We start from the raw sequence: 71,268 nt of genomic DNA on the forward strand, positions 1-71,268 counted from the left end.
TTTGTTCGAATTGTAACTACTTTTTCTCTGAAATTAGGAAAAAAAATAAAGGACACAATGTCTAAAATTTATTGGATCCTCTTCTTTTACCAAAGATATTTTCAAAAGCTTGTGATGTTTATGTTAATTTGCCAATATTTCAAATGTTTCAAATCTCATTTTACTGTTTCTAATAGTGTGGTATCAACCGAAAACATTGGAAAATGGCCAAGCCGAATGGCCTGGCACAAAATTTTGTACTATGCCTCCATCACAGTGTCACGCCAACCTTAAAAGGAATAATTCACAAAGACACGAATCAAACTTAAATGTAAACAAAGTTATCCTAAAAAAATAAAAAGAAGAAGAAAAACTGAAATTTAAACTTTGTTTTTTGAAAAGATAAATTTAAATTTAAATTTAAGAGTTTTACCCTTTAGGAGCTTTGGTTGAGGATTGGAGTCGGATGTCGAATATTTTGAAGCTTAACAGTTGAAACAGAGCTTTGCATGGTCTAAGAGTTTTACTATTTTTTTTTTTTTTTTTCATAATTACAAATTTAAATCTTGTTAAGAAAATCTTCTCATGAGATTCTTTCTTAGTTCATTTCATTAATGTAATATTGCAATTCTTTCTTAATTAATTGAATGTCCAATACAAGTTTTTTACTTTGTATAGATAAAGAGTCAACTATCCCAAGTTCTTTCTTAATTAATTAATTTCATTAATGTAATCATAGTTCGGAATTTCGGAATTTTCGGAATTCCGACAAATTCAGAATTCGAAATTTATTAAATTTCGACTCCTATCACATTTAGAATTTCGGATATTTTGACTCTATATTCGGAATTCTATTTTTTTGAAAAACTGAAATTCTGGGCAGAATTCCGAAGTTTCGTTCGGAATCACAAACTTTGAATGTAATACAAAAAATCTTAATAACTCCCTATGGAAAAAAAAATCTTAATAACTGCTCCATATCTCTCGTGGCATCCAAATTATATTTCTCTTTCCAAAAATCAAAAAACAAAAATAGAAACAAATAAATAACTAATAACTTACTCAATTAAATAACTAAAACCCAAAATAGTAATAAATAAATAACAAAAAACTTAATTATATTTCCACAAACAAATTAAACAAAAAAGAAAGAAAAAAAAAAACACGGCCCAAAAAAGTTAGGCGCCTCTAAAAAACTCACTTTCCGCATTCTCAATGCTCTATCTTTTTTTATTTTCACAAAATTTATTTTTTTTATCACTTTACTTTAGTTTATATTAATTTAGAATGGTTTTCTATCTATTGACTTGAACAAATGGTTCACATGTATGGTGTATATAAATATAAAAAAAATATGATGATTTGTTTCGCACTAATTGGGCGCCTGATTCCATTTTTTTTTTGGGTGTTAAAGTTTATTCTTTCTTTATTTGTTTGTGGAAATATAGGTAAGTTTTATTTATTTATTTATGTGGTACTATTTTTTTTATTAGCTATATAATTAGGTAAGTTATTTATAACTAATTTGTTTCTATATTTGACTTTTGAATTTTGGAAGGAGAGAATATGATTTGATGCCACTTAGGAAGTTTGAGTAGAACTACTATTTTATAAATAAGGTTGTTCCTCATTGCTATGAATATCATAAATCAAATATAATATCTACATATAAAAATTCTATGGAAGAGGCTTCTATCAAGTTGAATCTCTTAATTGTTATTTTACTTGTTGCACCAGTTTTCATTCTATTTTATTATCATTGTTTTTTTTTCCCTTCTTACTTGTGATGAAAGTTGTATTGTTTTGTTGAATTTTGTTGGTTCAAAGCAAAGAGACGGGGATTTATGTACTCTAGTTTTCATTTATATTTTGTGTTTACTAAAGCATAATGAATTAGATATCTACAACAACTAAGAGCATTTTTAGGAGAGAAACCAAGAAAACACCAAATATTTGAACCAAACCAAACACCAAACTAAAAAAACACCAACCAACTTCACGAGAAACATTAAATTATATTTGACACCAAACCACGCACGGCTTTTGCAAAACCGCAAAAGAAACCAAGCCCAAGCCCACGCGGTTTTCGGTAAACCGCAACACATCAAAATTTGTTATTCGGAACACTACGAGACAGAGGCCCAAACTAACACCAAAGCCCACGCGGTGTTCGCAAAACCGCGCAGTTTATCCAAAGCTGCGAGAGAGATTTGATACAGCACCAAAGCAAACACCAAATTTTCGCCGATTTAGTGTTTGTTTTTGGTGTTTGTTTTAGTGTTTTCATCAACATGTGTCTCTTCTAAAGATGAAAAAACACCAAATTATTGAAAATTTGGTGTTTGATGCTAGGATAGTGTCTCTCCTAAAGATGCTCTAAATGAAAATCTTGTTTCTAAGCAAATATATATATATAACATTTGAGTTCCTCTGTGAAATGATAGTTTGAATGCTAATTTGATAAACAAAAAAACACCTCTAACCATTTTTGTTTTACTTTTATTTTTAACATAATCATAATCAAATTGTGGTGTTATTTTTATTTTTATTACTGTCATTAATAATATTGTTATTGTTATAATTATTGATCATGATTATATAGTTGTTGTTGCTACTGTTGCTATTGTAATAGACAAAACTAATGTTATTTTCTAAACTTTTGTATGTAGGTTTGCCATCTATGGTGGTCTCTGTAAGGGTTGGAAAGATGAATCTTCAGCCTTCGAGCCCAACTTCTAAATCACAAAGTGTTCAACTTCCTAGGACGAATTCTCAATCACAAAAGGCGCATGTTAATCTTCAACCACCTGGCCCAACTTCTCAGTCACAAAGTGTTCAACCTCCTAGGCCAGATACTCAATCACAAAGTGTTCAAGCTCCTAGGCCAAATTCTTAGTCACAAAAGGCGCATGTTAATCTTCAACCTCCTAGCCCAACTTCTTAGTCACAAAGTGTTCAATCTCCTAGGCCGAATTCTCAATCACAAAAGGCGCATGTTAATCTTCAACCTCTTAGCCCAACTTCTCAGTCACAAAGTGTTCAACCTCCTAGGCCAAATTCTCAGTCACAAAGTATTTAACCTCCCAGTCCAACTTCAAACCCTCAACCTCCTAGCCCAACTTCTCATACACAAAGGGTGCATTTGAATCTTTAACCTCCTAGTCCAACTTCTCAGACACGAAGGGTGCGTGTTAACCTCCCAGGGCCTCCTTGTCACACTGTTGTTGATTGCAAGCACCATTGTTTCGGTCCGGGTCCTGCAAAATGTGTTTTTAATCATTGTCATTGTTAACTTTTATCAACTAGTTTAGCTTTATTTATCTTATCGATCATGAGTTTTGTTTGAGGCATTGATTAATAAAAGCTGGTAGTTCTATATTTTTAAGTAACTTCATGTTTTAAGGATATTACTTGGAGAATATACACTTTTTCAAGACAGTGATTTTCATGGTATATATATATATCTACTCTCTTGTGGACTTGTGGTACATGATTATAGTAAATGTACAACAAAAAAGAAAAGAAAATCAGTACTTACGAACTTTGAAATTCTTCGGCAGGGAATCTCTCATAAAGCAATAGCATAGGATTGATGGATTCCAAATTAAACAAGAACTATATAGGTGGTAGACAGTATGGATTCCAAATTTCAATATGGGGTTGGTATTTCTGGTGGATCAGAGACGATTTTGCATGTGTCAATCATATGATGCATGCTAATAGTGACAATATCTCTCTTTTTATGCTACATGTAAAATTTCAAAATGTTTTTAAAATGGTTGATCGGACCACCATATTGAGAGAGGTTTGTATCCGATGCCCAACTTTTGCCCCTTGGGTCGAGTACTTGTATTGTCAACTTGCGAGGTTATACTTGGGGGGTGATTACATATTGTCTGCTAAAGCTTGGGTCCTCTTCTCTTTGCGTTGGTGTTGCATCCTTTGATTTTACAGATCCAGTTTAGTTGTCAATTATCGCTACAGGCTTGGTACTTAGTCGATGAGACTCTGATCGGGGATACATAACAGGTGGAGACAACTTTGCGTATGATTCAAGATCGGAATAAATACCTTTTTACGGGTTGGTTCTTAATGTAGCTAAAACTGAAATATTTTGGCCATCTTTGGATCCACGTCGCTCCACTCCTAGTTTCTTCCCTTCATATTTGTCCCGTCCTCAGCAAAGGGTTAGGTTGCTTGGAGGGGCAGTCAACACTAATTCATCTTTTGTCATGGGCTTTGCTCGCAAGCGTATTGAAAAGGCTATGACTTTAATGGACCGTTTAGCTATTTTGGAGGATCCACAGTGTTAGTTAACGCTCTTACGAGCTAGTGTTGGGCTCTCTAAGTTGGCATTTGTGATTCGTACTTGTCCACCATCGTTTTTTAGAGAGGCAGCTAAGACTTTTGATCGACATCTCCGTAATGTTCTTCAAGGTATTGTAGTTTCTGATGGTCCTGGCTTCGGTGATTTGTAGTGGCGTTTAACGATACTCCCATTACGTCTTGGTAGGTCAGGTATTTATCGTGCCACTGATGTCTCTACATTTACTTTTGTGGTGTCCCGTTTTCAGACTTTTAGGCTTCAAAACCATATTCTTAGGAGTTGTGGGCCAATGCTTATGGATGAGATCTTTGATGATGCTACCAGGGCATTGAGTCTCTGTCTACCCGATTCTGACATTAATTCTCCGGCTATGAATGCTACCGTGTCCCCTTGAAACCACAAAAGGTTTTGATAGAAGTGTTCTACAGTAAGATTATTGCTGGTCTTGACAGGGAGTTTGAGTTATCTGCTCGACAAAAGACAGTCATTGGATGCTTGCAGTCGGAACATGCAAAATATTTTCTACTTGCTATTTTGATGGAAGGACTTCGACAACACATATAGCAAGTCGAGTATCGTACTATTCTTCGATACCGTGTCATGATCCCTTTGTACTTTGATGACGATTTTTGCCCTGTATGCAAAAAGAGTAGACTTGATGCTTTTGGAGACCATGCAACACATTGTAAATATTTTACAGGTTTCAAATACCGACATGATCATGTCAGAGACATCTTATGTGATGCATTTTGAAAGGCTGTGGTACAAGTGAAGAAGAAGGCTCCCGCCAATTTTCTCACTGATATGAATGAGGGTAGATCGACACTTCAGCCTGCAGATGTCTTGATCTACAGTTGGTCTGAGAGAAAGCATGCATGTGTTGATGTAACTGGAGCCTCTCCGTTAGTATGGCTTGGGAATAGAGTCTTTGAGGTGAAAGAAACAACAAATAGAGCAACGGCAATAAAGATAGAGAAACACGAAGATGCTTGTGTGGCTAACCAGCATTGTTTTATTTCGTTCATTTTCTTTTATTCCATGTCCATATATAGTTTTATATACAACAAATTGAACTGCTGAAGTACACTAGTCAGTTAATGATATTTGAAAGTAGTGATCAAGCTTTGGTATTTGGTAACTCAAGAGCCCTTTGCTGCTTATACTGGAGAACACGATTGACCAACCCTTCATGAAGTGGTATGGTCTCCTTCACCACAGGATGATTTTTCATTGCAGTCACCCAGGCAAAGAACAATGGGTGTATTTCCGGGATAATTAGCTTGGCCCCAACAATCTCTTCAATGGCTCTGTGAGAGCTGGCACTCGAAGAACCCAAGACGAGGTCCAGATACCCTGGACTTTCACCATTTAAGAAAGGACTCTTTCCTGAGAAATCCCTCTTAATTCCTTCTTCAAGTACGCTTATGTTCTCTATGTATTCTTTAGTAAGTTTAGCTTTCTCTTCACCTTCAGACATTAAAAGGGCCCTGGAACGTAACTAAGACAAAAAAAAAAAAAAAAGGTCCAAAAAGAAAGGACCATTTAGAATTAATTGTTAGGCGTTAATTCAATATTAAGGAATTCACAAGACAAGTTTAAGGCGGGAGCAAACTTAAGCGATACAAGAAGCTTAACTAACCATAGCGTTATAATTCACGTTCTTATATCGATTCAACATTTGATCAAATTTTTATTGCTTTGACAAGTTTGTACCGCGCATAGCATTGCAAAAGGACTATACTATTCTTCCAAACATACCGTAGAACTTTTCAATTTATTACTTTGCACCAAGTTACTACATCCTGATATTAAGATATATTCATGTCATTCAATGATGTTTGCTACTGTTCAATAACAAAAGTAGTTGGAACCAAGTGTAGTTACCTTTTCATCGATAAAATTGGCCCAGAATCGGACCATGGCTCGTTCATAAGGATCCTCCGGGAGTAACTTGGGAGCATATTTCCAATGTTCGTCGATATATTCGAGGATAATAGCTGATTCAGCAATCGGTTTACCGTTGTGTACGAGTACAGGAACCTTCTTATGAACTGGATTGTATTGAAGGAGCGACTCGCTCTTGTTGCCCAGATCCTCTTGTATGAACTCATAAGGTATGCCCTTTAGTTTAAGGGCAATTTCTACTCTCTTCGTTGGACTTGGCGATCCAGACCACTTACCGAACAACTTCACTTCACTTACGTCTCCCATGTCCTCTTCCTCGAATTGAATTAACAAAGATCAAATCTATAAATCTGATGAGATTTTATTTCTTGAGTGAGAACTTGACATAATTATTGTATTGGTCAAGTCAAATAAATATGTTAGTCAATGTGGACATGTGCATGTGGTACCCACGTGGGGTGGGGTTACATTGGAGTTTTTTATATTTTTTTTTATTAATTTATACATTTAAAATTACTACTATACTGTTAGAGGGAAACTTTCTCCTAGGGACCTACCGAAGTCCACACATTTATAAAAAAATTAATTTTAAAATAACTAAATTACTATTTTACCCTTTTAAAAAACAAAAAATATATTAGAAAATTTAAAAACTGCAAAATTTAAAAACTTATACTATTCATCGATCCCCATAACGGAGATGTAATTACTTTGATAGGAATAACCGAATAAGTCAAATTTATAACGGAGATGACGAAAGAGATTATACTTCAAAGAACAAGATTCACATCCAAACAAGTGATACAACCCATCCAATATATCCAAGATTCTCATAACTCAACTGTCTTTGACCATCATCTCATCATAGTCAATTGTCTTTAACCGTCTCGTGGTCAATGCAGTTGAAATGTCTTGAATATTATTTTCGTTGAAAAATTACCAAAATTACATATTGGTTTTGCAATACCCAATTTAAACTAGAAAATATACATGACACATGTCAATATCTAATTACTCACATCTAACAGCCCACACAATTCATTGGTAATTAAGTCCTAAACCTTGAGTTCATCTTCCCCAACTAATTAAGTACCAATTTTGTTTGAAATCATCAAAAGTAACACTTTAATATTGGTAAAATAATAGTGGGTATTCAAGAATTTAAAAATATTACAAGTAATAAGCATGCATAATGACTAATTACAATGTGTATTACAGTATTAGTGTTTCATAAGTTTCGGAGACATTAATGGAGATTATTCAATTGTAATGGTGAATAGGTCCTAAAAACCCCAAAAACAAATTATGTTGAATGCAACCTTTGACAAAATTAACTTATATTGCCACGGTATCCTCCCAATTAGGACTGTCAATGGGTTTTGATAACCCGATAACCGATCCGAACCAAACCGATAAAAAACGATTTGTGTTTTGGAAATTTGGTTTGCCCTCTACCAAACCGAACCGATAAGATATTGATTTGGTTGACCTAAAACCAAACCAATATGAACTTGAACCGATAAGATAGTATTTTAGTAATATTTATAATTAAGTTTGTATAGATTTTATCAATTGTATCTACAATTAATTGATTTGGTTTAGGATTTAATTGATTTTATAGTTTTCAGTTCAGGTCGGTTCGGTTTTAGTTTGTAATATATCTTATCAGTTTGGTTCGGTTTCGGATGAAATATAATATTATTGGTTTGGTTTGATTTTGGGTACCCAATTATCTTATCAGTTCAGTTTCAGATTTTTCAAAATCCGACCCAAACCAATCCATTGGCAGCCCCACTCCCAATCACAGTATAAAATGTCACACTCAATGCACATTCATGTTGCACACGGATTTTCAGAGCAAGTATAGGGTTAACGAGTTACCCCCCACTAGATGAGCCAATTAGGATTCCCCCACTAGATGGAAAATTAGGATCTCCCCCCAATACACACACAAAAAAACACGGTCAACCCAATTTGACTTTTTATATGTGTGTATGGGGGGATCCTAATTGGCTCATGTAGTGGGTAATACTCCCTCAAGTATATGCATTTCAGCATTTGCTGGCCACTTGAACCCATGACGATGTCTAAATGGCATGGATTTCCCATGCCAATTTTTTCGTTCATGTAGTAGAAGAAATAATACATAGGACCAATGGTAGTCTGTGACTCTCTGATCATCTACAACCCTTACCTGAAGTATAAGAACTGTTGAAATTATAGAGTTAATTTTCTTGAATATCTACTGACTTCAAAAACTTCGCCATCAAGTGTTTATTGTTCACAAGCACTTCAATCTTTTCGTTAGAATCCATTATAAGGTGCTAGAATTGATGTTTCGTCCCACCACTGCACTCTTCAAACTAATGACACTCTAGTATGAAGTTAATTTCTGCCGCTCTCCCACTACAGTATCCCACTAAGAAAAAGAAAATATGCTGAATAATCAATAATGAAGTACGTCTATGATTTGGCAAATAGCAAAGAAGTTACACCAAAGAAAGTTGCTTAATTACAAAAAAATAAAAATAAGGGTGAACTAGTGTTGCCCCCTATTAGATGAGCCAATTAGGATTTTCCTCATGGGAAATTAGGATCTCCCTCTTAAATATATACAAAAAAAATTTGGTCAATCCAATTTCATTTTTTTTTTTTTTTTTTTTGTATTTAGGAAAAGACCCTAATTTTCCATCTAATAAGAAGGAAATCCTAATTGGCTCATCTAGTGAGGGGTAATATTGGTTAACCCTAAAAATAATGTTATAAAAGAGAGTCGACAATAGAAGTTCAGTGCTAATCACTTTGAGTCTTTGACGAAGGTGGTTCAAGAATGACGTATGGTTAAGCCAATGTGTCTTCTTAAGAGTTTAATTAGTGTACAAGCACAAAGACCATGTAGCAATTCAAATTGGTCCCCTGCTTTCAACTGCATGACAATAGTTTCATTTTTTTCCCTCGCTTGTTCTAGTCTTAAGTTTTGGAAGTAAATTCATGGTTTTGATGCCCTTAGATGGTGCATTCCTTATGCACTACAGCTACTGCTCTTGAGAAATGGATGGTTTATTAATTACTAGAGAAACATATTCCATGTCGATATATGGTTTTGTATACATTAAAGGGTTAACCAATATTACCGCCCTACTAGATGAGGCAATTAAGATTCCCCCCTACTAGATGGGAAATTAGGGTCTCTCTCCTAATACACAAAAAAAAAAAATCAAATTGAATTGATCAATTTTTTTTTGTGTGTGAGACCCTAATTTCCCATCTAATAGGGGGGAAATCCTAATTGGCTCATCTAGTCGTGGGAGGTAACACTAGTTCACCCTACATTAAATTGAACTGTGCTGAAGTACACCAGGCAGTTAATGATATTTGTAAGTAGTGAATAGTGATCAAGCTTTGGTATTTGATAACTCAAGAGCCCTTTGCTGCTTATACTGGAGAACACGATTGACCAACCCTTCATGAAGTGGTATGGTCTCCTTCACCACAGGATGAGTTTTCATTGCAGTCACCCAGTCAAAGAACAATGGGTGTATTTCCGGGATAATTAGCTTGGCCCCAGTAATCTCTTCAATGGCTCTGTAAGAGCAGGCACTCGAACCCAAGACGAGGTCCAGATACCCTGGAGTTTCACAATTGAAGAAAGGACTCTTTCCTGAGAAATCCCTCTTAATTCCTTCTTCAAGCACGCTTACGTTCTCTATGTATTCTTTAATGACTTCAGCTTTCTCTTCACCTTCAGACATTACAAGGGGCCTGGAAAGTATCTACGATAAAAAACAAAAGTTCAAAAAGAAATGATCATTCAGAATAAATTGTTAGATGTTAAATCAATATCAAGGAATTCGCTAGCCAAGTTTAAGGCGGGAGCAAACATAAACGATACAAGAGGCTTAACTGACCATAGCGTTAAAATTCATGTTCTTATATTGATTCAACATTTGATCAATTTTTATGGCTTTGACAAGTTTGTACCACGCATAGCAGGCTATTGTACGTTGCAAAAGGACTCACTATACGGCGAACTTCCAAACAAATAAACAGTATAACTTTTCAATTTATTACATCTTGATATTAAGATATATTCATGTCATTCATAAAGTATAATGGTGTTCCCTATTGTTCAATAACAAAAGTAGTTAAACTAAGTGTAGTTACCTTTTCATCAATAAAGTTGGCCCAGAATCGGACCATGGCTCGTTCATAAGGATCCTCCGGGAGTAACTTGGGAGCATAATTCCAATGATCGTCAATATATTCGAGGATAATAGCTGATTCAGCGATCGGTTTACCATTATGTACGAGTACAGGAACCTTCTTATGAACTGGATTGTATTGAAGGAGCGACTCACTTTTGTTGCCCAGATCCTCTAGCATGAACTCGTAAGGTATGCCCTTTAGTTTAAGGGCAATTTCTACTCTCTTCGTTGGACTTGGAGATCTAGACGAGTAGACGACGCACCAAACAACTTCACTTCACTTGTGTCTCCCATGTTCTCTTTCTCAAATTGAAACAACAAAGATCAAATGTATAAAGCTAGTGAACTAGCTTCTATTTGTTGAGTGATGATTATGGTATTAGTGAAGTCTTATGGTATTAGTGAAGTCAAATACATATGTTAGTGAATGTGCACATGTTCCATTGTACTTATAGGACTAAGTAAATATTTTTGTGTTAAAATTTTCCTTTTCTTCTACACATCACACCACCAAGAAAGGAAAAATATGTCGTTAAAGAATAGGACAAAGTATTATAAATAGATACATCCTGAACTCGCGATGATTCCAACTTCCAAGTGGAGCCGGGAGAAGCTTATTTGTTTGTCTCTTGCTGCTTGAAATGTGGTGTCATAGGAATAAGGCAAATACATAACGGACATGATGAAGAAGGTCGATGATCCTTCAAAGAACAAGCTAGGTTCACATCCAAACAAGTGATACAAGCCATTCAAGCAATCCAAGATTCTCATAGCTCAGATGCAACTATCCCAGGTCCTAAGGCTAAACTTACGTTTTACGCTAGCAAAAAAACTAAATAAATAAAATGATGTACTGCCTTTGACAGGATTAGTAACTTATATTGCTACGTGACAGTATCCTCCCAATGCAATGCACTTGGATTTTCAGAGCAAGTATACCCATGACGATGTCCAGATGTCCTGTGTCACAGCCCGAATTTCTAAACAATAACAAAGTGAATATTTGAAATATAAATATCTTAAACATCACTTTGGGTTCACTTTGTTTAAAACTTCGGTATGATGGAGGATATACTACACATACAAACCCTAATAGCCATGTCATAAAAGAAACAACTTAAATTAAAATAATCCCAATAATTATCCGTCATTGCTTTATTAAGATATCATCCGTCCAAATAAAACATCAAACAAACTCTCAATATAAAATTCCTCACTACCATGTTCTCATGCCATGAAAAAGGTAAACTACATTATTACATTCTTCCAATAAAGAATCAGACCTAAAAGAAAACTAATGGATTGCTCCAGGCACGAATCCCAATCACACGCCGCGATTCCACTGCCTTCCACCTATGTTCCCAAGAACACACTCACGTTGCAAAAACAAAGCAAACATGGGTCAGCAAAATGGAATTTGCTGGTATGAGTAGACTAACTACATATAAACATTTCAAACTCTACTTATCCAACTAACACTTTAAATCTATCATAACCTAATCTTTCTCAGCTTGGAAGACAGTTAGTTTCGTCATCTCAACCGGCATAGTTTCTTCCTAAGCAAAACTTCCTTTTTATTAACTTCCATTTTATCAACTCATTCTAATAACTCCTTTTAATATCTAAATAATTGAATTACACTTACCGATATCCGCCGCTGTATAAGGGTAGGACCGCGTCTCTGCACAAAATATTATTAAGTCCTACCCTCCTGCAAAAGAAAGTTAGAACTTGTATATATAACATATGTAGATATTCTATATGTATTCAAAGGTAAACCCAAGCACGCTCGTATAAACAAATCAATTTCTCTTATCAATTAACCAATTACTTTTTTTATACACCCACCCTTTAGTACATACTCCACGATTTTCACTCCACACATTTGCCAAATCACACATTCCTGTGTGCCTCTCTCCCACCGAATACCACAATGTCATAGCCATCTCTGGGCTTTCATACACATATTTCACAGCCTCTTTGGGCACAAAAACTCAGGTCATTCATGGTACATTCAATGAATACCTTAGGTCATTCCTGCCACATTCAAGGAATACCTATCATATCACTAACGGGCCATTCATGGCACATTCAATGAATACCCAATCCTACATTCCTGTACACTCAAGAAATTCAACTAACCCGCAAGGCGAATACCTTAGTTCCTCTTTAGGGCAGTCCACTGCAATCTGGTCATTCATAGCACATTCAATGAATACCCGGGTCATTCATGGCACATTCAATTAATACCCATATATAACACTAATGGGCCATTTATGGCACATTTAATAAATGCCCACCTAACATATGACTTCATCAGTCATAAATTCAATTCCAAAACTTGAGGCGTGGAGAGTTCTAAAAGGGTGCGGTAAGTTTTGTTTACGCATTATTGTACTTTTATTGCATAGATTATTTCGAGGGAACGTAGGAATATCTTGATTCAATTATTTTTGGTTTACGCGTTATTAATTTCATGAATGTATAAGTGTCATAACGTTGTGTATCGCAAAAGACTGAAAAATCACAAAGCAGTAAATACACGTACACAAGTATATTTATAAAGGTCCTAGCCTAAGGTCAAACACGTTAATAGTCCTAGACTTATCCTATTAGACCGAATCATAATTTTAGGAAAAAGTCAAATTTTCGGGTCAACTGGTCAAAGTCAGAGTCCACAAACTCTTCTAACCCAAAGGCCCAAAAATAAAAATCCAAAAGTAAAAAGATATTAGCCCACACGATTTTGGCCCAAGCCCAAATTCGTTTTTGCTACTGTTCATCTCCTTCCCTCATTCAACTTCCAGCCACGACCGACCACCACAACAGCCACCACCGGCCATCCATGACAAAAAAGAACCCAGCGGTTTTCATCCTCGCAAAAACCCCTACACACCTATCCTAACAATTCATGATTCTGTTATACTGTAAAAATCACATCCCACGCCATTAACAACCTTTGGAGCTTCGACAGCTCCTCCCCAGCACCCAATCCACCTAACATATTCACCTCAACCCAACAACCATGTCCCAACAAAAATCCAAACAACAACAACATTCAAACAACACATTACAAATCCGAACGGTTTGGGGTCTTGGTCGAACGCCATTAATGGCTGTTTCAAGGCTTCCCCTCACCCAATCAACCCAAACACCAATTCGATACCCAACTCTTCATTACCACAACCAAACATCATCAATAACATTCAAATTTAACACTTCAACATTTCCACAAATCAAAAAAATGAAATATACTTCAACCACAAAACAGGAAGGACGGTTTGGTGCTTTGGTGCTGATGGCGACGCCATTACCCAATCGATGTCCGGACCGACGGTTTAAATGCCAAAAATTCGTCCTAGTTATTTACTGCAGTGTTTCCAAATGGTATCTAACATAGTCGACACCATTAACAGAATCGGCACCCTTTAACAGAGTTTACCAGATAAAAAAAAACCAACATTACTGTAGCAGAAACAAATATTTAAAAAGATCGTCAGACTACTCACCGTTTAAAACCGAACAGCTTCCCGAGAGCGAAACCCCGAAAACCCAACGCTCTCGTCAATAAACCGGGCGATCTTTCTTGTTCAAACCCCCTTTTTTTTTTTCTCTTAGTAAAACTTTTTTTTTTTTTTTTTCTAAAACTCCCATTTTGTTTTTCCCTAAAAACTCTACGTGAGAAACCCCTATTTTCTGGTTTTTAAAACCTCCCCGAAAACAAGGGTTTTAAACCTATCTACTTACTTACGAGCTTTTATCCAAAAACTACTGGATATCTTATCTCTGTTATTTATTTACATTATTATTATTATTATTATTAATATTATTATAGGAAAAGCAAATAAAAGCCGGGGTGTTATAATATACACACCTTAAAAGGATCTCGTCCCGAGATTCAAGGTAGAGTGTCAGAGAAGAGCTCAGGGTGCATCTGCCTTATCTTATCTTCAAGTTCCCAAGTCACGTCATTTTCCCTTTCACTTCACTGCACTTTTACCAAGTTTACAATCCTCCTCCTAAGGTGTTTCACATCCCTATCTACTATCGTGATAGGCCGCACTGTAAAAGTAACATCATCGTTCAACTCTAGCTCTGTTGGCTGAACAACCTCAGTAGGATCTTTCACACATTTCCGTAGCATAGACACGTGGAAGACATCATGAATCATTGCTAAGTTAGGCGGCAAAGTAAGACGGTACGCCAAACTACCAACAGAGGCTACTATCTCATATGGTCCAATATATCGTGGACTCAGCTTTCCTTTCATGCCAAACCTCATAACTCCTCTCATAGGGGAAAGCTTCAAAAACACAAAATCGCCTACAGAAAACTCTACCCGTTTCCTCTTCAAATCTGCATAACTTTTCTGCCTACTTTGTGCTGTCTTAATCCTTTCTCTAATGACTTTAATCTGTTCAGATGTCTCTCTCACTATCTCAGGCCCAAGCAATACTTGGTCTCCCACATCTGCCCAACAAGCAGGTGATCGACATGGACGCCCATACAAAGCCTCAAAGGGTGCCATACCGATGCTCGACTGGAAACTGTTATTATATGCAAACTCCACCAAAGGTAAATGCTCCTCCCATCTTCCACCAAAATCCATTACACAAGACCGTAACATATCTTCTAATATTTGATTCACCTCTGCAATGCGTCCATCCGTGCGAGGATGATAAGCGATGCCTCATCGCCAAACTAGTGCCCATAGCACGCTGAAAACTCTTCCAAAACTCGGAAGTGAACAAAGGATCTCGATCTGAAACAATACTCACTGGAATCCCATGTAACCTGACCACTTCCCGAATGTACAAGGAAACCAACTTATCTGTATTTCTACGCACGTCAATAGGAATGAAATGAGCAAATTTCGTTAGATGATCAACAATAACCCAAATAGATTCATTACCTCTCCGAGACTTAGGCAAGCCATCAATGAAATCCATTGAAATGTGCTCCCATTTCCACATCGGTATCTCTAATGGCTGCAATAATCCAGAAGGCCTCTGATGCTCTGCCTTAACCTGCTGACAAGTTAAACACTGAGAAATATATTCTCCGACATCTCTTTTCATTCCTTCCCACCAAAAGGTCCTCTTCAAGTCTTGGTACATCTTCGTTCCTCCAGGATGAATTGTAAACCGAGAACGATGAGCTTCATATAATATTTCCTTCTTTAACTCTGTATCATCTGGTACACATAATCTCTCATGAAATCTCAATCCTCCATCAGAATCTACTGCCCAATCAGACGGACAATCATCTAAAATATCAATGACCAGATCATCTAACCGACTCAAAAGAAATCGGTCTCTGTGCTGCATGGCAATCACTCTACTGAATATCACCGGCCTAACCTCCAAACTGCATATATACCCCTCATCTGTATCTGGTGTAGTCCGGACGTCATAAGCTGCTATAGTCTCTAAACTCTTCCACTCTTGCACCATAAGTGTGGTCAAAACACCAGGCAATCGAATAAGTGCATCCGCCACTACATTGCTCTTGCCTGGGTGATACTGAATCTCGAAGTCATAACTACTTATGAACTCCATCCATCTCTGCTGTCTCATATTCAACTCCTTCTGTGAATAAAGATACTTCAAACTCTTGTGATCTGTGTAAAGCTCGAACTTCTCACCATATAAATAATGTCTCCACACTTTCAAAGCAAAAACCACTGCCGCTAACTCCAGATCATGAGTAGGATAATGTCTCTCGTGTATCTTCAACTGTCGTGAAGCATACGACACCACCTTCTGGTCTTGCATTAACACACAACCCAAACCAGTTCCACTAGCATCTGTAAAAACCACTAGCTTTCCGCCTCTAGTCGGGATTACTAGAATTGGAGTCAGAGTCAACCTCTGTTTCAATTCTAGGAAAGCTTTCTCACAATCATTAGTCCACATAAACTTCACATCTTTCCTAGTTAACTTGGTGAGCCGGAGCTGCAATAAGTGAGAACTTCTCAATAAATCTCCGATAATATCCAAATTAACCCCAAGAAACTTCTAATCTCTCAGAATGTGGTTGGTTGTTTCCATTCTTTCACTTCGCAGAACCTTCTCGGGTCTACAACAATCCGCTTCACTAGATACCACGTGTCCCAAGAAACAAATTTCTTCTTCCCAAAATGGCACTTGCTAAACTTAGCATACAACTTCGTTCGGGCGTTTGCATCACTATCTTCAAATGCATCTTATGTTCTTCTGTGTTTTGTGAATACACTAAAATGTCATCAATGAAAACAATCACAAATTTATCCAAAAAGGGCATGAAAATACGATTCATCGGATCCATAAAGAATGCGGTGCATTAACAACCCAAAAGGCATCACAGAAAACTCATACAACCCATATCGAGTTCTAAATGCAGTCAAAGGAATACTCTTCTCTTCAACTCCCATCTAATAATAACCAGTCCTTAAATCAAACTTTGAAAAAATCTTAGCCCCTTTCAACTGATCCAACAGGTCATCAATCCTAGGAAGCGGATACTTATTTTTTATAGTCACCTGGTTCAAATCCCTGAAGTCAATACATATCCTCAAAGTACCATCCTTCTTTGAAACAAAAATAGCAGGCGCACCCCATGGTGAGTTGCTCGGTCGTATGAACCTGGTCATACACACCTTAAAAGATTCAAACCCATATACTCAAAAAAATATGGTTAAGCCAAAAACAAAATCATTAAACATTAAACTCTTACCCCTTCTTGAGTAATTCCTCGACTTGCACTTTCATTTCGTCCAATAGCTTAGGTGCCAACCTGTAAGCCGACTTTGAAACTGGTGCAGTCCCTGGTAACAAGTCTATACAAAACTCCACCTCCCTCTTGGGTGGCAACCCTGGAATCTCCTGAAAAACATCCTCGAAGTCTCTCACTACTTCCACATCGCTGATATCCCTCGTGGGTATCTCTATAGAGCACAGGAAGCTAGACATCACTAAGTCCTCCTTACTAACACAGGTGTGAATCAACCTCGGCATGCCAGGTGTATTCACTATAACCTCCCTCCTTGCACAATCCAAGGTAACATGATAACGCGTCAACCAATCCATACCAAGTATGAAATGGAAACCCTTAAACCCCAAAACGATCAAGTCTACCATAAAGACACGTTCTAATAAACATAACTTAAAACCTTTGCACTCGTCATACAAGGTAACAGAACCTCCTAACGGTGTCTCAACACACAAGGGCTTAGGTAAAAGGGTAGTTTTAAAACTTCCTTTCTCAACATACTGACGAGATATAAAGGAATGTGAAGCACCCGAATCAAACAAAACTCTGAATGTAAACTGAGATGAACTAAAGGTACCTTCAACATTCCTGTGTCCCGCATAGCCGCATAGGCTCTACGCACGAGTGGTAGTCGGTGCTCTGTTCTCATTGATTACCACGCTTGGTAGGGCAATAACGAGATAAATGCCCCACCTCGCTACACTCCCAAAGCCCTTTCAACATGAACTATGGCTCGAGCATTGGTCTTTGGTGCGGGTAAAGTAATCTTCTTTGGTCGATCACGGGAAGAGCGGGGCTCGACCACAAGGCGGGGACCCCCTCCTCGGCATCGATTCCCCCGAGGTCTATAGCCTCGATCGCCCGGTGGCCTATAACCACCCTGGCGATGAAATCCTCCCCGGGGTCGGTATGCACCTGGCGATGAAATCCTCCCCGAAACCCCGGGGATGGTGGTCTCTCGAAGCGGACCCCTGGAGGTATATCATAAGGCCTAAACCTATTCGTCACTTTTTCTCTCTCAAAGGCCTAGGACCAACAACCGGTATCTCACCAAACTTCCTCTTCCCCTCGACTCTCTTGGGGCTGCATTCTCTCCTCATATCTCAAGGCCAAGTCTAACACACGCGATCAAAAGTGTCCCCATCAAAGGAATCAACTTGCGGACAAGTGACTCTCTAACCCACGATGAACTTTTTGTTTTCTTCTTGTTAGTATCCACAAGATAGGGAGCAAACCTCGATAACTCATTAAACTTGGTCACATACCCGATCCACAGACTTCCCGTCTTGAGTCAACTCGAGAAGAACTGTTGAGCCAACCGCTTTTCTTGCCTCGGGGAATGAACTTACTCTCAAATCTAATCTTGAAGTCTTCCCAAGTCAAAGTTCTAGTGTCGAGACTAGGGGTGAGAGCTCGCCACCAAAACCTAGCAGCATCATCAAGTTGGTGAGCTGCCAACTCCTGCTTCTGAATCTCAATAAGCTGCATACGCTCAAATACATTTTCACAACTTTGAATCCAAGACTCTGCTGCAATCGCATTCCCAACACCAGTAAATCGCTGCCCACCAAGAGTACCAAACTCCTTATTGCGCTTATCAAAAGGATCTCCCTGAACAGGATGGTTATTCTGCATAGCCTGCAACAACTGATTCAACTGTCCTCCTGACATCTGTACTGGAGTGTTCACTGCAGGTCCAGTAGTATTACCATTACGTGTCTCAACCATGATCTACAGTTCAAACAAAACTCCCATTAATATTCACATATATCCAAAACTCTCAATACTATAACCCATATTCCACATCCGAGGATCACTTAGACTTTCCAACACTAAGCTAACCTAGGCTCTGATACCAAAATGTCACAGCCCGAATTTCTAAACAATAACAAAGTGAATATTTGAAATATAAATATCTCAAACATCACTAGGTTCACTTGTTTAAAAACCCAGACTATGACGGAGGATACTACACATACAAACCCTAATAGCCATGTCATAAAAGAAACAACTTAAATTAAAATAATCCTAATAATTATCCGCCATTGCTTTATTAAGATATCATCCGTCCAAATAAAACATCAAACAAACTCTCAATATAAAATTCCTCACTACCATGTTCTCATGCCATGAAAAAGGTAAACTACATTATTACATTCTTCCAATAAAGAATCAGACCTAAAAGAAAACTAATGGATTGCTCCAGGCACGAATCCCAATCACACGCCGCGGTTCCACTGCCTTCCACCTATGTTCCCAATAACACACCCACGTTGCCAAAACAAAGCAAACATGGGTCAGCAAAATGGAATTTGCTGGTATGAGTAGACTAACTACATATAAACATTTCAAACTCTACTTATCCAACTAACACTTTAAATCTATCATAACCTAATCTTTCTCAGCTTGGAAGACAGTTAGTTTCGTCATCTCAACCGGCATAGTTTCTTCCTAAGCAAAACTTCCTTTTTATTAACTTCCATTTTATTAACTCATTCTAATAACTCCTTTTAATATCTAAATAATTGAATTACACTTACCGATATCCGCCATTTGTATAAAGGCTAGGACCGCGTCCATCCATGCACAAAATATTATTAAGTCCTACCCCTCCCGCAAAGAAAGTTAGAACTTGTATATATAACATATGTAGATATTCTATATGTATTCAAAGGTAAACCCAAGCACGCTCGTATAAACAAATCAATTTCTCTTATCAATTAACCAATTACTTTTCTTATACACCCACCCTTTAGTATGTACTCCACGATTTTCACTCCACACATTTGCCAAATCACACATTCCTGTGTGCCTCTCTCCCACCGAATACCACAATGTCATAGCCATCTCTGGGCTTTCATACACATATTTCACAGTCTCTTTGGGCACAAAAACTCAGGTCATTCATGGCACATTCAATGAATACCTTAGGTCATTCCTGCCACATTCAAGGAATACCTATCATATCACTAACGGGCCATTCATGGCACATTCAATGAATGCCCTGGGTCATTCCTGCCACATTCAAGGAATACCCAATCCTACATTCCCGTACACTCAAGGAATTCAACTAACCCGCAAGGCGAATACCTTAGTTCCTCTTTAGGGCAGTCCACTACAATCTGGTAATTCATGGCACATTCAATGAATACCCTTATATAACACTAACGGACCATTTATGACACATTCAATAAATGCCCACCTAACATATGACTTCATCAGTCATAAATTCAATTTCAAAACTTGAGGCGTGGAGAGTTCTAAAAGGGTGCGGTAAGTTTTGTTTACGCATTATTGTACTTTATTGCATAGATTATTTCAGGGAATGTAGGAATATCTTGATTCAATTATTTTTGGTTTACGCGTTATTAATTTCATGAATGTATAAGTGTCATAACGTTGTGTATCGCAAAAGACTGAAAAATCACAAAGCAGTAAATACACGTACACAAGTATATTTATAAAGGTCGTAGCCTAAGGTCAAACACGTTAATAGTCCTAGACTTATCCTATTAGACCGAATCATAATTTTAGGAAAAAGTCAAATTTTCGGGTCAACTGGTCAAAGTCAGAGTCCACAAACTCTTCTAACCCAAAGGCCCAAAAATAAAAATCCAAAAGTAAAAAGATATTAGCCCACACGATTTTGGCCCAAGCCCAAATTCGTTTTTGCTACTGTTCATCTCCTTCCCTCATTCAACTTCCAGCCACCACCGACCACCACAACAGCCACCACCGGCCATCCATGACAAAAAAGAACCCAGCGGTTTTCATCCTCGCAAAAACCCCTACACACCTATCCTAACAATTCATGATTCTGTTATACTGTAAAAATCACATCCCACGCCATTAACAACCTTTGGAGCTTCGGATGACTCCTCCCCCCGGACCCAATCCACCTAACATATTCACCTCAACCCAACAACCATGTCCCAACAAAAATCCAAACAACAACAACATTCAAACAACACATTACAAATCCGGACGGTTTGGGGTCTTGGTCGAACGCCATTAATGGCTGTTTCAAGGCTTCCCCTCACCCAATCAACCCAAACACCAATTCAATACCCAACTCTTCATTACCACAACTAAACATCATCAATAACATTCAAATTTAAGACTTCAACATTTCCACAAATAAAAAAAATGAAATATACTTCAACCACAAAACAGGAAGGACGGTTTGGTGCTTTGGTGTTGATAACGCCATTACCCACCGATGTCCGGACTTCCGGACGGTTTAAATGCCAAAAATTGTCTTAGTTATTTCTTCGCGGTGTTTCCAAATAGTATCTAACATAGTCGACACCATTAACGTAATCGGCACCCTTTAACGAGTTTACGGATAAAAAAAAACCAACATTATCAGTAGCGAAAACAAATATTTAAAAAGATCGTCAGACTACTCAGTATTTAAAACCGAACAGCTTCCCGAGAGCGAAACCCCGAAAACCCAACGCCTTCATCGGCAAAAAACCGGACAATCTTTCTTGTTCAAACCCCCTTTTTTTTTCTCTCAGTAAAACTTTTTTTTTTTTTTTTCTAAAACTCCCGTTTTGTTTTTCCCTAAAAACTCTACATGAGAAATCCCTATTTTCTGGTTTTTAAAACCTCTCCGAAAACAAGGGTTTTAAACCTATCTACTTACTTACGGGCTTTTATCCAAAAACTACTGGATATCTTATCTCTGTTATTTATTTACATTATTATTATTATTAATATTAATATTATTATAGGAAAAGCAAATAAAAGCCGGGGTGTTATACCCTGGATTTCCAATGCTAACGTAATAGAAAATAATAACATAGGACCAATGGTAGACTCTGGCCATCGACAGCCCTTGCATGAAGTATAAGAACTGTCGAAATTGTAGAGTTAATTTCCATCGACAGCCCTTGCATGAAGTATAAGTGTTTATGAATCAAAAGCACTTCTATCTATTCGTTATAATTGATGTTTAGTCCCACTGCACCTTTCCACTTAATGACTGTGGTCTGAACTTATTGTCTACTCAAGGAAGAAGTGTAATTTAACTTTGACTCGTTCTAATTAGAAGCATATAGAGGACCTTACGATGATCTACTAAACTTATGATGTGTACTAAACTTCATTGTAATTTTTCCTAACATATCAATACAATTTAATTTGCTCAATTAGCTCAAAAAAAAAAGTAATTTGACTTGTTCTTGCCTTTAAAAGAGGATGGATTAAGGTTTTGGTGGAAAATGATTCGGCTGCAGCTGTAGCCAATTTTGTTTCACGTAATATATATCCCATGGCACTTACAGGCAAGATGGAGACTAGAGAGTGTGTAAGCAGGAAATGACGCATCTATTGATTACTCATATTTGGAGAGAGGCCAATGTGTCCGCAGACATCCTTGCCAAAGCCGCTAGAGCTAATCTGCAACAAGATGAGACTGTTTCGCTTGCCCCAAGCGTCATATAAATGGGAGCTGCCTTATGAGAGATTTGAGGGATTTTGCTGATTTCGTATGGAAACCCATGTAACTGTCTCTCTTAGTCAACATCTTTTACCTTGGAATTGAGGAGGGACGGCATATGCCACCTCCTCATACCATGTTTTACCTTTCTACTTTTAAATGCAAATTCTACTTACCTAGCGAAAAAAAAACAGTATGACCCATGTTCCTTGGTGTACAAGCACAAAGTCAAAAGACCTTTGTGAATTGGACTTCTTATTTTTTTCCTTGCGAGATCAAGTTTTAAGATTTACGTAACGAAATGAGGAAATAATTTCATGGTTTATTTAATTACTAGAGAAACGTACTCCATGTCCATAGTTTTGCATACAACAAATTAAGCAGCTGAAGTACACTAGTCAATTATTGATAGTAGTGATCAAGCTTTGCTATTAGGTAGCTCAAGGACCCTTTGTTTATACTTGAGAAGGTGATTGACCAACCCCTCATGAGGTGGTATTGCCTCCTTCACCACAGGATGATTTTCCATTGCAGCCACCCAAGCAAAGTACAAAGGGTGTATTTCTGGTATAATCAACCTCGCTCCAATAATTTCTTCAATGGCTCTGTAGGAGCAGGCAGTAGAACCCATGAGGAGGTCCATATACCCTGGACTTCCACCATGTATGAAAGGACTCTTTCCTGAGAAATCCCTCTTAAGCCCTTCCTCAAGCACGCTTATGTTCTCTATGTAGTCTTTAATGGCTTTCGCTTTCTCTTCACCTTCAGACATTACAAGAGGCGTCGAACGTAACTATGATAAGAATAATAACACTTTAGAAATTAATTGTTAGAAGTTCTTTGAATCAGTTCAATATCGATGAATTCATAGGCCGGACAAGTTTAAGGCCGGAGCAAACATAAACGATACAAGTAGCTTAACAAACTATGTTATCCTAATTCAGTAATTCATGTTCTTATGATTGATTAAACATTTTATCAAATTTTATCTCTCCGATAAGTTTATACCGCGCATAGCAGGGTACTGTTACAAATGATCGAGAGAACATACTATTGGGACTTGGGAGAACTTCCAAACAACCAACTCTTTCACTTTTTAGTTTACATTACACCAAAAGAAAACAGTTATGCTGGTTTTATCTTCCCAGTAATGTGCCAAGCAATTACATCTTGATGTTAAGATCTGGTAAACAATGAGAGTAAGTAAACTGAGTAAGTGTAGTTACCTTTTCATCAAAAAAGTTGGCCCAGAATCGGACCTTAATTAGCTCGTTCATAAGGATCATCAGGAAGTAATTTGGGAGCATTTTTCCAATGTTCATCGATATATTCCAGAATGATAAGTGATTCAGCGATCGGTTTGCCATTGTGTATTATTACAGGAACCTTCCTATGAACTGGATTGTATTGAAGGAGCAACTCACTCTTGTTTCTCAGATCCACTAGTATGAACTCATAAGGTATGCCCTTGAGTTTAAGGGCAATCTCTACTCTCTTGGTTGGAGTTGGAGATCCAGACCACACACCATACAACTTCACTACACTCAAATCTCCCAACGTTCTCTATCACACACCATACAACTTTATTGAGTGAGAACTTGGACAGTGGACTTGATTTTTGTATTAGTCAATGTGCACTACATGTTCCATTGTATATAGCCGATATAATACTACTAACTTACTAAGTATATATTTTTGTGCCAAATATTTAGAGGTCGTTTGTTTTTCTGAGCCTATGAATCTTTGAATCTTTGAATCTTTGAATGGCTCATTCTCTTCGAATGCTAAATGTCGATTCTTTGAATTCTAAAAACATGTTTGTTTTTGTTAGAATAACCTCGGCTCAAGAAAATTTGAATATAAAAATCATTCGACAATTTTACTCATGCTATCTATTTTAAACACTAACTTGATTTCTTGTTAAACAAAATATATATTATATTTGAAGAGAAGAGATGGATTATCGAAAAAAAATAAATGATAAATAAATTTATTTAAAATTATGTTTTCACAAATATATTTTTAACGGTTTATTTTCATATTTTGTTTATTTTCAGAATATATATATGTAATTCTATTTTTAACAAAGTGGATATCATTCACCCAAAAAATGAAAAAACCGTGGCGCCAACATCAAATTTTGAAGAACTTATTTTGAAGCCATAAAAAAGTCGGTTAGGAAAGTAGATGGGTTCTTAAGAAAGGGCAAGAAGGGACTTCTTGTTTCAAATATTAAATTCAAAGATTCGAGGAAGAAATTTTGGTGTTGAATCTTTGAATGCTAAAAGTACCACTGAATTCTTAAACTACTTAAAAAAAACAAACAAGTTTTGAGCCTCTGAATGCTTAAAACTTAAGTTTAAGAGGTTCTGACTGCTGAATTCAAAAAAAACAAACAACCCCTTAATATGTACACATCACACCACCAAGAACCACCAACAAAAGAAAGGAAAAATATGTATATCCTGTACTCGGGATGGTTATCATCACTATCTATGACGACCGGTTTCGAAATCACTCAAAAACAAGACCGAAAATTTTGGACGACAAATCGATATGTCGCCGAAATATTTCATTTTTTAAGCAATCCGAAATCGAATGATTTGATATTTTGCAGCCAAATATTTAAGCCTTTTTAGCCCGATATATATTGGCAAAACTGAACTATATCTTTATTTCAACGATATAATTGATATTTCTGACCGATATATCTGATTTTGACCATCAATTTTGTTGACTTTGATCGATGTTTGATTGCTTTTTTATTATTTTTTTTGATATTTTTGATATATATTACTATATATCGATGATATTTTCCGATATATTGACACAATTTTTTTTTGACCCGTTAACAAAAAGAGATATATCATCTTATATATCGATATTTTTGATATATTTCATTTTTTAAAGGGTCTGAAATATCGCCCGCTTTCAAAATATTAGGCCTTGCTCAAAAAGACACATTTGAAATGCAAATAAATAACTTAAAAAATCATATTTCGGGTGAAAATAACCAGTAAATACAAATAGCTTTGATTTGATTTTTTTTTCCGATTTTACCTTTATGTCGTTTTGGTAAGAAAATAATGGTTACATCTTACACTGCATGCACATTGTCACAATGTGCAAAAGGTATGCACACTGAATGTACATACACCATTAGGTAAAGTCCATCAATGTGTTGTGCACATTTAATGTGTCATACCACAGTGAATGTGACCTCAATAGATACGCACTCTGAATGTGCATACCCCATTAGTGCCCACTGATTGTCTTTAGCAAAAAAAAAAAAGTGTATGCACACGATTTTGCATTTCTATTTTTAGGTATGCAAACTGATAGTTGTGATTGTTGTGACGTATAGTGCAATAAGTATGCACACTGAATATACATACAAATTCCAAAATGAAATCAATTGCAAAGAATATTAGAAATAGTAGCAAATAACATTACGAATGTGTCAAGAATGGGATTCGAACCGGTACCTGAAACTGGCGCCTTAGACCAACTCGGCCATCTTGAATTCAACGTTTGAATTGCGAAATGTTTTTTAATTTGTCTAAAGTATTTCAATTATTCTGAACACCTGACCAATCCAGCCCAACCACTTACCAATATTTAGTCTAAAAAGGCCCATATCAGTATCTGTTAAGAACTCCCGCGCGTTTACAAAACAAGCGCCATAAATTTATTCAAAACACACTATGATTTCACTCTACTTCTAAAAACAAATGAAGACTTTAAAGTTCCAACAAATCTCCCTACCCAAAACTTCACTTCCATCTCTTAGATTCTTATCGTCTCTCGCGCGACTCGAAAACCTGATAAATTTCCAAAGCCAAAATGAAACTAATCAATATTCTTTCAATCCATATCATTTCTTCACTGAAGAGACTAAACCTCAGAAGCCCACTATCAATGAAACCCAAATTATTCATTCACATACTTTAAAAGCAGGTGTCCTACAAAATGATGTATTTGTTGCTAACTGTGTTGTTGACTGGTATTGTAAGTTGGCGAAAATGGACTACGCGTTTCGTTTGTTTGAAGAAATTTCTGAACCGAATGTTATATCGTGGAATGTGATGATATCGGGTTATAATAGGAGTTCACAGTATGATGATACTTGGAGGGTTTTTTGTAAAATGAGGGTTTTAGGATTTGATCCTAATCAGTATACTTATGGGAGTGTTCTTTCTGCTTGTGCAGCTTTGAGAGGTATTTGGTATGGTAATCTGATTTATTGTCTTGTTATTAAGAATGGGTTTTACTCAAATGGGTATGTTAGGACTGGAATGATACATTTGTTTATGAAGAGTTTTTGTTTTGAGGAAGGGTTGAGATTGTTTTCTGATGTTTTGTGTGAGAATGTTGTTTGTTGGAATGCTATAATTTCTGGAGCAGTTATAAATAGGGAGAATTTTGTTGCACTAGAGGTTTTTAGCCAAATGTTGTGTGGAAATTTGATGCCCAATAATCATACGTATCCGAGTGTTTTATCTGCTTGTACTGCTCTTGGGGAATTGGAGCTGGGTAAACAAGTTCATGGATGGGTGCTCAAATGCGGCTTGCAAGGAGATGTCTTTGTCGGAACTTCTATTGTAGATATGTACGCCAAAGTTGGTGATATCAATGATGCTGTTAAGGGATTTTCACTTATGGTGATTCATAATGTTGTTTCTTGGACTGCAATCATAGCAGCTTTTCTTCAGAGGGAGGATCCTGTATCTGCTCTCCAGTTCTTCAAAGAAATGAGAAAAGTAGGTGTAGAAGTTAACAATTATACTTTAACTAGTGTACTCACAGCTTGTGCCAAACCTCAAATGATGAAAGAAGCTATCCAAATCCATTCTTTGATTTTAAAATGTGGGTTTGATTCTGATTCCACCGTCATAAATTCTTTGATCAATATGTACTCAAAAATGGGAGATGTTTTTTCGTCTGAGGTTGTTTTTAGAGAGAGTGGAACTGCAACTGATGTCGAGAGCTGGGCAGTTATGATATCTGGTTTTGCACAGAACCAGAGTTCTGGAAGAGCATTTGAAACGTTTCGGAGGATGATTCTGGAAGGAATAAGACCTGATAAGTTTTGTAGCTCTAGTGTTCTAAGCATCATAGAGTGTATAAATCTGGGAAGACAGATCCACTGCTACATCTTGAAAGTTGGGTTGGTCTCAGATGTTTCCGCTGGGAGTGCTCTTTTTACCATGTATTCCAAATATGGCAGTTTGGAAGAAGCTTACGAAGTTTTTGAACAAATACATGGCAAAGACAAAGTTTCATGGACTTCAATGATTGCCGGTTTTGCCGAGCATGGCTGTGCAGATCAAGCTTTTCATTTATTCCAAGAAATGGTGTCTGAAGGAATGAAACCTGACCGGACAACCTTATCTGCAATTCTCATGGCTTGTTCTGCTGTTCAGTCCTTGCAAAAAGGTAAGGAAGTTCATGCATATGCTCTTAATGTAGGAATAGGCAGTGATTCACTTGTTGGTGGCGGACTTGTGGCTATGTACTCCAAGTGTGGGGCTCTTGTTTCTGCGAGAAAAGTGTTTGAGTTGATGCCTCGAAAAGATCAGGTGTCATGGTCCTCATTGGTTTCAGGGTATGCCCAAAATGGGTATGTTGAAGATTCGATCTTGCTATATCATGAGATGCTGGTTGCTGGAATGGATGTAGACTCCTTCACAGTTTCGTCACTTCTTGGGATAGCTGCTACTCTGACAAAAGCAGACCTAGGTAAGAAATTACATACCCCGGTTGTGAAAATAGGACTAAGTTCAGACCTCTCCGTAGGAAGTTCACTTATTACAATGTACTCAAAGTGCGGGAGCATTGAAGATTCTTACAAAGTGTTTGATCAGATCGAGAATCCAGACTTGTTCACCTGGACATCAATGATCATTGGCTATGCTCAACATGGAAAGGGTATGGAGGCTCTAAGACTCTTTGATCTTATGAGAAAAAAAGAGGTAGAACCTGATTCAGTGACTTTCGTTGGGGTGTTATCTGCCTGTAGCCACAGCGGTTTGGTGGAAGAAGGCTATTCCCATTTGAACTCAATGACCAAATACCATGGAATTAAGCCAGGCTCGCGGCACTATGCCTGCATGGTCGATATTCTTGGTCGGTCAGGCAGACTGGAAGAGGCTGCAAATTTTATTGCTCATATGCCTATTGAACCTGATGCTTTGGTCTGGGGAGCCCTGCTCGCTTCTTGCAAAGTTCATGGTGATGTTGAGCTAGGGAGGCTGGCAGCCAAAAGGGTTTTTGAATTGGAATCTACTGGTGCTGGAGCATATATATCTTTGTCAAACATATTAGCTGATGTGGGTCAGTGGGACGAAGTCATCAACATCAGAAGTCTGATGAAGGGTGTAGGGGTGCAGAAAGAACCAGGTTGGAGTCTATGTAAGAGCTAGATCATAAATCAGAGCAGCTTAATGATTTCAGACTGATTCAATGTTTGCCTCTTATAAACTGTCACCCAGAAAAGGAGGTTCGTGGAATATCAGACTGGTAGAGACTTTCTTCAAGTGAACCAGCTATTTAAGTGAAATAGAGTCAAAGTGAATAATTAAAAAATTGAAAGGTAGAAGGGATTAAAAAATACCAAGGAATACAGATCAGGACTATGAAGGATGAAATGTCCTTAGTTAAGGAAACTATAAGGCTTGGTTAGTTTTGTATACTACGGCACGCTTCAATGGCTCAAGCTGTACATTATAGTGTTTTTGGAGCCAACCAAAGTGCATATTTATTCAGTTGGTTTCGTCCATCTGGTATCTTACAGTCATTGTTCTCCTTCTCAACCGAAAAAGAAAATGAATTAAATTGCATTCTGATCATGTTTAGGTCACATGTCTGCTGGCATCTCAGTTTTAATTCTTGTATTTGCTCACGGACCTTCCAAATTTTAATGTTTCAAAACTTAGACTATACTACGTCAATTGGAAAGACAACTGAGGGTTGACAGAACTACTTGATTACCATACATGTATAGCAGAAGAACTGTACAGTACTACTGTAAACAGTATGCTTCACAATGATCTCCATCCTGTTTACTCAAGGCTAACAACCAAGGAATTCTAGTATACATTAATCAAATCAAGTGTAGCACTTGTTCGTGGAATAACTAGTAGACAACTCGCTTGGACATGGGGGAGAGTCCCAAGGCAGATTGGGTTTCCATGCATCAGGCATGTCGAGAGGTAGATTGAAGGGAAACCCAACTGATCGAACAGCACCCCAATTGCTGTTAATGTCGGATGTGTTTGGGTTTTTCCTCAAGCATGTATCTTCTTCTCCCATTCCCACGTTACCCTGCATCTCCTGTGGCGAAGTCAGGGAGAAACCGTTATACGGTTGTTGAGTCCCTGCGAAATCTATATTCTCTGAAGATTTACTGCTGTCTCCAACGAAGGCAGGGGATAGGTTTGCAAGCAAAGACGCGACATCGACTGTGCATTTGCTGGGTCCTTGCATATCATACGGCGAGAACATGAAGCCAGAAGGAATTTCTCCATTTAGACTTGGAGTTAAGTTTTGCTTAGAGAACATAGGATTAAAGGGTTTGTAGGATTGTACATCTATAGGAGGATAAGTAGTACTAGTAGTAGAGGACTGTTGTAAATCATTATTACAGCACAACTGGAATGATGATCTGGCTTCAGTATTGCAAGATATATTCCCAGAACTAAATTGAGTGCAGGCTGTTCCTTGAGGAAGTACATTGGCCCCAGCTGTTTCAGGGAATGAGGAGACCCATGAGTGAGAGAGAGCTCTCTGTGCCATGGAGTTTGTTTTTTTGAAGATCCTACATATAGCCCATGAATCCTGTGGGGAAAAGTAAGAAAATGGTTATTTCATGTTCGTCATCAATATACCATACCATAATATATATCTGAGACAAGTCTTACATTGGCAGGGTAGCTTTTGTCTATGGGCCTCTTGGGTGGGGTTGACTCAGTAACTGAAGGCAGCCGAAACTCATGCATCATCCAATCAGTTTTGATCCCTTTGGCTGCTCTGCCTCTATAGAACACAAGAGACTTCTTCAAGCCAATGCACTTGTTACCTTCGGAGGAATAGATGGGTCTGTCAGTTCCAGTGGCTTTCCAAAATCCAGCTCCAGTTACTCTGTTAGGTCTCGCACTGTTTCGATACTTGCGGTCCCTTGGGCAGTAGAAATACCACTCTTTCTCCCCGGTAGTTGCCAGCTCTTCTTGCACAGATGAGGTAGAATATGATTAGTTAAGTTCACAACGAAGATGGGAAACAGGTAGCCAATGAAGTCAACTTGTTTCAAAATCCATATTAAATTATCAAAAACTAGAAAACAAAACATAGAAAATGAAGTTGAAAAAAAGTTTACTTCAAATAATACTTATATTTTTGAATTGCGTCATGATGAATAGTATTATGCATTTGCGCTTAAGATTTTTGTTTGTCTATAAGCAGCAAGATTCTCTAAACATCTCAGACAAGGAGGAACTTGTTACTAAGTTTGCCACTTCACTCCAACGAAAGAAACAGTTAGTTAGTTGTCTTTCTTCCCTTATCATATATGCTTTTACCAGAATAGATAGTAAAACTGTTTTTACGTTGATAAGACATGTTTCTAACTGTTTAGTCTTACAAAAGGAGCAAATAAAATGAAATGATGCAGTGAAGGTGAACTTGCTTACTTGGAAGATCCCATGGATCGTGTTTGTATATATCCAGTTGCTTAATTAGCTCGATAGGTAGAGACCGATGCTGAATCTTCCTCTTTAAATAGAAACCAACAAGTTCCTCGTCGGTTGGATGAAATCGGAAACCAGGAAGCATAACTTCATCTACCTTCTCAAAGTCATTTTTCTCATCCATGACTCTTTTTACTCTCCTCCCTTAGAACTAGTTCCTCGAAACTGAGAAGAGAAAGAGAAATGAAACAGAAACTGAAACTGAACCTCAACTACTAGGGATGAGAAATTCCTGAAGTAGACTACTATTAAAGAAGAGCTTCTGAGAAATTAGACAAAGACACACAAGTGGAGGTCTCGAAAACTGTCCGTCTATTAGTATAAAATCTCAAAGTTGTGACTATAGCCTATAACGTGAACTCAAGAAACTCAGTTCAGTTCAGTTCACAGTACTTCAATTCACTTGGTTCAAAGCCATTATATGCTTCCTATAAAAGGGTCTGGTTCCGAAGCTTCGGCCGTCTTTTTGGGGTGACTGTAACAATGAAGAGCGTGTTTCTGCGAGTATCGCGGTGACTCGGGTAGAAACTCAAGCTAAGCTCTTCAGAACAACTACCAAGAAACCCAAGTCAAAAGGTTTGAAATAGAAGTTCTTACTTCTTCACTTGCCTTCTTGAAGCCATTTGAGGTGTTGTTTAAATCCAAAGTGTAGGATCTCAAGAGACTACAAACTGGGCAGTTATTGGGATATTCAAATCAAATTGTTTTCACACTTATCATTGAACTTCACCTCTATCTTTGGCATATCAAGACAAAGCAAGCTTCCAATGTAACACTATTTTAATCATCTTTTGTTGAATTGTTTTATGTAAACGTGGGGTGAGCCAAACTCCAATGCAAGAGCTGAAATCTATATTCAATACATAAGATTCTCTGTAAATTCCGCATAGACCCTTCTATTCTTTTTTTAGATATTGTATTAGTTACTCAGGATCCAAAATTTCTATTCTTCCTCAAAGCTTCTATTCTTCATTCTTCCCAATCAAATTACTATATCTGACCTGTCAGAATATAATATTTTAGATCTTTTGCAGATTCCTAGAGTGACCCACTTACCTTAAATAAGTAGACAGTAAAGGTGTAAACAACCACATGACCCCCTGAAGGCATGAACGAGGCCTCTCAACTCTCAACCTCTTTTGGAAGCAAATACACCGCCAGAGCTTAATGACTATTATGTCCTTGCTGCTTAGAAACTAGCTCTTTGCCTCCTGGGTTTCAAACTTTCAACTTATTTCTTGTTTTCTTTCTGTGTGCAGTGCACTATGTCCTCTCTGATTAAACGAAAGATACTGAGCTTTTTCCACAACTATACATACACTTATTCACTGATTGCGTTGGCATATTGACTTCATGAGCGTCATCACTTTTTTTTTTGATAACCACCACCCTATAACATCATCACTCATCAGTGTTTTGTTATTGTTATTAATATTATTATTAGTACTACTATTGGATTAGACTGAATAATATTTTGAATAGTATATCTTGTTGAACCAGAAATTGTTGAACCTCGCAGTTCTCACTGTTGATATATATGAGTTTTCCCGAGTCTATTCTAATATATTAATAGAATTGACATTTCACATAAGTTTAAACTTATAGAGAAATTGGCAATTTAACACTCACTAGATACCTTGAAAAAAAAAGATTAACAATGAAGAAAATGAAAAAGCACTCTTAAAATATTATTGAAATTAACTTAAAGCAAGTGTCTCTTTATGACTTTGTGTTAACAACAGGATGAGTTATTAATGTCCAAAAAAATATAAAGGCCTAAAATTCATTACCAACAATGATCAATAGGCCGGATAAAGTAGGAACCAAATGAATTGGTGCATATGTTCAAGAATATGTCATTTAGAATAATTGAACTGATCATATATCCCTTTTTGAGACCACAGGGATCAAGTGATCAACTTTGACTTGAGGGCAACTCATATTATCCGACATGCGACAGTGGATCCTATTGTTGGGTTTGTGGAACCGTCGAGCTTTGCTCCGGTGATGGTAGCGAGGAACTAACAATTGTGAAACATAGATGGCTGGATTAAGCCAGTTTTTTCACTCTTGGACGGCCCGTCAGCACTGTCCCACTTTTGTGTAGTTTTTTTCACTCCTGTTTCGAAGTCGGCCTGATGTGACCAACCTTGAGAAGTTTGGATGGCCCGTGAACTCCACCGAAAAGAAGTTTGGACGCCCAAGAGAACCAACCGAGATCCATGCACATTTCTTCCTTCCTGTTTCGTCGGCTGATGTGACCAACCTTGAGAAGTTTGGATGGCCCGTGAACCGACCGAAAAGAAGTTTGGATGGCCCAGTGAACCGACCAAAATTGCCTTGACGAAATATTATGAAATTTTGACAGGTTTGTCGAAATTTCAATAACCAAACCCATTTTCTTACGAAATTTTCTCCCCACCTATATAAAGAAACTTATGGTTAGGGTTGAGATAACTTTTGAGAGATTCATTTCTTGGGTATTGTGGGAGCTCTATTGAGCTAGGGTTTGAGTGAGGCCTTTTGTTCTTGATTCTTGATATCTCTTGTAAACTCTCCAATCTTTGCTATAAAGGAAACTCGGCTCTTGTGTGGATGTAGGTAACATTTACCGAACCACCTAAATCTTTGTGTCTCTTTGCATATTTACTTCCTTATTTATTGTTTGCTTGTTATGGGTAATGATAAATTAGTGGCTTTGCTTGTTTGAGTTTGTTGTGATAACTACCAAAGTCTTGGGTGGGTGATTTTCTTGGTGTGATCTCCAAGTTGAAATCATTTGGGATAGAAAGTAGCTAGATTGAGGTGTGACTTTCTAGTGAAATCTCCCAACAAGTGGTATCAGAGCACGGTTTTGAATCATTGGAACAAGGTGTGTGAGGAAAGACTCCACCTTTAGCATTGAGAGCTAGGTGTTTGAAGAAATTCCTCTGAGAGAGTCTCCACCGTTGTATTGGTTCAAGTGGAAGTCATGACGACCGACAAAGGAAGCTACAAAATAGAGAAGTTTGATGGTACAAACTTCGGCTATTGGAGGATGCAAATTGAGGACATACTCTATCAAAAGGATCTGTATGAACCTTTGATGGGAGAGAAGCCAGCGAGTTGCGAGCAAAGTGAATGGGATTTGCTAGATAGAAAAGCATTGGCGACAATCCGATTGAGTCTCTCGAAGTCAGTGGCCTTCAATATAAAAAATGAGAAGACGGCGGCGTCTCTCATGAAGGCACTAACGTGCATGTATGAGCAACCTTCGGCCGCGAACAAAGTCTATTTGATTACCAAGCTCTTCTCCATGAGAATGTCGGAGAATGATTCCTTCAGGACCACTTAAATGAATTCAACCAAACGAAAGACCAATTGGAGTCGGTTGAGATTACATTTAGTGATGAAGTGAGAGCGTTGGCGATAATAGGACAAATGCCTCCAAGTTGGAAGGCTACGGTTGCGGCTATTAGTGGCTCAGCGGGAATGAATAAGTTGAAATTTGACGATGTGGTTAGTATGATACTAGCGGAGGAAATTCAAGGAGTTCGGATGGGGCCTCGACATCGGGTTCGGCTTTGAGTACCGAGAGCGAAGGGATGCACATGCACAAGGGTCGTGGTAGACCGAGAAATAGAAGGGGGAGAATGAACTCTCATGCCCCTAGTGATGAGCCTAGAGATGATAGTATCATTATATGTTACAATTGTGGTTTGCCTGGCCACTATAGTAACCGATGCCAAACACCAAGGAATAACAACTACAAGAAGAATCAAGAAGCTAATGTAGTTGAAGTGGAAGATGATGCTTTGATATGTTCGATGGAGAACAATAAGGAGTCTTGGGTTTTAGATTCCGGCGCATCATTCCATGTGACCTCAAATCGAGAGTTCTTTGTGAACTACACCAAAGGTGACCTTGGAAAGGTCTTTCTTGGTGATGACCAATCTTGTGCCATTGTTGGCAAAGGTGATGTCCGTGTCATGTTGAAAGATAGGACATGGTTATTAAGGGATGTTCGACACGTTCCGGATTTGAGGAAGAATTTGATTTCAGTGGGTCAATTGGCTAGTGAAGGATTTGTTACAATCTTCACGAAGGATACTTGGAAAATCTCTAAGGGTTCTCTAATAGTCGCTAAAGGCGACAAGGATGGTACTCTCTACATGACCGCACACGGGTGTGGGTCGAATGCCGTGGCAAATGGCAAAGAGGATCCAAATGTTTGGCACCGCAGACTTGGTCACATGAGTGAGAAAGGAATGCAAGTCCTTCACTCCACTGGTAAACTCCCGTTAGAGTCAACGGACTTTGACTTATGTGAGAATTGCATGTTTGAAAAGCAGAGAAGGGTGAGTTTTCGTGGAGATGGGTCGAACTCCGAAAGCTAGGAAGCTTGAGTTGATTCATACAGATGTCCGGGGGCGACTAATGTCTCTTCACTTGGCGGAAAGTTATATTTTGTGACTTTTCATTGATGACCATACTAGGAAGGTGTGGGTCTATTTCTTGAGACACAAGTCCGAGGTATTGGAAGTGTTCAAGACGTGGAAGGCCATGGTTGAGAATGAGACATGCTTCAAGGTGAAGAAGTTTCCAGATCCGATAATTATGGAGAGTATGTTGATTCAGGTTTTGAGAAGTATTGTGCTAACAAAGGGCATCAAGATGGAAAAGACTTTGCGAGGGACACTTCAGAGAATGGGGTCGCAAAGCGGATGATTAGAACATGACATATAGGGCTAGGTGTATCGACACTAGCGAGCTTGCCCGCCTTCGGGGCGAGAGAGTTAGCACGCCAGCCTTACCCGATCAACCGAGGACCGTCGGTACCTTTGGATTTCGTGGATTCCGTGAGGAAGTGTGGAGTGGGAAGGATGTGAACCTTTCCCATTTGAGAGTGTTTGGGTGTGAGTCCTATGTGCACACTAGTGACCAAGCTAGGAGTAAGCTTGATGTCAAGTGTACCTTCATTGGATATGGCGATGATGATCTTGGTTATCATTTTTGGGATGACCAAAACCGGAAAATTATTCGAAGTAGAAATGCCTTGTTCAAATGAGATGGTTTTGTACAAGGACGTAAAAAGAAGCGGCCGTGGAGCCGATTCTGAGATAGTGACACTGAGTATGTTGAGTTGGAAGGCTCTTATATGAGTCGTGGTGTTGTGGAAGTTCCACAGTCAGATGATGATAGTAGTGACTCGGGTGAAGAGACTACGCCACCAAGTCCATCTCCACCTCGTGCACTAAGGAGGTTATCCAGGCAAACTGTACCGAGCATGAAGTATCCTCTCTCCACCTATTTATTTACTGATGATGGTGAACCTCATTGCTATGATGCGGCATTGGAGGTTGGTGATGCTAGCGAGTGGGAGCTTGTTATGCATGATGAGACGAAGTCCCTCGTCTTTAGTGTCACTTGGGAGTTGGCCAAAGTACCCAAGGACATGACTCTACAGAGCAAATGGGTGTATCGAGTCAAGGAGGAACATGATGGTTCCAAGAAATATTTGGCAATGATATTCTCCCCAAATACTTTTCAGTCAGTGTTTAGTATTGTTGTAGCGGAAGGTTTAAATCTTAAGCAGTTAAATGTGAAAACTGCTCACCTCCATTGTGACCATGTTGAGGAGATTTACACGCGACAACTGTTGGGTTTCCTACGGAAGGATATAGAGAATATGGTGTGCAAGCTTGCATGGTTCCCGACAAACCCCTAGGCGGTGGTACATGGTTTGCACGCACCTAGATATATCCCATGCAGTGGGAGTTGCTTGGAGGTTTATGGCTAACCTTGGCAAACATCATTGGGAAGCGGTGAAATGGATATTGTATTATTCATGGAGTATCACGGAGACATGTCTATGTCATGGTAGGGGTGTTGTGAAGACGAAGTTGAAGTGTTCAACTTCGGTGGGTTTTCTTGCTTGAAGACCATGTTGGATGAGCCGAGTGTTTCATTAGTAAATTGGATTTGGATGGAGTTGTTACAATTGAGATGTGATGTGCTTGTAGAATCTCGACAGGTTCCAAGTGGGAGATTGTTGGGTTTGTGGAACCGTCGAGCTTTGCTCCGGTGATGGTAGCGAGGAACTAACAATTGTGAAACATAGATGGGCCGGATTAAGCCGCTTTTTTCACTCTTGACGCCCCGGCGAGATCGTCCCCACTTTTGTGTAGTTTTTTCACTCGCTTCAAGTCGGCTGATGTGACCAACCTTGAGAAGTTTGGATGGCCCAGTGAACCGACCGAAAGAAGTTTGGACGACCCAGAGAACCAACCGAGATCCATGCACATTTCTTCCTTCCTGTTTTCGGTCGGCCGATGTGACCAACCTTGAGAAGTTTGGATGGCCCAAATTGAACCGACCGAAAAGAAGTTTGGATGGCCCAGTGAACCGACCAAAATTGCCTTGATCGAAATATTATGAAATTTTGACAGGTTTGTCGAAATTTCAATAACCAAACCCATTTTCTCCGCGAAATTTTCTCCCCACCTATATAAAAGAAACTTATGGTTAGGGTTGAGATAACTTTTGAGAGATTCATTTCTTAGGTATTGTGGGAGCTCTATTGAGCTAGGGTTTGAGTGAGGCCTTTTGTTCTTGATTCTTGATATCTCTTGTAAACTCTCCAATCTTTGCTATAAAGGAAACTCGGCTCTTGTGTGGATGTAGGTAACATTTACCGAACCACCTAAATCTTTGTGTCTCTTTGCATATTTACTTCCTTATTTATTGTTTGCTTGTTATGGGTAATGATAAATTAGTGGCTTTGCTTGTTTGAGTTTGTTGTGATAACTACCAAAGTCTTGGGTGGGTGATTTTCTTGGTGTGATCTCCAAGTTGAAATCATTTGGGATAGAAAGTAGCTAGATTGAGGTGTGACTTTCTAGTGAAATCTCCCAACACCTATAACCTCATGTGTGCTCCTGAAAGATAGACTGAAAAGTTCTAGTGGTGTTTTGGGCAGAGAAAAGATTGCATAGGTTAATTATCCTAGAACTTTAGGCATTGAAATATATGCAATAACACTAGTATGGGTTTCCTCATTTTCTTCTTATTGGTAAAATTGTAAAGTCTACATTCCTCTAATGCCCTTTATCATATTTAACTAATTTCCATTACTTGAGTTTGCTAACCATGTCTACCAGATCAACAACAAGTGAAGTAGTAGTTAGTAAATGGTGGAGATCCTCTGTCAAAACCCTAAGTTGGAACTCCAAATCTAGTGAAATTCCCCAAATCAAACTCTAGTTTTAAAACTTTATTGTCTGTTTTCTGACCTAGAGCTTGAGATCCATGAGTACATTTTAAGTTAAAATTTTTGATCGGACTTCTAAACTAAGTTTCCTGCCTCTTTCTATGTGAACATTAAACACTTCATAATCATGTTTCTACAGTAACATATCCATAATGATCCCACTATACATGGTTCGGATAATTCTTGTTTTCAGTATAACGCGGTATAGTAGGTTTTAACTGAATCTTCTAATTATATAATCATCTTATATTGAGTATCATTTAGCCTTTTCTGGTCAACTAGTTTACCACTTTACCCAACACCAATATTTAGTCAAGTACCCCAAGCCAATATTTTAGCTTGAAATCTCACTCAATGCAAGTATGCAACTCTTTAGTTGTTTAACAGTTTAGAGTTTAGACAACCCTACTACAGGACAGTTTAGGTCCTGATGAATTTGAAGATCAAAGCCGAGGACAAAAGACTGAGCCTAAGTGAACAACTCTTAATTTGAATAGGCATTATTTTTAGTATTTTATTCTACAGCAGGTTTTAGGGATAGCAGAAGCATGGTTGGATTGTGACAATATTTCCATTTCAGTCGATATATCAAATGGGAGGGGTCAAAAACCAAAATATATCGATATATCGGTTGATATATATCTTTTTGTTGATTAGTCAATTTTTTTTGGATAAGTCGATATATCCAATAGATTCAATATATATACCGAAATATATCGGATATATCAATATATATTGGAAAATTCATAGATTTTAATTAAAAAATCGGTCAAAGACGGTCAAATATCGGTCAAAATCAACAAAGTCAACAATATATATTGAATCTATCATATATATATTGGTCGATATATATCGATATATTAGAAAACCCGATATATATTAGTTTGAAATTATATCAATATATCTATCCAAAATATCTTAATATCTCCATATCATGTACCTCAAAAACTGAAATATATCACCAATATATTGATATATTGGCCGATATTTTTGACTCTGGAATTGTGGCCATACGTGAGACTCATTAGGAAGTTAGGTCCCCATTCTTAGACATTAATGGTACGTTAACCATAAATCATTCGTAGTGTCATATTGACGTAAGCACCATAGTTGATTGAGTCTGTGGACAAATTTGTCCACAAACAACACATTTGTATTGGTTAAATCAATTTTTGGGCAGTAACACAGTTTTTTTGGGCAGCCACTAAGTTGAGGTCTTGTGGACAGCAAACAGTCGCCTGTCTATAAACTTATTATGTAATTGATTTAAGAATCATTATTTTTACCTCCAGGGGCGGGGGTGTGCTGCAACACACCCAATTTTTCCGTCGAAAAAAAAAATACTAGTTATAATCATAGCTAGTAAATTTGTGGACGGCAAAAGTTCGGTACTTCAATTATTCGCCTAAGATTCGAAATTTTCAACAATAATACTTTTAAATATTCAGTCCAATAAAACGCTAACGGTAAAAATACGATATAACGTGTTTTAAAACGGGTATAATACTTAATATATTTTTTTAAAATTCGGCTATATATTTTACATTTAAAATTTTGATATATAAGTATATAACGTTTTTAATTTTATTTTTACAATTTTATTCATGAAAAAATAATACAAATGTCATTTTATTCACCAAACCTTATAATTCGTGAATAATTTGCGAATAATTCGGCAATTATAAGCCCGACCCAACCAATTCGCGAATTAAACCGTATTATTCAAAAATTCGCCGAATTATTCGTTTTATTCGCCAAACCTTATAATTCGCAAATAATTCGTGAATAATTCGGTGAATTACTAGCTATGGTTATAATAGTGTATATAATTCTCTCAAAAAAATATTTGTAGTGTATATTAGTTGTAGCAGCCCCCATTGAGTGGCAATCCTGAATATTTGTGGTGTATGTTAGTTGTAGCAGCCCCTTTGAGTGGCAATCTTGGATCCGCCCCTGTTTACCTCCATACTTGGTTGTTACCATTATGTGAACACTTACAATTGAGAAAAGTCGTGCTACCAATGTAGGAGTCTACATTAACAGCATGTATTAGTTAAACATAAAACTTAAGTGTCATTGGATTTTTGAATTCTAGTTAGGGACTTGGGGCCCTGAAGCTCTCCCAAAATAGTACAACATCATGCTTTCAATTCACTCAACTGTTAAATATATCAGAGCAATCTACCGACAGCTACTTTCATTCACTATCTTGTGATTTTTATAACCAAAGTTTGGTTTCATTACGTCCATGATAAGTTACTGTTTAAAACCTATCTTCGTGAGCATGTAATGACACAAGAGCACTCCATCACCGAGTAGCAATCTTGAGCTATTATAAAAAAAAAAAATTAGTTCAATAATGACTGGTTTTTTGTTCTTAACTTAAATTATTAGGTTTTCTTGATTTTCCTCTTCAGTTTCACTTTCTCTTTTTCATTGGAGGAGATTAATGAAGGAATACAAATTCATGATAAAGACAGGCCTTGTATCAATTATGATTTTGAAACTTAAGATTCCTATTATTTTTTTAGTCCAGAAGCAAAGTGCAAAGGACAACACAAAAACAAACTTATGAACTATTTTTAAATTTCTCAGATGGTGTAATAACATTTAAATGAATCTTGAAAAGGAAATTGGCAACAACAAAAATAATTTGAATAGTTTATTTACTTAGGCATGTAAGGGGTGGCTAGCATATCAAACAGAGTATAAGACAACAGTGTCGTTAGGCGTCAAGCTGTCCTGAATCTAGAAATACACGCACCATTTACTGAAAAATAACCCAAACTAGTTACTTAGCTCCTTGGTGGTCAACTAGTCTAGTATAAAAAAATATCTTACAAATCAATTGTCACCCATATAAAATGCAGGATCGGGGGGACTGTTCTTCTGAGTAGATAATCCTGTCACATTTTTTTCTATATATGTTTTAGCTCTGAAGTCCCAAAATACCCATTGAATTATAATTCCGGAACAACAGAATGAAAACACGCCTAGAGGGTTAACAGCAGTTTGCAAGATCATTTCAGTTTGGGTTATATGATAGTATTGATTCTGATTAAAAGATGAAAATTTTCTAGTAATGTCATCGGATTACAATTATTTAATTTGCTAGGATCTTTCAATAATGTCTTTCGGAACAGGAAGACGTGAAACTAGAATTTCAATGTGAAATAACTCATCTATATTGTATTATTGTGTCACATCTTTTTTCCCTATAATTATTGATAAACAGCAGCTGCATTATTTATAAATTTCGTAATGGCAAAATAACAACAAAAATCCCGTAGCTACATCACCGTGGAAATTAAAAGATGTAGCATGCACCCTATAGTCAATGATCTAAATAATACATATTACCTAATTCAACATTTTACACAAAGTGCTACCAAAAACTGAAACCTGCTTCAAGATGCTTGTAACAGTTCCCTGATATCATATCCTTGAAGCTGCAGTTGAAGTGCAGATGTTAATCATGGTCTCTTGATACTAAAAGTAGATTTAGGAACTCTACTGAACTACTAGATTCAAATTAGATTCTACAAGGTGACTTCTACAATTGTTGCTACCCAAGTATAAATATACAGTCAAACACTTGCACGGCTAATGGAGCCATTCAAGTAATGGTCGGATTCATGGGCAGACAACACTGTGGAAAACAAGTTAAAAGCGTGTGTTTCCTTGTCCTTTCCCTAGGGAAAAGAACGGAAATGGAACTGAAAAGAAACTGTTTGCAATAATATGTTTCTCGGAGATCTCATACCAGCATGCCAATTCTGTGGTGACACCAACAAGAGCACATGAACAAAGTTAATATTGTGAAATAGATATGATTGTTTTACCTGAAGAAACGTGAGAAACAAGATAACCCCGGAATTCCAGAGTGCATGTATTGTGATAGGTGTAAGAAGATTCCTAGTTTGAGAATAAGAAAATCCTAATGCCGTCCCTGCATCAGTAATGAAACTTTGAGCATTATTACAAAAGAAAGTTAATAAGGTCAGTAGGTCAGTGTGCTCTGAGTGGCAGAGAGACCGAGGTTCACCTCTTCGACCTCCAAGAGATGACAAATCTTAAGCAGAAAGATTTTCTATCATTCATTCTACTCTAGCTTCTTAAGGATTTAGTTTGAGACGTGACTAGATAATAGCTTACATACACAATTTGGATGATACTCTCGAAAGGGGGTCGTTTGGTCTTTGATTAAGAGTATTTTGTCCTCTCTTCCAGTATACTTTGTCTTTTTTTGTCATTCCCAAGAGTGTTGCTAATAGGATTGAGAGCATTATTATGAATTTTTTATGGGATGATTCCGAGTAACATAGATAATCATTTGGTGAGGTGAGAGATTTTTGGGTAAAAACGTTGGTGGTTTGGGTTTGGGTTTGCGTAATATGGTAGCGTTCAACCAAGCATTTTTGGGTGAGTGGTTATAGCGTTTTGGAGAAGAGAGAAATAGTCTTTGGAGGAAGGTGGTTGTGTCTCGGTTTGGGGAGGAGCATTTTGGGTGGGAGAGTAGTCCGGTTTCCATACCTTATGGGTGTGGAGTGTGGAGGACAATTCTTAAGGTGTCCCCTTTGTTCTTAAGAGGTATTCGATATAGTTTTGCAACAGGAGGAGATGGGATTCATTTTTCGGAGGATCATTGGACAGGTGGTGGGGCTTTAGCCTCTGCTTTTCCTTTGTGGTTTGGTATATCCAGTTTCAAAGGGAAACCCATTTTTTATTGTATGGTTAGATCCAAAGGAGGCATATCTTGAAATTTTGGACTGCACAGGGCTTTGAATGATTGGGAAATTGGAGACCTAGCTTCATTGATGGCAAGGCTTGATGTGACTATCCCGAATGCACAAAATGGTGAGAAGAGAGCGTGGTGTCCCAACAATAAAGGTATCTTCTCGGTTAAGTCTTTTTATTTTTCTATCATTTCTTGGTTGTCTAATTCTAATAGTCCTAGCCCCATTCTTGAATTCCCTGGAACTGTAATTTGAAAATCCAAAATTCCCTCCAAGATTGTTTTCTTTGCATGGTGTGCTTCCTTGGAACGCATCCTTACCATTGATAACCTCAGGTGTCGTAAAATGTGTATGGTCAATTATTGTCAGTTGTGTGGAAAAGATGGTGAGTATGTGAATTATGTACTTCTTTGGTGTCCTTTTTCTTGGAAAATATAGTCTGCTTTTCTTTTAGAGTCTGGAATGGTTTGGGTATGCCCGGGCCGGGTATTGGATTTGCTTAAAAGTTGGAGTCATAGTCTTTTTTCTTCTTCTGGAAATCGCATGTGGAGCTTATTACCTTTTGCGATCATGTGGGGTATCTGGCTAGAGCGAAACCGTCGTCACTTTGATGGTATCTCTATTTCGCTTAAGAAGACAATTCTCTTGATAAAAGCTTTGTTATTTCGGTGGTCTAAAGTCTTCAAAGAGTTTAGAGGTTTGTTTCTTTGAGTCTTTTGTTGCTAGATGAGAATTGTGATTGTCTTATGTTTTTAGACATAGGGTGACGGTGCAGGTTTGGGGTTTTTTGTTTTTTGCTTCTTATGTTTTCTTTCATTGCTTGTAAATATTTATTTTTCGGGTTTTCTCTTGTAATGTAGGCCTTCTCATCCTACTTTTCCTTTATTAATGAAATATCACTTTTTACCGAGCAAAAAAAAAAGAAAAAAATCAGACACTTTTTTGGAGTACATACATGTCATATGTTCATACTTAACAATTTATCATACAACAACAGACATGTTCCATGGTTTATGTGTTGTATCCGATGGCCACAAACTATAAAATAGAAAATAAGTATTACCTAGCACAAAGAGTTGGGGAAATTCTCCAGGTGTGAAATGAGCAAGAGCAAATACAGCAGCACTAATAAGAACAGACACTGGAGTAGGAACCCTGCAAAGAACGAAGAAAGCATGAATACATGTCTAGAATAAGTTTTTTGCAGAAAATACCGGTCAAATCTGCCGCTAAGTTGTAGCTTGTCAATTAGAATTGACATAAATTACTAGCAGTGTCCATCATTCCTGTGCATTATGTGAAGGAAAAGAAAACAGTTTCCGCATCTTACATTTTTCTTTCATTTTTTATCCACAAAGGTGGAATGTTGTACAAAAATTCAATATGATAGGAGTAGTAGGATGAGTTATCTACAATACGGAAGTACAATAAGGAAAAACATGTAGAGAACACGCACCAACAAAGGCTACTGAGAACAAATCTGCAACACAACATAAGTTACACACTGGCAGTGGTGAAAAGGAGTTTTACCATTTAGTAAGGGACACCATCAGAAACCCTCGAAAGACGGTCTCCTCGAGCAGTGGTGCCAACACACCTGTGATGCATACTAGACAGGCAGTGCTGTGCCCAAAATAAGAAAGGAATTGAAAAGACCATTAGACCTTCCTATTCTATAGGCATCATAATAAAAGCAGTAAGTACATTAAAACATTTGTCAAGATTGTTAGCAATTTGCCAAGGTGACAAGGACGAATCACTATGCTTTCCGATGCATTACCTGATACCTGACGAACCAATCAGAGGAAGCAAGCGAACCAGAGCATCAGTCTGGGGGGAAAAAATACACTGAAACATATCAAATACTCATATCTAAAAATAGTAGTTTCAGACAAATTAATATCAAATTGTCGGTCACAAGATGACTACACCATTAGCGCTAAGCAGTAGATAACATTTGAATAATAATAGAAGAGAAAGATAGCAACATAACCACTCCTTTTCATGCATTTCAAGCTGACATGACAGTCCTCCATAAGTAAGATACTGCGCACAGATGGTACTTCACTTCTTCACTAAGTGTGGAGCCAAGCAATTGGCCAACTAGATGACCATGTGCTCTTCCCAGCATCACTGTATAGTTGTTGTAGCTTTTAACCTAATCATTCACTTTTGATTGCTATTTTTTTGTGATCAAAGCAAAGCTTGACGGCACATCAATATGTACAAGCATTGTTATTGTTTTCTTTAGCTGATGAAGTTAGGGGCTTGGTCCTAATCATATTGTTTAAAAAGAAAAGGAATTACTGGTCTTTTTAAGATAAATAATCTGATGATCTGTGTACTAGCAATTCTATCAATAAATCAATATAATGGGAAAACATACAACAGAAGTCCAGGTGGAAACAAGAACAATACATAGGAATTCTATAATTTATCTAATTCTGAAAGTATTCTTCTCTGCTTTATTCGAAATTCTTTGTTAGTTATGAAATGAACAAAAAGTCCAGCTAGAGAACAATAGTGATGAGGAGCCTCTCATAGTCTCATCACTTTGTGGTGCCCATCTGCTCTATACCTCACAAAGAGATACAAATCATCACACCATAGAAGATAACATTGCAGAGTCAGATAAGAAATGGAATCTCCAGCAACTGCCTAAGTAATGCATTATATTTTATATGACGATCTCAAAAGCTCCTAAGATGATGGTAGGTAATATGACCTCTCTTTGCGGGGTCTCTCCACTAAACAGGGCCAATGAAGCTCCTAGCAAAGCAATCGCAGCTAGTGCACCAACAAGTCCAACTCCTGACCATAAAAACCACCCGTCCTGTAGATTGAAAGGTTCCTTGACGTCTGAAACAATTTCCACCACGTGAAATGAATAAATCTCTCTATTGAAAGAAGAAAAGCTTTTGTTAAAATATACTAAACTCAAATTTTGGATTTTTGACACCAACACCAGCAAGGGCCGAGACATAAGAGTATACCTCAGAGTCCAGTTACAATTGTGGAAATTATGGAAGTTATTTTTTTCTCTCATTTTTTTTTTCAATACCTACTCGACCAGAAGTTATTCCGTTGATATGAATAACCATAACTACCCATTTTAATACATGATTTCATGGAAAAGGGTAATGGCTAATTGTTAGTCAGTATGCACTTAACAAATCAAATAATATAAAATAACAGATTCACTTACGTACCATAACGAAAGATGTCATCTGGACGAGGCTGAAACTTGTTGGTGATACCAAATATAACTCCAAGCACAGCCGCAGTGGCAATGCTGCAGAAAAAAACAAATGGAGCCAGTACAAAAAGATGTTACAGCTCTGTTTGGTTGCAGATACCAAAAAAATAGAACGAAGAAGTACAGAGAATATCTGGTGTAACAGTCTTGAGACCGAAAAGACAGATCAATGGCATAGAAAATGCTTGTTCTCTCAAGGCCTCAAAGATGGGTAATTTTTATGATTTTCATCCTACACATACACTAACTCAACTTTGCATCTAGGATATTAAAAAATGAAATATGGTCTAGTGATATATCAATCTGATGATTAAGATAGGCCATCATCTCTTACTTGCGGTGCCATGTCTATCACGTGCTCTAGGTTAGATTGCGTCACAGTCTATGAAGGTGCCTCAAACTTCCTCATATAGAGATTAACAATTTTGTTTGAAAACTTAAGAATGCACAAAGGAAAGAGATTCATACGTCTGGTTCAAAAAGAGTAGTTCAGCCTTCTCATCTAGACTCAAGTCACCAATCTGCAACCCAAAATATGATACAGCAGCTGTTTCTACCAGTCCTGTCAAAACAAAACTGCCTGGGCACATATTAGCTTCACTTTAAGATTGACAGTAAATTTCGTTGTGATATGTTTAGTCCAAAAACGGGCATTTAGAGCCATGCGTAATAATATATAAGATCCTGGGGCCACTGTACTCACTGCCAGTTGGTTTTGATTTGAAGAAAAAATAAGACAGTATCAAAGCAGGCTATTGTGTTTGTCCAATGGCCCATGTGCTCCACGTGAATCTGTTTAGGTTTGTTGATATTATTCCACCCCAATTTAGTTGTGCCCCACCTATGTTCTCTCTCCGAGCCTCCTCTCATATTCATAGAATTTTCCACTATACATAAGTTCGAGCTTATGGAGAAATTGGCAATTGGACAAGGTCATGTTACGCCTGTATGCAAGGAGTTTATCGAGATATATTGCCCCATATCGAGCCTCTAAAGCCTTGCATGATAATATACAAGACCTTGGAGCTGCTCCACTCACTGCTAAGTGGTTCTGAGTTGGATGCTCCAATTTCAATTAAGGTTATTTCAAACAAATGAAAAAGAGGACGGACAGAAATGAAAAATATGAGGGATAACCTGATTTTCTAAACAGAAATGTGGACAAGAAGATGAAATATAGTAAAATCGATGCTATGCCTGAAAACTTCGGCAACATGATAATGCCCCAACAATAACTTACTGTCATTTTTATAAAATTTCACCCGGATTTACTTGCTACAGTAATATCTTTTTTCAATAACAGAACAACAGATAACCATGAACAAGGTAAGTAATCTATCAGAGATCAACTATACTGGTGTGCTTTGAAAGGAAATTTTGCAAAAATAAGAAAGGCACCTTATTCCACATGCAAAAAAGGTGAGGCTCAATGTTTGCCAATTCCAAGGCACATCCCATCGCTTGAGGATTGGCCAGTCCAGTCCAGTTTCCTAAAAGAGTGCAGAAAATAGATTAAATTATGACCTAATCTGATCCATTATATACACCGGCTGGTTATATATTTCATCCTAACATAATGGTTGCCTATAAGGAGTCTACGAAGTATTTTCTGTAACTGTGTTATGTTCCTCGATATAAAGGTGATCAATTATAATCTTTGGTTTTTTAGGATTGTGTAATGTAGGCCTTCTCAGCCTACGTTTCTTCTTTGCAATGTTGCTACAGAAAACCCACCCTTTCATTCATCTTAGAACTCTAATTTAATCACATTTGGAATTGAATCCTTATAGGAACTAAACTAAAATAACTCAATTAACAAAAGAACTTATAAAGCACACCATATACAGAAACTCACATGCAAACTTAAGTATAAAGATTCCATATTGCACACACAAAGACAAACTCAAAGTACAATGAATTTTCAATCAGTAATGAAAACATACCTTCCCTTCAAGATTATCTTTAGGACTACAGAAACAAACACAAAGGGGTTGTTTCCCACCACTTGGAAACCCAAACAAGCTGTTGGGTTGGTGAAACTGGAAACGAAGAGGGGGGCTTGAAGTGGGTTTTCTAAGAAGGAGAGTGTTGTGAGTTGGTTTTGAAGTTTTGAGTTTTGGGAATGAAGAGAGAGAAAGAAGAGAAGATTGAATGGAAGATGTAGATATCAGAGACACCATTGTTGTTTGGCGCGAAGATGTGTTGAAGAAAGAAAAATGTATTGAGCTCGAATTTAATTGAGTTGCCGTGGTGTGCGTGTGGAAAGATAAGGTCGTTAAAACTTAAAACTGTAATATTGAGTTTTACGTCAACGAAAACAAATTGTTTAAGGCATCCACATTTCGTACACAATAAATATGTGTTAGCAAATTTAGACTAAGGAATATGAACATCATACACAATGTAGTTCTTATCTAATTAATCATTGACAACAGCTCATTTTAATTTGAAAATACTTCATGAACAAACAACTCATTACATCTTGGCTTGAGAATTAATCTCTATCTCTTCTGCTTGAGAATTAATCTCATTTAAAGCCATACCAGTTGCGCCCCTACTAATTGGTGATTACAATTTTCTCCAACATCATTATGTGTATCTATTATTTTTTCTTTGAATTACAAAAGAATAGTCCATCTCTAATTAAGTATATCAAACAACTCATTGCAATTTGCAAAACTATCCAGATTTTGCTCACACAATGCGTGGTTTGATGCATCACGTACACTTAGAAACTCACGATATTTGACATGTAAGAGTTGTACGACTAAGAAACTCACAATATTTTACGTGTAAGAGTTTAACTGATCCAAGAACTACCAAGTCCAACCCTTGGTTATTTTTTCAGTGATATCCAAATATTTACTTTAAATTAAACACCAAATTGGGCAGAGTGTTACAACGGACTAATGGAAATGGAAAAGAAAAACAAAAAGAAAACAAACATAATTTAATGAAATGCATTGCCAAACTTTACGTGGTTCAGTACTTCAGTGTTACTGTGGTTACCAATATCCAATTATCCACAGGAGAATAGTGAAGGAGGTAATTATTAAGTGTCTCAATGGAGATCACAACAGAAACAATTCGTAATTTAAGAGCATCCCGAATTCCCACTGGTATACTGTATGCTGTGGACGAGGGAAAAAAGAGTTCACTTCTCTACCGAGAAAAAAAATATATTTAAATTTATTGAACGATCTTAGAATAGTCAGTAAAGAATGGATTCACTGATTCAGAATTCAAATAACAGTAATTGAACTTTACACACTATTAACTTCTGTAGTGATGAGTCACTATTACTGCAGAAAAAGTGAACTCCCAAAAGCTATATATCCTGTTTTCCTTGGTGGGTATGTAAACCACAACTTTATAGAGGACTGTTGTAAATCATTATTTCAGCATAACTGGAAAACTAATCCGGCTTCAGTTTGGGGATGAGTTCTCGGAACTCAGTGGAGTGCAATGTCAGAAGCAGCCATTTCCGGAAATGGGGATGCCCAAGAGTGAGAGCTCTCTGTGCCATGGAGTTTGCTACATTTTTTAGTGTTCTGAAAATAGATAGCAAGTGAATCCTGTTTATTCCATGTGTGTAATTGAAATAGAAGAACAACATACCAGTCCAATATAAGTCTTACATTGGCAGGGAAGCTTTTGCCTATGTGCTTCTTGGGTGGAGTCAAGCCGGTCACTGAAGTCAGCCTAAACATATGCTTGCCCAATCAGTTTTGATCCCCTTGGCTGCTCTGCCTCTCTAGAAAACAACAGACATGTACGGATGATAGCGTGGAACAGTTCTGGTGGTCTCCAGAAACCCTGCTCCAGAAACTCTGCTAGGTTTCAGACTGTTTACTTACTGCCCTTAGGCAGTGCACTCTTTCTACCACATTGCCACCAGCTATTCTTGCACAGATGAGGCAGAAAGGAGAAACAAAAGTAGTTCAATCAAAATACGAAACAAGGCACCAAAATAAGAGAACTCGACTTTTAATTCAGCTATAATGACATTTTAACATGTGAAAAATGAAATGTGTCCTACTCCTACAAGGGTAACCAACACTACAGCTACTCCAAAGCCCTTATCCACCCTTTACGCTATTTCATACTCTTTAAAATTGGGTTTTCTATAAGCGTCTGTTGTGACCTTTTTTTACTAGTGTTTTGCTCTAGTCTCTTTTTCTCTATCCCCTTCTCTTAGGGTACTCTACCCTATTTATATGGGGCCTCCCGCGGTATGCGCCCATCCCCTTGATATTTCTCTCATCTAACTGTTCTGCTAAACCCACGTGTTCCCCCCTACCATGCACACCTGTTCACCACCTTAACCCTTATGTTACACCTATCTGCTTCACGCTCTTTGCATACTCTAAGTCCGTGGACTTCATAATGGCCCATTAGTCCACGGACTTCTCTGAACCAGTAAGATCCATGAAGCCCAAACCAAACCGCAACCCTTATGGTAATCCCACCTATTGGGCTTAATGGATCTACAATAAGCCCTAACAGTGTCCACATACACACAGATAACCTCCTCAAAAGCCGCAGTTAAAAAAAATGGAAAAATCTTGTTTTATAAACATTTTTAAAAAATGAACAAATGTTCAAACCTGTACATGGCCAATAACTTGCTACTTGTTAGGTTAAGTTCTTCAATCAATCTGCTTGAACCTGAAATGGCAAAAAAGTCTTGATTACACTCAATGAACATCATATATCAGGATGTATTCGATAAGTCTCAAAGGAGGGAAACAGATATATGGTCATGCCAACCCATGGCCCAAATGTCAAGACAGGTTGGTGAGCTTATCACAACGGAAAATCCAGTCCACACGGTGGTGTAGCAGGAGCTGCAAGCCAAACTGATGCACATAACCAGTAACATAATAACCTAACAGGTACAAATGAAATATAGTCGAGTAATATTTTTAATGCATTAAATAAGACACGTGCTAGGTGGAAAACTGATGCACTAAAAAAACATAAAAATAAACAAGAATACTTACCAAACTTGAAGTTGTGGTACATCAGCTCCTATGGGATGCTTCTGTAATCAATAGATCAATTATCAAATTAAAAGTCTTTGACACGAAAATCTTACGAAACCCTTCCGTGATGTTTTTTCTTCAACAGCTTTTTATCCCTAATACCATCATACAAGAGTTCATAGGCGTAATAATTTATATGACCTTTCTTTAACAAGTCCTCCACAATAATCTTAGGTGCTGCCACATTCTTTTTATCTGACTCAAAGATTGTGTTCACAATTTCAGGGACTATACCCTTGGCCACCATAAGGTGAATAATACCAACTGCATCAGAAACTCTATGGTTCGCGCAAAAGCAGTTGAGTATCCGTCCGAACGTCGTCAAAGATGGAGTGTACCCCTTATCGATCATCTCCACCAGGAACTTATATCCTGTATCAATATTTCCCTTTTGGCTGAAACCATCGATTAAAGCACGATAAGTGAACCCATCTGGTATGCAGCCTTTATGACCCATCTCATGGAAGAGTTTCTCTGCCATATGAACATTGAGCTTCTCAGAAAATGCATTGATCATGATGTTGTATGTTGCAGCCGTATGCAGAATGTGAACCTGTTGCTCCATTTTCATAAATAGTTTGTAAGCCCCCTCAACATCACCACTCTCACAGAACCCGTGAATCACTGTGCCAAAACTAACAGCATCTGGAGGCAGTCCATCGTTTTCCATTTTTTCAAGCATATCTTGAGCTTCTCTCACTTTCCTAACTTTGCATAGACTATCTAATAGTATGTTATAAGTAATAACATTTGGAACACACCCCTTTCCCACCATTTCTTTAAATGTCTCCATTACGTCTTCAGCTTTCCTTGCCTTGCAAAGACCATCCAATAATGAATTATAAGTGATAACATCAGGGATAACATTATAATCCCACATCCTATCTATGATTTTGATTGCATCATCCAACTTCAGTTGCTTGCAGTAGCCATCAATCAGTGTATTAAAGGTAAAAATGTCAGGAAGGTACCCTTTGACCATGGCATCATTCATAAGGATATTAGCATCTGATAAGCAACCCATCTTACACAAGCCATTAATGACAATGTTGTAAGTCCACATATTGGGGCTGCAACCATTTTCAAACATTTCATCAAGCAGATTCAGTGCTTGTAAGATGAGGCCCTGCTGACACAACCCTTTGATCACTGAGTTGTAGACAACAATATTGGGCTTCGTTCCATTCACTGTAGCCTCATTAAACACCTCCATTGCCCTATCTATGTCCCCTTCCTGGCATAGCCCATTAATAAGGGAGACATAAGTGATTTGATCAGGCACAAACCCTTTAAACACTGCATCTTTTAAAATCTCACACGCGTTTTGTACCGAACCCACCCGACAATACCCATCAATAATAGTGTTATAGGTAAAATCATCAGGCTGATACCCTCGATTCACCATCTTATGCAGATAGCTTTCAGCTTCCACAACCTTAGAGATCCTACACAGGCCAGAGATAAGTGTATTATACGTAACAACATCAGGACTGAGTCCCCCCCTAGTCATACAATCCAACAAACGGAAAGCTTCTTTATTCTTGTTCTCTTTACAAAGACCTTGAATAAATATATTGAATGTAAACAAATTTGGAGAAACACCTCTCTTTAGAATCTTGTTAAGAAGCTTATCGCTTTCTCGAACATGACCCTTCTTGCAAAGTGTGTGTATAAGCTTATTAAATGTGGTTATATCAGGACATATACCTTCCCCAAGCATCTCATTAAATAGATCGCTTGCCGGGATCTGGTGATCCTCTTCATAAAATCCACCGATAACAGTACAATATGCAACTGCATTGAGCATGCACCCTTGGGAAGGCATGTTCCTAAGAAGTCTCAAAGCAACATGTGGCCTACTTGTTCTGCAAAAAGACTTTATTCTTATCGTAAAAGTATACACATCAGGGGAAATACCTTTGGCCACCATTCTAAGATACACTTTATGAGCTTGAACAAAATATTTGCTCTCAACCAATATGTTCATAATCGCATTATACGACAAAACAGATGGCTCGCAACTGAAAAAATCCATCCTCTCAAATACATCTACAGCAGCTTGAACTTTCCCATTTCTCCCGTAATTCCTCATAGCCCCAATATACACTCCTTCCATTAAACCATTATCCACATTCCTCCTCATCTCTGACATAACACCCTCCATAGCCTCAAACTTCCCATGTAAACCAAGCTTTTCGACCATGCACTTGTAAGTATACACAGTATGCTTGAAACCATCTTCCTTAGCAGCTGAATTAAACATTTCTAAAGCCCTTAAAGGATCTTTCTGACATTTGACCACTGCAGCTACATGATGGGGAAGCAAATTTGGTCTCATTCCAATACACCAACTTATATTCCGTCCACGCTCATCAATTTAAAAACGCGATTCAAGCTTCACCATACTGTATTCCGTTAAACCATTTGTTGCGTAAAATACTAATCTTTTTCACATTTCAGCTTCGACAAACTACACTTCCAAGCAAATATTATTTCCTAATCCAAAAAAACAAAAGAAATGGTCATGTCTTCTAGACTCCTAAAGTGTAAACTTTCGTATTGTAGGCAGAAAGAAGTGACAAATTGCACAAGAGTGAAACACTAAAACAAACTCAATTGTAAAATAGAGTAGAAGTCCATATATTGAATAGATTGGAGGAAAAGAGATACCTCAAGGGAAGGCGGGTGATAGTATGTTATAATAAGTAACTTGGAGAAATGGGGACGCCGCACTGTAGAGACGTAGAGTGAAGAAAAAAGGAGACGAAAGTAGCATATGTGCTGTGACTTGTAACTTGTAAGTAGTAGCTGGGTCAGTTTTTTTTGTGCCTTCAGTTGGTTGTATCATTGCATGTACACAAGGTCACAAGCGACACTAGGATTAAAGTTTCTGGTGATGATAAATTCGTGTGTGTTCGTTTCGTAACGTCAGAATATGAAATGGTAGGAAATTAAGCAATTGAGGATGTTTTCTTCCAGCTTTTACACAGCATGGTAAGACCTCCCGGTTCATGAATCAACAAGACGACTTCTCTGGCAGTTTTTGTGCCGCACAAGTATTTATAGTCTTTGATTGTGCGTACCAATGACAATATGATTTCCTTCCTTTGATTTAATTCTAGCTAAAAGAACACTTCAGACTTCTGAAAGTCGCACTGCTAAAACAAATGTACTACAAATTTACAATGGCTGGAGATTTCCTTCAAACTCTGTCAAAATAGTATAAGTAGTAACACACTAGAATCAGAAGATATCCACCACTGGCCAATTACAATAGAAAGACTATACAGTAATAAAACTATATTCTGAAGGAACTCCACAGCTTCTTCGCAGTCAAAACATGCCTACTACTCAAAATCGTTATATCCACAGCACCCTCCAGCTTCACTCTCATACCTATCATTCTTGTTGTATTTGCCTCCATTCTGTATGCCATACAACAATAAAACTCTAGGCTAACTATCTCACAAAATTGCAAACAAGTACTTCTAAAATATTATACTAGAATACCGAGTGTGGTTGAATGACTACTGAAAAGTATTCTTGATCAAACTTTGTACAACACAGCATGTTGCTTGACTTGCTTCCGTCTTCAAGCGCAAAACAGAGACGTGGTAACTTATGTTTTCCGTCGCCTGAGATTGTATCGATTTTCTACAGGAACTTGGGATCCTTGATTAGCAGTTTGCCGCCTCTTTCTGCTCCCAATTGCCCCCCTGACACTTTTTGAATGAGCTTCGCTGCCATCAAGATCTTGTTCACTTGTGGTGATTTCAGAAGCATAGGAATGTGGCTTCAAACTAACAGATGCAGGTCCTTCATCTACAAGAAAAGAGTCTCCCCGGCTAGCTCCACTAATACCAGCAGAAACTACTGTGGGGCCACTTGGCTGCTTGCCCTCGGTTAGCTCTGGGTTCTCACCTCGCATAACTTTTTTTGCATCTTCCACAACTGCCTTGACAGAATTTCTTCCCCTAATTCTGCACCTCTGATATGTGCCATGTTTCCCCTGAGCGCTCGACTGTGAATTCATAGAAACTTCTGGAACTTCTGGCACCTTCAGATCCATCTTACTGTGCTCATTACCAAATGGACTACATTGGCCTTCAATCACTCTATTGTTGTCCGCCCATCGAACCTTCTGGACATCAAGTGAAATCCTTGGTATCCTAGAAGATGGCCCCGCCTCATTTTCACAATACCCTTTCACGTTTTCCAAGTTATGCTGCACATTGAAAAGTGGTAATTCCTTTGCCTCACCTTGAGCAACAGAGTCTTCAATCCTCCTCAAAGGTGAACTGCTAAGTATCTTTGGGGTGCATTTGTGGAGCGAAAAATCACGTCCCCCTGAAGCGGAGGAACCTGCACCTCCTGGAGAAAGTGTTTTGGCCAGCCTCTCAGAACCTACTATGTTTTCCTTCATACTCCCAATTGAGTAACCTTCCGACAAACTTGGCTTTGGAGAGGCCTTGGAATTCATCATTTCTTGTACATATTCGAGATCAGAAGCAAAATCATGTATATCTACCTCGCACTTTTTACAGTTATTCTGCTTCTCGAAAAATTCTTTATATCCTTCGCTTTGATCCGTGAGCTTCTTGGAAAGAACATTAAGTTTATCGATGTCTTTCCGCAGTTCAAGTTGCTGCCCTTGAAGATACTTCTTCCTGGTAGCTACTTCCTCTGATTCCTTTTCAACAATAAGCCTTTCCAGGCTCATTTCTTTCATTGCTCTACTGGTTTCTTCCCTTGAATGTTTGATAGAATGCAATTCTTGTTCTCTCTCCTCCGTCAATGCTTTCTCTCTATCCAAAATGCTCTTCTCCATTTTTCCAAACTTATTTTGTATGTCAAGCTCAAGATTCCTTTTCTGAAGCTCAAAATCGTGTAGCATGTCGTGTTGCTCATTTTGTGTTTTTTCAGACAGTACCAATCTCTCATGCTCCATGCTGGCTTCAAAAGCTTCCTTTTTTAACCTGAGATCTTCCATCTTCTGTCGAATATGATTCTGTGCAACAAGATTCTGGTTCTTCAAGCTTTCCTCATTGTGGAGTTTCAGTTTTTCAATCTTGTTCTTCTCCTCATTGACCTGCTTTAGCATACATGTAATATCTACCTTCTTCTCATCTAACACTTCCCATTCTCTCTCAAATCTCTCCTTCTCCTGTTTCAAAGTCTCTAGTTCCTTCAAGAGCAGTTCTTCCTGAAGCTTGCATTTCCCTTGCTCCTGTGTCAGTTCTGACTCCAGGCACTGAATCTCACTCTCAACTTTAGTTACTTCAAGTTTTTCTAACTCTTTACGTAACTGCCGTTGTTTCTCATCAATGTCCCCCCTTTTCTTATCAAGTTCATCAATATAAAGAGACAACTCCTCTTTGTCAGAAAAAATATTTTTCTTCTCCAGCTCCAGTTTTTTCGCCGCAATTTGGAGAGACTTCTTTCTCTCCCTCAAAATTTTCCATTCTAATTCAAGGCCTCTCTCTTTCTCCTCATATCTATTCACACTTTTTTCTAAAGCCTGCTCTGTGTTGCTAATTTTCTCCTCCTCCTGGATCAATTGTACTTCCTTTAGTTCCACCGCAACTGCTTTTTTTTTCAACTCCTCATCAAAAAAATTACTTTTTTGCTCCATTTCCAGCTCACACCTGTGCCACTTGAAGTCCAGGGTAGCATTATGTTCGTCATCCAGCTTCTGAATTTCAACCTACACAGAAATCATTGCAAAAGACTAGTATCAGACACTGCTACATAGGAAATTAGTACATCACGACTATAAATTTGCACAACAAAGCCTCGGTTTGAAGGAGTATCAGGACAAGGGGAAGAAAAATGTAATAGAAAGAAGGATACTTGGTCTCTTGGCAACATAAGTAACATATTTCAAAAAAGAAAAAATCCGGGCCTGGAAACAAAAAAACTCACACTTCAGCACGTAATCTTTGGACATGCTAATGAAACTTAGACAAGAGGGTATATAAACACTTCTCCAGTCTCTAATAATAAGAGAGTGGAACTTCAACAACTGACAACATAAACCTCCCCCGATTACAAACAAACTGCCAATTGTAGCAACGGTGCTTTAACAACCACTCTAGCAATTTTAACTTTATTACCAAATTACCAACAGTATCCTTGGCCAACACATCTCAAACAACTTCAATATCTGCTACTAGTAAACTAAATGCATCTATCGAACACATTTGTCAAATCCAAAACATGTCAATTTAAACAGTCTCACAATAATCAGCTCCATGGTCAATGCTGTCCAGAGTTATCAACTTGCAATAACTCACTGGAGACACTGGTGGAGACATCAAAAGCACACCCCCAAAATTTTAAAGTAAAACCACTACAGACAACATTTACCAAGAATGATAGCTGCCTGCAAATTTCCTATCTATGAATAGATATGCTGGAACTCTGGAAGTTTAATGAACACATTAGACACATACTCTTTCTCTCCTAACAAGCTTTTCCTTTAGTGAAAGTAAATCTTTTTTTTTCATCTCAAGATTCTTTTCCAAAGCATGAGCTTCCTGCAAAAAAATGGCAAAGGAAAAAAGGTAAAACTCTAACCACAGAAGAGAAAAATATAGAGGCATATACAGGCATACAGCTAAAATGATCAAATATATTACCTCCTCTTCCTTGGCTAATTTTGCAAACCTTATGTTCACATCATCTTCTTTACTTTTCAATTGTAACGTAATGACCTTATTCTTCCTCTGTGGCTCTTCAAGATCTTTCTCTTTCTGCTGAAGACTATTGCAACTCTCACGAGATCTTTCCTCTCTCTGGTTGAGGGATCGACAACCCTCTGCCTGTCTCCCTTCTCTTTCCTGCAGAGAGTTTTCCCAATCTCGCAGTTCTTCTCTCTGTTTAAACAAAGCAGCTTCATTCCTTTCTTTCCTGCGAAAGTGAACAAATTTTAACACAATAACGAGAAATGCTTAGGAAAAAGTACAAGAAGTGAGAGAGAATATACAGTCAGCACATAAAAGTTATAAGTTGATGGAAGTAATGAACGTACTCTGTATCGAATAACTTCCATTCACTTTGAAGTATACTTTCATTGGCCTCCACTTCTTTTAGTTTTCTCTCCATCTCTGAACTCTTCCGACTCACTTCAGCAAGCTGAGCGTCAGCAGCAAGCAGCTTTCCTTCAACAGTCAAAGATTTCTGATTAGTACTAGTAACGCGACCATGTGCTTCAGCCATCTTCTTGTCAGATATCAACATCATTTCTTCAGATTCTGCAGATATGTCATGGATAGCCATCTCAATCTGCAGAAAGCACAAATCAGAAGATGAGGACAATACATGACAACATGATATTTAACACATTTCTAATTCGTTGTACAAATCCAAAATGTTAGGATCAAATCACAAATTCTTTGCATACATTGTTTTCATTGGTCCTCACATCCATACAATAAAAAGCATTGACCAATTAGAAGGAACACTAAGCATGAAAAAAGAAATAAAAATACGTAAGATATCATATCCATTATTTTCTAAGATTATAAAAGAGAAAAATGAAAGAAGGATATCGTACATTGGCCACACACTGTTTCTCAACCTCCCAAGCCTTTCTCAAATTCTCCTCCTGCTTCTCTATGTCAGATAACGAAATTGAATATGATCCTTGTTCTCGTTTGAGGGTCTCCTGCACTTCAGCCAATGCCTCCCTATATTCTTCGTAAGTAGAAGTCCACTCTTTCTTCTCAATCAGAAGGAGCCCCATGGTATGCTGGTAATCATAAAGCTGAAAATAACAACAGCTACTTGTTTTAAAGACATCAATAATTAACTGAAACAAAAAGACTACAGAATCACAAAAAGTAATCATACATCTCACTACTTGTATTTCACTACAGTGTTAAAACCTAAAAAAATCATACCCTACGTCCCAGCATATGAGATGTTTTCACAAAAATTTCTCACAAATCCCATTACTGACAATGCAAAATACTAATAACCCATACTTCCCGCCATATGAGAAATGTTCACATAATTCATGCTTATAATCATGTAACTCTTTATTTAATAAAATTTTAACCTATAAATATAGTAGACCTTGATTCTATGTGTACTTACAAAAAAATGTACAAACATAAGCATAAGCCCAATTTCTTACCTAGGGCAAGGGTAAAATTAAAAGTATCATTTATCTGTCCAAATTACCTCCACTCATTATTTCCCCCGCCAATCCCACTCTCATAATTTATTCCAAATAAGCACTGTCCATTGACTACCTTCTCCCTCTCTTGTAAACTTTTCATATCAATACTAACTACCGAATAATTGACCTTGGTTCTGTAAATTAAATTTGACAAGTTCTAATATACAATGTACAATCAAACAAGTTGAAGAAGAGAAAAAACAAAAAATGGTTCACCACCAACCTCATTTTCAAGTTTTGATATTTTCTGAACAAGTCCATCACGATCAAACAAAGACTGCTCCATCAATTCAACACCACCCCCACCATCAAAAGAATCCAAATTTGGTGAAAAAACCAATTTTTCTCCACTGTTTATGTTTGGTGTTAGGGGTAAATTTGGAAAGAACTTTTTCTGTGGTGTGAACATTTTTCAAGAAATGACGAGAAAACCTTTGCTCGTTGGTTATTAAGGAAAGAACTAACTACTTTCTTTGTCGCGTTTCTGTCGTCACACCGGGGTAATGATCACTAATTATTAGTTACTCAAGTGGGCCGATTTAAAGTACATGTACATGGGCTAATGGGCTCAGCCGCTCAGGGTGCATATTTCTTTCATTTTTTATACGCTAGATATATATCAGCAAAAGGGCACGACAATAGAAGAATTGGTATTCTGTGGATATTAAGAGAAAAAAGGGATTTGTTTCGTCTCGAAACAAAGGCAGATTTGTCCACTGGTACGAAGAGATTCTACTCCTGGAGTCCTCTCATTTTATCTGTGTCCCTACTAGTGGGCGCAGTGGTGGTCTTTGGCTAAGGTGAAAGTCAACTCTCGATCTTGAAATCCTTTTTTCATCCAGTCGCTACATAGTGGCGCTCGTGAAAAACTACCGAGATGATAAGCATTGGCTTTACACTTTTGTTTATGGTCACCCGGACCAATCTCAGAGGGGCCCACTATGGAAGAGTTTCACGGATTTGGCTGCTACTCACTCTATTCCTTGGCTTATAAACGAAGACCTCAATGAGATTACTTGTCAGGAAGAGAAATCTAGAAATCCACCTTTTGACCCCGCTCATGCTAGCCATTTTTTAGATTTCATGTTTTCAGCCGACTTCTTAGATATGGGCTATGAAGGGATGTCTTTCACATGGAGCAACAAGAAATTTAAAAATAATGGTGAAGCCCTTACAAAACAGAAACTTGATAGAGCTATTGTGAACTCTGATTGGCGAACTTTGTTCCCTGATGTTCGCACTATCAACCTTCCTATCATTAGATCGGATCATGGTCCCATTATTGTCCACCTCAAGCCACCTCTAGTTTCAACCCCGAAGCAGTTTCATTTCCAGTCTATGTGTACATCTTCTCCCGAGTGTAAAGTTGTCATTGATAAATCTTGAAACACACGCTTTAAAGGTTCACATGCATACTGTTTTTCTCAAAAGCTTAAACGGGTGAAAAAGGACCTCAAAGTTTGGAATTGTAATGTGTTCCACAACATTCACTTTCGGATAAGAAAACTAAGAGAATCTGCCAGCAGGATCCCAACTGTGACCTCGAAGAAGAGAACAAGCTACAAGAAGAATTGAGTCAAGCTTTGAAACTTGAAGAAAAACTTTGGAGGGATAAATCACAAGATACCATGCTTCATTATGATGGCACCAACTCTCGATTTTTCCACATGTCCATGGTGGTGAGTAGAAATCGTATAGCAATAAATAAGATCAGAGACACTATTGGAAACTGGGTAGAAGGAAGATATCATATTAGAAATGCCATTGTTGAGCATTTCCAAAACCTCTTCACATCTTCAAACCCTAACATCCATGTCGCCGACTTGAACATAATTGAGCCTACCATCACAGATGTAGAAAATCTTGATCTCACTTGGGCTGTTACTATGGGTGAGATTCGAGACGCCTTATTCTCTATGGACCCTCATAATTAAAGCACCGGGACCAGACGCTTTTACTCCCTTATTATACCAAAAATATTGGGACATCATCCACCTTGATCTCTTGCATACTGTGCAAAGTTTTTTGACTTCTGACCATCTTCTGGCTGAGTTAAACCACACAAACATCACCCTTATACCCAAAGTCCAGGGCCCAAAAAATCTAAGCCAATTCTAACATATCAGCCTTTGCAATGTTAGTCTTAGAATCATCACTAAGATTCTTGCAAACCGCCTCAAACCACTACTCGAGAAGATTATATCTCCATCCCAGAGTGCTTTTGTCAAGAGAAGACAAATCTTTGACAATATGGTTCTAGCCCATGAGATTATCAGGACTCTCAAGCGAAAGAAAGGCGCAGCTGGTTGTATGGTCATAAAACTAGATATGAGTAAAGCTTTCGACAGAGTTGAATGGAGTTTTCTTTGGCTTCTGTAAGAAATGGAGGAATTGGATTAAACAGTGCATCTCAACTACTTCTCTATCTTTTAAGCTGAATGGTTCTCCTACTGATCTCCTTAAGCTAGAGCGAGGAATTAGGCAAGGAGATCCTCTTTTGCCTTTCCTCTTCATCATATGCGCGGAATTTCTATCTAGACTCCTTGACAAGGCTGAAATCAACAAGCAACTCCATGGGATCAAAATTAGCCGATCAGATACTCCCATATCTCACTTGCTATTTGCTGATGTCAGTTTTATTTTTTGCAGGGCTAATATTGATGAGTCTCACAAGCTCAGAGATACCCTCGATGTTTTTAAGAATGTCTCTGGCCAGGAAATAAACTTTCAAAAATATGGCATTTTCTTCAGCAAGAACACTCACCACAAACACCAGAGATTGGTGAAACGGATTCTTAATATTAGCAAAAGCATTACTTCGGACAAGTACCTGGGAGCACCCTTGGTATTAAGAAGACGAAATACAGAAGACTTCAATGAGCTCACTACTCGAGTTTTTCAAAAGATGGTCAACTGGAGAGCTAAGATTCTCTCCCAGGTAGGAAAAGTCACTCTCATCAAATCAGTCACTTCAGCCATACCGTCCTATCTTATGTCAATATTTGATGTACTGGCTACCACATGTTCCAAACTAGACTTAATGAATGCAAACTTCTTTTGGGGACAGAAAGAGAACAATGCAAACAAAACTCATTTCATCTGCTGGAACAAAGTTTGTCAACCCAAATCACAGGGTGGGCAAGGCATCAGACTTGCCTCAAACCACAACACAGCTTTACTGGCTAAGCTTTTTGGGAGATTGAACATAGAACCTGAAAAGATCGAGAATTGAGCATCTAGCCTTATCAAAAAGTATTCTCCTATAACACCCATTCTCAGAGCAAAAAGCTCGTCTCATTCCTCCAAAATTTGGAAAGGCATTATAAAAGCTCGCAATGAAATCCTATTAGACTTGTGTTTGCATATTGGTAATGGTGCAAACATTGACATTTGGTTGGATCCGTGGATCCCTACCATACGTGACCATAAACCTTTTGGGCCACCACCCAAGCCAAACCAGTTTAAGTTTGTATCCGATCTTATTGATCCCATAACCAGGGTATGGAACTTGGATATTATAAACGAGTTATTCATCTACGCAGTGGCAGACGAAATTCTTAAGATCCCACTTAGTCAGACTGTTCATGATGATACTATCAAATGGTTGGGAGAGAAGAATGGTGAGCTCACATTTAAATCAATGTACAAGTATCTTAGTAGTGATTACCAAGAAAATTCACATTTTTATTGGAATTACATCTGGCACCTCGACACTGCTCAACGGGTAAAGCTCTTCTTATGGAAAGCAGTAAAAAATGCCTTATCGACAAAGAAAAATTTGAGTTACCGGAATATAGTCCAGTCATCTACTTGTCCGAGATGTAATAACTAGGTGGAGTCAACCTCCCATGCTCTCTTCCATTGTACTATGCTCAAGCGTATTTTGTATGATTCTGGTCTAGGCTTAAGAACTGAAAATTGGAACCTGAGTGATAATCTCAGCTTCGTCTTGAGTAGTCTTATCAATCGACACAATAATAAGCACGATATTATTTACATGCTTAGCTCTGTAGCTACAACCATGTACTCCATATGGATCGATTGAAATGACCTCACCTTCAACAACAAGCAAACTCCTATCACCACTGCTATCCTCTTTAGGGCAAGCACTTACATCACCAAGAACAACCAACCACTTATCAGGAGTACCAATTGGCCCAGCATAGGCTCAGATTGGTGTTACATATCTACATATGCATCTTGGGTGGACAATTACACCGAAGCAGGCCTTGGTTTTGCTTTATGGAACTCTGCTGGTATATGCATTGGTGCAGGAGATGACAATGTTAGAGCTGGGGATGTAGAAGAGGCTGAAGCCAGAGCTATCTTTGAAGGACTGCAATTAGCACAACGGTTGCAAATCAATAAAGTAGCAATATTGTCAGATTGTCAAACCCTTGTTGCTGTTGTCTTGGAGCGTAGAGGAATGATGCTTTCCTGGAGAGCAACGTCTATAGCTCATGATATATATTTCTTCTTATCTAAATTAGTTAAGTGTAAACTTTACTATGTTAGTAGGACCCTAAATTTTGTCGCCCATAGTTTAGCTTTTAGAGGTAGACGGACCCCTCCGTACTTTTGTCTGGACCCTATTTTAGCATGGTCCTTAGTTAAGTTATCATCGAGTCTGTAATTTTGTAATCTTAAGGAGTTGGCCCCTTTTTAGGGGATAACTCCCTTTTGCTCAAAAAAAAAAAAAAAAAAAAAATTGAAATTTTGCAAAAGAACATGTAGTTCTTTAATTAAGGCAGGAGTATAGAAGGCCTGCAAATGATTTCATATAGATAATTATTGCTGTAAGAGAATTTCATTAGGTAGCTTAAGTGCACACTCGGTGAGCGACTGAATGTGGGTTGCATACGCTTTGATTGAGCATTCTTTAGTACAATTTATAGTTCAGTGAATAATATTTTCAAAGAATCCCACTCAGTTTGAAGATCAATCTTAATTAACATACACCATATATTTGTTTTCTACCATAAGGATTTTGTTGGGTATTGTGAACCTGAAATCTAATGGTCCCACATGGGAGAAGAAATTGGTTCATTGTGGGTTGATAAAGTGGGAAGATTACTGACTAGTACCGAGACCTTTTCGGATAAAACCCCACACCCATGGCCAAGATGTGGCCCAAGCCCAATGGGGGGTTAAGTGGGGGACAATATTGGTACTAGTTATCCCATGGGCATGGAGGCCCAGGCCTGGCAAGTGTGCCCAGGTCCTATCAAATGGTATCAGAGCCGAGTTCGGCTGGGACAAGTGGCACAGATCATGTAGAATTTGAAGATGAAGTCATTCAAGGTAGAGCCGCCAACGATGGCGCAACTCAGGTGGAGTTGCTTAACGAAGCGTCCCCATACACTATGGCACTCTTAGAGGTCGTGGAAACTCGAGAGAGTGTACCCCGAGTGGAATCCAACGACATCGAGTGATCTTCGAGGTGGAGCTTGTCCTCTTAACACCTATAAAGTCTGGCATGATATTGTGCAATGCTGATGAACAAATGAAGATCTTTGGATTTCGGTTCAAGGTTTAGATTGTTGGGTATTGTGAACCTGAAATCTAATAGTCCCACATGGGAGAAGAAATTAGTTCATCATGGGTTGATAAAGTGGGAAGATCACTAACTAGTACCGAGGCCTTTACGGATAAAACCCCACACCCATGGCCAAGATGTGGCCCAAGTCCAATGGGTGCTTAAGTGGAGGACAATATCGGTACTAGTTATCCCATGGGAATGGAGGCCCAGGCCTGGCAAGTGTGCCCAGGTCCTATCAAATGGTATCAAATGCCTCGGTACTAGTTAATGATCTTCCCACTTTATCAACCCATGATGAACTAATTTATTCTCCCATGTGGGACTATTAGATTTCAGGTTCACAATACCGAACAATCTCCACCTTGAACCAAAATCTAAGGATCACAATACCCAACAATCTCCACCTTGAACCGAAATCTAAGGATCACAATACCTAACAATCTCCACCTTGAATCGAAATCCAAGGATCTTCATTTGTTCATCAGCATTGCACGATATCATGCCAGACTTTGTAGGTGTCGAGAGGACAAGCTCCACCTCAAAGATCACTCGATGTCGTTGGATTCCACTCGAGGTACACTTTCTCGAGCATCCACGACCTCCAAAAGTGCCATAGTGTACAGGGACGCTTTGTTAAGCAACTCTACCTGAGTTGCGCCATCGTTGGCAGCTCCACCTTGAATGACTTCGTCTTCAAATTCTACAAAATCTGTGTCGTTTGTCCCAGCCGAACTCAGCTCTGATACCATTTGATAGGACCTAGGCACACTTACCAGGCCTGGGCCTCTATGCTGTTAATGGGATAACTAGTACCGATATTGTCCCCCATTTAACCACCCATTGGGCTTGGGCCACATCTTGGCCATGGGTGTGGGGTTTTATCCGAAAAGGCCTCGGTACTAGTTAGTGATCTTCCCACTTTATCAACCCACGATGAACTAATTTCTTCTCCCATGTGGGACCATTAGATTTCAGGTTCACAATACCCAACAGATTTAAACATATTTTAGTTCTTGGTCTCATGGTGGACATGGATGTGTCCTCGATCTTTACCATGCACTCCTTTCATTTCACCTATGTAAATATGTCAAAGTAAATGTCAAAACAAAATAGGTGGTGCTGCCATGAAAAAGACAAAATTGAAGTTATTATGATGTTACAATGTACATAGCATACTTAGCTCCCTCTCAATATCTACATGGAATGCAAACTAATATTAGTAATCTACATTTTTCTAACAAAGACCAACAAAAGCTATTTTATTTATAAATATAAACAATGAGACTTGATTACTCAAATGCCACCTACTAAGTACTCAAATGTATAATAGCAAACTGACAAATAAATAGCAAAATATTAAAAACCTCTTGGGATTTATTTCAATTATTTGATTCGCCCCTGGTCAATTAAACTAAGTGAGCTTCCCTAATCAAACCGAGGTGTTTGTTCTTGAGCAGGCTTTAAGCTTGCTATCACGGTATCACCTGCATGGAGTGCCAACACACTCTTTACAGACGTAGACTGCGAAATCACTTGGTATGAATGGAATACGCTTTTTCAGCTATATTTTATCCTGCATGCATGATAGAGTGTCAGAAGTCCATCAGATAGGTTTTATGGCATCGGTGTCAACAATCATTGTTAATAGAGTTATACCTCTTGTACATGAACAATATAAATATATATATATATATATATAGTAGAATCATCCATCTAATGCAATAGTTATACCTCTTGTATGTGAACACTTTAAATGTATTGTTGAAGAATGTAAAAGAGAATATGCATACCTGAACACCTGGGCATAAAGAAGATATCACCTTGAAAGTACATGGATTGATAGTTGCAGAATCTCAACTGTGAAGTGTTGATCAACAACATACATTATCGAAGTCCTACAAAAAATATGTAATGCAATTATCAAAGACAAAAAATTGGTTAAACAGATTATTACAAAAGCAATTAAATCAAAATATTTTCCAAAAACAATAATGCTGTAAATTATAAATATATTAGCGAACCTGTAAATTGTGTTGTTTGAGCCAAGGCGATTACTCTCAATTGGTTTGAAATGAATAGTTGATAGGCAGCAAGCCTTAACACCAGAGATTGTCTTTGAGTTTCAAAATTGTGTTCCTAGAAAACACCTCATCTAACCTGGCCCCACAAAGAAGCAAAAGAAACACCCATTAGACACCTAAAGCCCTTCGTTAAAACCCACCTTTAAACCATCCATTTAAGTGATTTGAAGTTTGAATTAAGTTATATTCAACCCACTCATTATACATAACAATATTGGTCACGCTATTCAACTGAACATTATAAATAACAGATTATTGGAACAAATGAACTTAAAAAAAAAAGGGCATGCACAACACTAAAACAACACTCTCGTAAAACTCATAACAAATTCTAGGTGGTACAATAGTTAGACCAGTGATTATTAAAGGAAGGAATCCATGTAGCCTACACTCAATGTCTGTAGTATATTTCACACAATCTCTAGATCAGGAAACCATGAAACTCAATTAATAAGTGATTGATTCTTCACTATTTAAGGTGGACAAATAAGCCGACACATACGACAACTGTTTTGGTTCTCAGAAAGTTGTTTGATCCTGATAACCGAGATATCTAGAACATGTTAAATTCTAATTAGTTTTAACACTAAATGAATTAAAAGTTGTGCTGAAGGCATAAGCATGAGGGTTCAAAAGGCGTAAGCATGCACATTAATTGACCAACCACCACCAGTTCCCCAACATAGTTGTATAAGTAAAGGGGGTATAAGTAAAGGGTTGTGTAGAATGTTGAGTAGTTGACGGAGAGAAAAGTTGGATTTAATCCAGTACATTTCACATGACAACCAACTATTCACGACAAAAGCAATGTGATGTCCAAAAGAATTTGATAGTTGTAGTAATGTGGTATAAAAAAATTATCTTAAACAATAATGATTGGAGATTAAACATTTGTGAAAGCTTAAAAAATCAAAAAGAGCATAAAGCATCAAAGGGTATATCAACTTCAAGAAGGTAGCAATCTCGATAAGGTGCGAGGAAGCTCCTTTATATTAAAACTTTCTTTTGAAGTCATACCTTCCAGCCTCAAAATACTCAACGGAAACGTTGTCGGAATAAAAAAAATAGATGATTAAATAGTATAAAGAAACGACAATGAAACTCGGCCTAGTGGCTTAAATCTAAAAACGTTGAAAATGAATCTATCTATCCAAATATTAAACCAATTCTATGGATCAGTTAAGAGATTTGAGCAAGCTAATTAATGGTACTAATTGGAATCCTCAACATGACTACAAAGATAAATTTAGAGGAACGAATCGAAAGAACTTACCAAGTAACTTTTGACTTATGGGAAGCAATATTGATGCATGGAAATCAATGTCCCAAAGAGGCTTTAGAAGATTAATGAAAGTTATGGTAATTGAACTATTGTGTCCTTCTGCTTGTCGTCAAGAGTCGAAAATTAATCGATGAATATGCAATCGATTTAGAAGAGGCATCACCTTGATTACGCACTTTAAAAATATGTAGCCACCTTAGCGAGCTTCTCATCACACAACAACTTCAAAATAGTAAGTTGGTTATTGAACCTATCTATAAACATTTTGCTACTTGCGCGTAAGAGCATTACTACAAGTGAAATTTTCAAATTTCTTCTGAAAAAAAAAAGAAAATACATGAAAAACAGGAGGTTATTATAAACATATGCAATAAATTGACAGTTAGGCTTATATAATGGCCATTCGGAACTGGCTTGATTAGCATCAACCCTTTGGCTCAAAACACAAATCAATATGAATCTAAACTACACATGCTAGATCATCCAATACCCTAAACATAACAACAATAAAAAAAATAATAAGTTGAACAAAAATGAAACATAATTGGCTTTCAGTTGGGGGGTTCTAAATTACTACCATAGCTTGACAACATTTAGTGGGTCGCTACACTCATGAACTATGTTGACAGGAAGCAGAGCTTGTGCCCGACTATACCCACAAGGAAGGAATTGATAGCATGTATCACTTTTTTTATTTGCTTTTAGTAAGTTTCACTTTTTCATAAACGTAAGTTAAAGCAAATATAAATAATTCTTAGAAATCTAAAAGAAACCAAGTTACATGCTCTACGAAAGTACAAACAAAAAGGTATTACATGAAATCCTAAACCCATTCTTAAGGTATCATAACCTGCACAGGTCGCCACTAAAGCTACTCCAACAACTGCAAAAGCTATTTTTGCAAGGTTCCTTCTATGCATGTGTCTCGAGGAAATTCCCAAGGAGGATAACTCCCTCCTATTTGGAATGCATTATCCCCAATCTTAACAAAAAGTAAAATGTAGTCAGTGCAATTGGGTGAGTAGTAATTCAGATACAATAAGTCGAAAGCAAGTTTAGCATATTACCATAGATTTGGCACATGTTGACCATAGATGTAGTCCAACCCATAGTTTTATGACTTGGAAAATAACATGCATTCATATATTGTTAACTTATTATGATAGATCTAACAAAAAGAGACACACTAAAAATAAGTCGCATGTGCTTATTTATCCTACACAGATCAAGAACAAACTACCCTAAGTCAATATATTAAATGTCGAATACTCACATTTAAATGTAAACTTATACCAAGAAATCCTATATATTGAAAGCTAGTACACATTCAAACGAAGCAACTAAAAAGTAGGAAAAAATGCTTGAGTAGGAAAAAAACCAAAAAATAGAAAGCATAAAGTAAAAGAATGAGCAATGGTTTATTAACTAAAACCCATAAATGTCAATATGAATTTTTAAGTATTTTAATACTAATTGAACCTAATAAGCATCAAATTTAGTGTGCCAAATATCCATATGAACTTCTCTAAGTACATGAAAAAATGCAAGTGTGGTTATGAAGAACTAAAACAGTTAATAATCCCCATGGTTTACTTTAAGAATCTTCTTTTCTAGGCATGCAGTGTCTGTTTTTTCTCCCTGTTCACAAAACTGACTCCATGCCTATTTCACCAAATATCTTATGATAACAGTGACTGAACGCAGAAGAGTGTAAATATACACTGTAAGAATTGGTGCTACTGGGGATTGTCAAATTCATACGTAACAACAAATCTCCGCATGAACTTCAAAAACACTAATGGTCAGTGGCCCTCTTTATATGATGTTAACTCTAAGTGCAACACCTTTGTTAGCAAAACTTGATAAATTGCATAGACGACCAGGTCCATATTTTGCAATGGAAATATGTACTTATGGAAAAAATATTGAGTATTTAATTTCCATAATGCTAAAGAAAAATGTAATAGTGCTAATTATAGTCTCGTAAAGGAAATAAAACAACATTAACATTGGACTGGATTGAAGGAAAAACCTAATGATAAAAAAGCTCTATAAACATCGTTAGAAAAACTGAGAATGAGTGATAATCTTCAAAGACATTTTATCAAACAATATGTGACTAAAAAACAAACCAAACACTAATTAAAATCACATACCTTAAGAAGAGAAGATTACACATCGCCTAAAAATCAGAGAACTGTAAGGATTCTCTTGACATTAGAAACCTGAAACAACAAAGTAATAAATATGATAATAGAACTGACCGGCGGTGCAATTGAAGCATTTTTCAACTTTCCATGTAGCCCAAAGCTATTTTTTTTCTCCTATGAATTGAAGAAATTAATTCAATGTTTCAATGACCAGAGTTATCAAATTTTAACTTAAACAAAAAGCTGGAAATAATGCCATCAAACCACACTATCAACAATCCAATAGGGGACACCTTTTGGTGGGAGAGGATGGAGAAAAGCGGCAATCGAATTGGTTTAAAATGTCTTGAAAGTGATAGTTTGATACGTTTCTGAATTGTTTGTTGAAGTTAAGA

The 71,268-nt window shown here is 37.7% G+C and overlaps 6 protein-coding genes, 1 long non-coding RNA gene and 1 pseudogene across 15 annotated transcripts; 1 reads left to right on the forward strand and 7 right to left on the reverse strand.

Moving 5' to 3' along the window:
- Positions 1–5,295: 5,295 nt before the first annotated feature.
- LOC147522552 (glutathione S-transferase U9-like) lies at positions 5,296–6,618 on the reverse strand. Its single transcript, XM_086594116.1, has 2 exons — positions 6,191–6,618; positions 5,296–5,804 (listed from the first exon to the last, which is right to left on the reverse strand). The coding sequence occupies exons 1-2, from the start codon at positions 6,515–6,517 to the stop codon at positions 5,424–5,426; spliced, it is 708 nt and encodes a 235-aa protein (XP_086450242.1). The 5' UTR covers positions 6,518–6,618; the 3' UTR covers positions 5,296–5,423.
- A 2,349-nt stretch (positions 6,619–8,967) lies between these two features.
- LOC147522553 (glutathione S-transferase U9 pseudogene) lies at positions 8,968–15,974 on the reverse strand (annotated as a pseudogene). The gene is made up of 3 exons (XR_015199519.1): positions 15,388–15,974; positions 10,376–10,691; positions 8,968–9,984 (listed from the first exon to the last, which is right to left on the reverse strand). The product of XR_015199519.1 is annotated as a glutathione S-transferase U9 pseudogene (transcript).
- A 6,937-nt stretch (positions 15,975–22,911) lies between these two features.
- Positions 22,912–24,224, reverse strand: LOC147522554 (uncharacterized). The gene is made up of 2 exons (XR_015195374.1): positions 23,836–24,224; positions 22,912–23,402 (listed from the first exon to the last, which is right to left on the reverse strand). It is a non-coding gene; the product is annotated as an uncharacterized LOC147522554 (long non-coding RNA).
- Positions 24,225–26,243: 2,019 nt separating this feature from the next.
- On the forward strand, positions 26,244–29,451 carry OTP87 (pentatricopeptide (PPR) repeat-containing protein). The gene has a single exon (XM_086594131.1). It carries the CDS (start codon positions 26,341–26,343, stop codon positions 29,029–29,031), a length of 2,691 nt encoding a protein of 896 aa, XP_086450257.1. The 5' UTR covers positions 26,244–26,340; the 3' UTR covers positions 29,032–29,451.
- A 108-nt stretch (positions 29,452–29,559) lies between these two features.
- Positions 29,560–31,964, reverse strand: LOC147522556 (putative NAC domain-containing protein 94). Its single transcript, XM_086594137.1, has 3 exons — positions 31,297–31,964; positions 30,529–30,830; positions 29,560–30,445 (listed from the first exon to the last, which is right to left on the reverse strand). The coding sequence occupies exons 1-3, from the start codon at positions 31,475–31,477 to the stop codon at positions 29,717–29,719; spliced, it is 1,212 nt and encodes a 403-aa protein (XP_086450263.1). The 5' UTR covers positions 31,478–31,964; the 3' UTR covers positions 29,560–29,716.
- Positions 31,965–41,763: 9,799 nt separating this feature from the next.
- LOC147522557 (CAAX amino terminal protease family protein) lies at positions 41,764–48,881 on the reverse strand. The gene is made up of 10 exons (XM_086594143.1): positions 48,538–48,881; positions 47,993–48,084; positions 47,063–47,170; positions 46,548–46,630; positions 46,064–46,197; positions 45,119–45,168; positions 44,869–44,961; positions 44,402–44,493; positions 42,445–42,551; positions 41,764–42,051 (listed from the first exon to the last, which is right to left on the reverse strand). Exons 1-10 carry the CDS (start codon positions 48,772–48,774, stop codon positions 42,010–42,012), a joined length of 1,038 nt encoding a protein of 345 aa, XP_086450269.1. The 5' UTR covers positions 48,775–48,881; the 3' UTR covers positions 41,764–42,009.
- Positions 48,882–49,752: 871 nt separating this feature from the next.
- On the reverse strand, positions 49,753–54,699 carry LOC147522558 (Pentatricopeptide repeat (PPR) superfamily protein). Of its 8 annotated transcripts, none has more exons than XM_086594174.1 (5): positions 51,598–54,699; positions 51,365–51,453; positions 51,202–51,262; positions 50,233–50,492; positions 49,753–50,111 (listed from the first exon to the last, which is right to left on the reverse strand). In XM_086594174.1, exon 1 carries the CDS (start codon positions 53,975–53,977, stop codon positions 51,689–51,691), a length of 2,289 nt encoding a protein of 762 aa, XP_086450300.1. In that variant the 5' UTR covers positions 53,978–54,699; the 3' UTR covers positions 49,753–50,111; positions 50,233–50,492; positions 51,202–51,262; positions 51,365–51,453; positions 51,598–51,688. The 8 variants fall into 8 exon arrangements, with proteins under 8 accessions (XP_086450300.1, XP_086450279.1, XP_086450296.1 ...); XM_086594153.1 differs by having other exon boundaries at positions 49,753–50,145; XM_086594170.1 differs by having other exon boundaries at positions 49,753–50,169.
- A 136-nt stretch (positions 54,700–54,835) lies between these two features.
- On the reverse strand, positions 54,836–60,532 carry LOC147522559 (nuclear matrix constituent protein 1-like). The gene is made up of 6 exons (XM_086594147.1): positions 60,045–60,532; positions 59,195–59,404; positions 58,670–58,923; positions 58,278–58,548; positions 58,092–58,175; positions 54,836–57,343 (listed from the first exon to the last, which is right to left on the reverse strand). Exons 1-6 carry the CDS (start codon positions 60,228–60,230, stop codon positions 55,259–55,261), a joined length of 3,090 nt encoding a protein of 1,029 aa, XP_086450273.1. The 5' UTR covers positions 60,231–60,532; the 3' UTR covers positions 54,836–55,258.
- Positions 60,533–71,268: the final 10,736 nt, after the last annotated feature.

Source organism: Coptis chinensis, chromosome 1 (genome assembly GCF_015680905.1).
Source record: "Coptis chinensis isolate HL-2020 chromosome 1, ASM1568090v1, whole genome shotgun sequence".
Taxonomy (NCBI): domain Eukaryota; kingdom Viridiplantae; phylum Streptophyta; class Magnoliopsida; order Ranunculales; family Ranunculaceae; genus Coptis; species Coptis chinensis.

What these genes read in the sequence shown, in the direction of transcription:
- LOC147522552 (XM_086594116.1), bottom strand. Translation starts at nt 6,517, where the DNA reads ATGGGAGACGTAAGTGAAGTGAAGTTGTTCGGTAAGTGGTCTGGATCG. An exon ending in CCAATTTTATCGATGAAAAG is followed by an intron (nt 5,805 to 6,190) that starts GTAACTACACTT and finishes TTTTTGTCTTAG; the next exon opens with TTACGTTCCAGGGCCCTTTT.
- OTP87 (XM_086594131.1), top strand. Translation starts at nt 26,341, where the DNA reads ATGAAGACTTTAAAGTTCCAACAAATCTCCCTACCCAAAACTTCACTT.
- LOC147522556 (XM_086594137.1), bottom strand. Translation starts at nt 31,477, where the DNA reads ATGGATGAGAAAAATGACTTTGAGAAGGTAGATGAAGTTATGCTTCCT. An exon ending in CGATCCATGGGATCTTCCAA is followed by an intron (nt 30,831 to 31,296) that starts GTAAGCAAGTTC and finishes CTGTGCAAGAAG; the next exon opens with AGCTGGCAACTACCGGGGAG. An exon ending in ACAAAAGCTACCCTGCCAAT is followed by an intron (nt 30,446 to 30,528) that starts GTAAGACTTGTC and finishes TTTTCCCCACAG; the next exon opens with GATTCATGGGCTATATGTAG.
- LOC147522557 (XM_086594143.1), bottom strand. Translation starts at nt 48,774, where the DNA reads ATGGTGTCTCTGATATCTACATCTTCCATTCAATCTTCTCTTCTTTCT. An exon ending in AAGATAATCTTGAAGGGAAG is followed by an intron (nt 48,085 to 48,537) that starts GTATGTTTTCAT and finishes GCACTCTTTTAG; the next exon opens with GAAACTGGACTGGACTGGCC. An exon ending in GAGAGACCCCGCAAAGAGAG is followed by an intron (nt 45,169 to 46,063) that starts GTCATATTACCT and finishes TTTTCCCCCCAG; the next exon opens with ACTGATGCTCTGGTTCGCTT.
- LOC147522558 (XM_086594181.1), bottom strand. Translation starts at nt 53,977, where the DNA reads ATGAGACCAAATTTGCTTCCCCATCATGTAGCTGCAGTGGTCAAATGT.
- LOC147522559 (XM_086594147.1), bottom strand. Translation starts at nt 60,230, where the DNA reads ATGTTCACACCACAGAAAAAGTTCTTTCCAAATTTACCCCTAACACCA. An exon ending in TGGAAGTTATTCGATACAGA is followed by an intron (nt 58,549 to 58,669) that starts GTACGTTCATTA and finishes TCACTTTCGCAG; the next exon opens with GAAAGAAAGGAATGAAGCTG. An exon ending in AATTAGCCAAGGAAGAGGAG is followed by an intron (nt 58,176 to 58,277) that starts GTAATATATTTG and finishes ATTTTTTTGCAG; the next exon opens with GAAGCTCATGCTTTGGAAAA.